The sequence below is a fragment of the Zea mays genome, chromosome 2 (genome assembly GCF_902167145.1).
Source record: "Zea mays cultivar B73 chromosome 2, Zm-B73-REFERENCE-NAM-5.0, whole genome shotgun sequence".
Classification (NCBI taxonomy): domain Eukaryota; kingdom Viridiplantae; phylum Streptophyta; class Magnoliopsida; order Poales; family Poaceae; genus Zea; species Zea mays.
The window spans coordinates 754,202-826,051 of NC_050097.1; the positions used below are offsets into that span (position 1 = coordinate 754,202).

Genomic DNA, 71,850 nt, shown 5'->3' on the forward strand with positions numbered 1-71,850 from the left:
CAGATCCTATATCTAAACCAACCATATCCAGAAAACAAATCCTATCCCTAAAACTGAACCTGTGCTCCATAGCTGTCGCTTCGGTTCCTGCCGAGTTGTGCCTTTGAAAACCATAACTTGAGGTACCTTCCATAAAACGGGTATAACTTTTCGCTCGGTGCTCCGTTTGAGCTCAAATTTTTACAGCAGATTCTTGACTCCATTCTGGGGTGACCCAAACTCGCCTACGGCCTGTTTGGTTCGGTCAAAAAATTCAAAAAAATCGGGAAGATAATTAAAAAATTGTTTAAGTGTTTTCACGAATTTTAGAGATCCTTTGTGAATTTCTCTAGGCCACAATACAACTCTGTTTCAAGTGAAATTTTGTGTGTTTCCATCCATTGTGTTTTTGGATCAGTGGTAAAAAATTCAGAATATTTCGAGCTCTTTTGATGGTACTCCTTTTGAAACGCGCCTTTGATTTCTACTAGTGCTGAAAAATCTGCCATATTTACAGAACTGCCATTCCCACTAGATACTTGTACCTCCTTTCTTGTGCTTTGGTCCAACTGTTCTATTACATTTTCTAGGCCAGCAACTAGGACGAGTACTTGGAACACTTATTCAGCATTGCTATCTGTTACTGACTTGTGTGCCACATATATATATTTAGTTAGCCTTCCCGTAGCTCCAATTTTCTCTCGAGCAGAACAGGTACTCTTTTGCAATCACACCCACGCTCGTTGGACAGTCACACCGGTCACCGTTTGCCACCTGCAGTGCTGGTAAGAACGTTGTAAGAGCGGGGTAAGACGCTTCATAATTTGTATTCCACCACCTCCACCACCACCCTGAGAGATAGTTGTAGGGTTCACATTGTTTGTTGCCTTTTTGTCTCTGTTTTGTGCTAACAATGACAGGACCAAAGAATCAAATGGACAAGGACAAGGGGCCTAAACTTAACGACGATGAGTGTGTCTCTCAAATGGAATTGAAGGAGATGATGCGCGCGATGACTGAAGCTTTTAAAAAATACCAGGACTCTGCCTCGACATCCTATGAGCAACTTGATCGACGAGTTGCTGAACTTGTTACACGCATGGACGTACTGGAGGCTCGTCCCCCACCACCAACTCCAGCCCCAGCTCACTCTCCTGTGGACGACGACGACGATGACGACGATGTTTATGCACCGCTGCGACAACGCCTCGCACGTAATCGACAAGGTATGGGAGGTAATGGTAGACGTCGTCATCATAATCCTGAACCAGACCATGATCCATTTGCTAAGATTAAGTTTTCTATTCCACCGTTCATGGGTTCTTATGATGCTGAAGCTTACTTAGACTGGGAGATGACGGTAGAACAAAAAATTAATTCCCATCTTGTTCCTGAGCAGCATAGGGTTAGACAAGCCACTAGTGAATTTAGAGATTTTGCTATCATTTGGTGGAATGAACTTGTTAACACACGTGCTGCACCACAAACATGGAATGCGTTAAAAGAGGAGATGCGAGCTCGCTTTGTTCCCCCTTCTTATAGACATGATCTTCGAAAAAAAATTGCAACGCTTAGATCAGGGAGACATGTCGGTACAGGAATACTACCAAGAACTTCAGAAAGGTATGCTACGATGTGGGGTAGTTGAGGATCCGGAGGATCAAATGGTTAGGTTTTATGGGGGATTGAGGCGGGAGATTCAGGATATTGTTGATTATAAAGAATATCATTCTATACAACGCTTGTTCCATCTTTCTATGTTGGCAGAAAAAGAATTGTAGGGTCGTCAACAACGGAGGAGCAGCACTTTCGCTCCACGCCAGCCACCGGCGCCAGCCAAGGCGTCATCATCTTTGGGCGTACGGACGTCCACATCTTCCACTGTACCTTCGGGTGTTGCAGCAAAACCTGCTACAACCACCTCTTCCACAGGCCGCTCCTCCGACATCAAGTGCCACCGCTGCCAGGGACTTGGTCATATTCAGCGAGATTGCCCCAGCAAACGGGCTACATTGCTACTGGTGATGGTGGGTATGTTAGTGCTTCTGATGTTGAAGATGAAGATACTGTTGGAGCTAACATTGCAGAGACTTACGAAGGTGATGAAGAGGTTCTTGGTACAACAGCGACCGAGACCTATAAGGCCTTGATTGTGCAACGAGCTTTGAGTACCACGGCTAGTGACGACGACAACAGACAGCGCCACAACCTTTTCAACATGTTCCTCATCGTCAAGGACTGCCGTGTACATACCATCATTGACGGTGGTAGCTGCAACAACTTGGTGAACGTTGAGGTGGTCAAGAAGCTTGGCTTGACCACACGAGAGCATCCCCACCCTTATCACATTCAATGGTTTAACAACAGCGGTAAGTTCAAGGTAACAAAAACAACAAGGGTGCATTTTTTCTATTGGCTCTTACCATGACTTTGCTGATTTCGATGTGGTGACTATGGATGCTTGCTCTCTTTTACTGGGACGTCCTTGGGAGTTTGATACTGATGCTATTCACCATGGTAGATCTAATAAATATACTTTTATGCACAAGGGAAAGAAAATTGCGTTGCTTCCTATGACTCCCACTGAGATTGTCCACTTTGAACATGAGAAAAAGACTAATGCTAAGCAAAAAGGTGTTTTGAACTCTGAAAATCAGCAACCTATTAAGTTAAAAACTCCTACTTTGCTAGCCACTAAATCTGATCTTGATGAGTTACATGCCTCTCTTGGACTTTGCTATGCCTTAGTGTGCAAAAATGCTTTCTATTCCATTGATGATACATCTATTGTCTTGCCACCTGCTATTGCTAACCTTTTGCAAGAGTATATGGATGTGTTTCCCTCCGAGATACCCCCTGGATTGCCACCTGTGCGAGGCATTGAGCACAAGATTGATTTAATTCCAGGGGCGAGCTTGCCCAACCGTGCTGCCTATAGGACCAACCCCGAAGAGACTAAGGAGATTCAGCGCCAGGTCCAAGACCTTCTGGACTGCGGGTACATTCGTGAGAGCCTTAGTCCTTGTTTTGTTCCTGTTCTTTTGGTTCCTAAGAAAGATGGCACTTGGCGCATGTGTGTTGATTGTAGAGCCATTAATAACATCACAATTCGGTACAGATATCCTATTCCTAGATTGGATGACATGCTTGATGAATTAAGTGGTTCTATTGTTTTCTCTAAAATTGACTTGCGTAGTGGATACCACCAGATTCGTATGTCTTTAGGTGATGAATGGAAAACTGCATTTAAAACTTAGTTCGGTCTTTATGAGTGGTTAGTCATGCCTTTTGGGTTAACTAATGCGCCTAGCACTTTCATGAGATTGATGAACGAGGTTTTACGTGCTTTCATCGGTAAATTTGTGGTGGTATATTTTGATGATATTCTTATCTATAGTAAGTCTCATGATGATCATATTGAACATTTACGTGCTGTTTTTGATGTTTTGTGTGATGCACGTTTATTTGGTAACCTTGAGAAGTGCACCTTCAGCACCGATCGTGTGTCTTTTCTTGGATATGTTGTGACATCGCAGGGCATTGAGATGGATGAGGCAAAAATTGTTGCCATCACGAGCTGGCCACTTCCAACCACGGTCACGCAGGTTCGAAGTTTTCTTGGTCTTGCAGGATTCTACAGGCGATTTGTGCGGGATTTCAGCACCATTGCAGCACCTCTCCACGAGTTGACTAAGAATGGAGTGTCGTTTCGTTGGGGACTATCACAACAGCAAGCCTTTGATGCCCTCAAGTCGAAGCTCACACAAGCACCACTGCTGCAACTTCCTGATTTTGACAAGACATTCGAGCTCGAGTGTGATGCGAGCGGCATTGGGATTGGAGAGTGCTCATTCAAGGAGGTAAACCTGTTGCTTTCTTTAGTGAAAAATTGAATGGTCCAACTCTGAATTATTCTACATATGACAAAGAATTATATGCTTTAGTACGAGTTTTACAAACTTGGCAACATTATCTATGGTCTAAAGAATTTGTCATACATTCGGATCATGAATCTTTGAAGTATCTTAAGGGACAATCTAATCTAAACAAACGACATGCTAAATGGATTGAATTCATAGAATCATTTCCTTACATTATTAAGCATAAAAAGGAAAGGATAATGTAATTGCTGATGCTTTATCTAGACGTTATACTATGTTGTCCCAACTTAATCATAAAATATTTGGTTTGGAGACTATAAAGGAATTATATGCTACTGATTTGGACTTCAAAGATGCTTTTGAAAATTGCAGAGAGGGAAGAACGTGGCAAAAATTTATGCTGCGTGAAGGCCTTCTCTACCGTGCTAACAAGTTGTGTGTTCCAGCTAGCTCCGTTCGTCTTCTACTCTTGCAGGAAGCACATGGAGGTGGCTTGATGGGACATTTTGGTGTTAAGAAGACCGAGGATGTGTTGTTTACTCATTTCTATTGGCCTCGGATGCGGCGTGATGTTGAGCGCTACGTCTCTCGTTGCACCACGTGCAACAAAGCTAAGTCCCGACTTAACCCCCATGGTCTTTATTTGCCTCTTCCTGTTCCTCGTGCACCTTGGGAGGATATTTCTATGGATTTTGTTTTGGGATTGCCTAGAACAAAGAGGGGGAGTGATAGTGTTTTTGTCATTGTCGATCGTTTTTCAAAGATGGCACATTTTATACCCTGTCACAAAACTGATAATGCTTCACATATTGCTGATTTGTTCTTCACTAAGATTATGCGTTTGCATGGTGTGCCAAATACTATTGTTTCTGATAGGGATGCTAAATTTTTAAGTCATTTTTGGAGAACTTTATGGTTTAAATTGGGAACAAAGTTGTTGTTTTCTACTACTTGTCATCCCCAAACTGACGGGCAAACAGAGGTTGTTAATCGCACTTTATCTACCATGTTGCGGGCTATTTTGAAGGATAATTTGAGGTTGTGGGAGGAATGTTTGCCACATATTGAGTTTGCTTATAACATATCGATTCATTCCACAACCAAGCTTAGTCCATTTATGGTAGTATATGGTTTTACTCCTCGTGCCCCAATTGATTTGCTACCTTTACCACCTTCTGAAATAGTGAACTTGGATGCTACACAACGTTCTGAATTTATTCTTAAGTTACATGAAACAACTAAGTTGCAAATTGAAAAGATGAATGAAAAGTATCGTATTGCTGCTAATAAAGGTAGGAAGGAAATGAAATTGGAACCTGGTGACTTGGTGTGGGTTCATTTGAGAAAGGATAGGTTTCCTGATTTGAGAAAGTCTAAACATATGCCACGAGCTGCAGGTCCTTATAAAGTTCTTGCAAAAATTAATGATAATGCATATACACTTGAGTTGCCGTCAGATTTTGGGGTTAGTTCCACCTTTAACATTTCAGATTTGAAGCCATATATGGGTGACGAAGATGAGGCCGAGTCGAGGACGACTCCAATTCAAGAGGAGGAGGATGATGAGGACATCACTTCTATATATACAATGAATGGACCGATAACACGATCTCGTGCACGACAGCTAAATCTCCAGGTACGTTCTACCCTAGTCAATTGTGTTTCAGAGCTTACGCTTGGGGCCATGGATGTTTTGATGATTACGTACCTTGGAGAGGACCAGCAAGGACTTGGTAAAGGCCAAGGTGTTGAGGAGGAGCAGCAAGGGCGTCCACAACAGGAAGGAGATCAAGTCCGAGTCGGCTGCGACTCTATCTCGGGTTCCAGGACCAGTCTGCACTAAAATGGACGCCCAAGATGCATCCGGACTCCGATTGTGACGAACTGGATATGGTTGGAAAGATAACGAGATTATCTAACCAACCCAACTGGTTCCACCCTAAAATTCATCCGGAGTCAACGGGAATCGTCGAAACAAGTCAGCGTTCAGATTCTGTTTTGGTGCTGCGACACCGTCTGTTGGGCCGTTGGGCCGTGTATCGCGTCGGAGCCCATTAGGGGCGAGTCCAGGGCTACGCACGCCCTAATACTCTATTTAATCAGTAGCCGCCGCCACATTTAGGTTTGGGGTTTTGCTTAGATCAATTCTGTCATCGAACAGTGTCGCTGTCATCGGCTTGTGAGACCCCCCTCCCGTAATCAATACAAGTTTGGTTGCGTTTCTTTCCTGTTCTTGCTTGTGTTCTTGATTGCGCTTGCAAGGATAAGCCTTCGTGGCGAGGTCATTCGTGTGTCACAGGTGATAACCAACGGAGCCGTGGTGTAGTGATTGCGAGGAACCGTTCGCTCGGAGCCTTGGATCATCAACGTCGAGATCTCCACTCAATCAAATTATCGTATCTCACGGAAGATCGGGCCGCGTCTACTATCAAAGGACACAGGGCACAAAGCATTTCCCGACCACGGATAGGTACCATGTGTTACCATTCATTTGTCACTTATTTGATTCTATCTCAGAGGAAGAGTGTTCGTTCGGGCTAACGAAATATCTCAGAGGGACTCTTACTTCTACAAGAGCTTTTACACAAGTTATCGACATATAGGAATTCGACTACCTCATCACTGTGTGAAGGAAAAGGTTCAGGAAGCTTGTGATGCTCGGGATGGACTGACTCCATATGCGCGAAAGAACTGAGATCTTCAATGAAAGCCCCCCAATTTCATCGACCCTTACTTAATGACTGGTGATGGGGATTTATGCTTTTATTGCCTCGAAGACTTATCATTCTTACTTAAGCTTAAGATCGAGACAGAATAGTTGGGCACTGGCATTCTCACAAGCTATTGTAAGAGGAGAGAATCACACCTTTGATAAAAACTTTCTTTACAAGTAAAAACACCCTCCAAGGATGAACGATTTATTTGCATGAGACTGTTGGCACTACTACTTGTACTTGATTTGATTTTCTTGAACGAACAGCCGAGTAAAGAGTAACATGGCCTATGAAAGCTTGCTTTAAGTAGGCTACTATTCATTCTCTTTTATGCTTCGCTACGCCCTAGTTATCATTTTTTATGAATTCATTCCAATATCGATGAATGCGGTCCATAGGGTAGTGAGCGGGATAAAATGAAACAATGGAAGAAAGAAGAGGCGCACAGCGGGAAAGTATCCCAAGTGGATTGACTACTCCTGTTTTATAGCTTAGGGAAAAAGATCACTTACTCTCTTCGGTCCTCCTCTGAGATTCTTTTTAGACTTTTGATGTCGTCTATTTGCCCAATTCAGACTTGGTAGTTCCACGTATACACACGAAGTGGCTCCCTTATCTGGAATTCCTTCTTTTCGTAAGCTTTGTGGATGAGGGGCGGAGCGAGGAAGGGATATTGGATTTGAAAGCCCTTGGCCCAGACGTATTGAAGCTAGCCTATAAAAATAAAGATTATAGGGACTTACACTGATTGATCCTCTTTGTAAGGAACATGCCTAGACTAGCACTTCTACTTATGTATGAAGGTGGATCTGACTCCATTCTTTTGATTCCCCTCCTCTAACCTCTTTAAAGATAAAGCAAAAGGCTATTATATTAGGAGGCTTGGGTCAAAGAGCTACTACTTGACAAAAGAGCTACTTCAACAACTACTTATTCGGTCTGCTTTCGGTTTAAAGTTCTTTAGTTAGAACTTTTTGGGCACGCACAAAGATCACGTGAACTCAATGGTGTGCGTAGGGTAACTAACGAAGCACTAAAAGAAGGCAAGAGCATGCCTCACTCACTGAGCACAATGCCCTACCTACCATCTCGATTCTCAACGAATTGGATGCTCACCACATATTTAGTATATGGGTGTATGCTCGCGAAACCTACTTCACTCCCACCCACCTCTGATTGCATTAGCCTGCTGATTGATCCCGGCAAGGAATGTGGTTCGGCAAAGGATAATTTCAATATTATTTCTTTGGATTTACTTTTTATGAAAGCGATGATTCCATCTAATTTTCATTCTCCCTTCCTTTTTTCAGACTTAGACTAGAAGCTAGCGCTTTTTGGCATCACTTAAATAAAATATCCGACATCATCTTTTGGACAAGATCCTCTTCGTTCTTCTTCCGGGTTAAAGGGCGAAAGAAAAAGGGCAAAGGAAAAGGCCACCTCATCAATATCAGGATACTCTGAGGGTTGCAAGTTTTGATGCACCCGAGCCAAATCTGACTTTTTTGAGTAAAGCCTTATGATGTTTTCAATTTATTAAGGAAAGAGGCTTCTTTGCAAAGAAAAGGGATAGCGCTAGGAATATCAATAGCGTACGGATAGCATTATTCCATTCCATTGCTATTTTCCTTCGTTTCGTAAAGTATCGTAAAGTAAAGTAAACTCAGGGTTTCCCGTACTCGGATGGTTGCTTCTACGTCAATTCATGGAAAGCTGCCACCATGGTTCGTGATTGGGCACAAGAGAGAGAGAGAGAGAGAGTCAAGCGAGTTTCAGTAGGTTCGGGCCGCTTCCTGTGGAGGCTTTGTATGTGGGAAGTGTTTACCAGTGGTATCTACCGAGTTGTGAGGTGCTAGAATGAGATGAAAGTGAAGGGGATCTCACTTGGCCTTATATACACGACCGTAGGGTGCTTCCCGCGTACATGTTGATCACATTTTTCCTGCTTATCTCCTAGCTAATAACGAACAACCTTCGCTGCCCCGAGGAAAACTCGACACCTCTGCTCCGAGCTATCTTCTACGTTTTAGGATGTCGGGCGCGGGAAAAACAAACGGCCTCAACGCGATCACACCAAAGCCGCGATTAATCCGGGCGTGGGCCCATCGCTCTCCTGGGTCGGCCCGTTTCCGCCGTTTCCCTCTGCCCAGCCCACGGCGAGATGTCATTGAGAGGCGACTGGCATGTGGCCCTAGGCAGAGTTTTTGCTCCCGAGTGGAACCGGGGGATATTTGTCTCCCACACACTGACCTATCATATTAGAGCAAGGTTAATAGTGCAGACACACCAACAATAAAGCCCACACATATCATAATTGGTTGTTAGATTGACTCATAATGCACACACAGACTCGCGCGAGCCATGCCGACCGGATACGGTTGTTTCCACCGTATGTGTAGATGCAGATAAATATTTTTAAAATAGCTTATTTTGCATCTGTTCATGCAGTTCGTGCTCTTCATATACAGCCAACCAAACAGACGTTCAACGAAAGTCAATATACGTGCTGGTTCAAAACGAGAAGATGCAGGTAACCAATCATGTGGATAGTGAAAAGCATTTAATGCTTGCATGTAAATGGGGAAGTAAGAAAGACACATTTGCTGTTAGCTGAGAATTTAAGCTAATTAATTCAGCTACAATTAATAGAGACAAAATAATGTAGAAAAAGTAGAATCCGTTTTGGAATAAAATGCAATGGAGAGGTCAGGTGATAAAGTGAATATTTTTGCCTCATACCATGTGCTGCTCGTGATAAAATTAAAATGAACTGAGCCGAGTCGTGGCAAACTGACCACAAGCCGACCAAGTTCACGACAGTGGCCCTACCGGAGACGGAGAGGAGCACCGTCCACCGCCATGTCCTCCACTCCAACCCAAGCAAGGCACATATACCCCCGTCCCATCGTATACGAATCACAGACAAAGCACGAGCGGTGGTAGCTGGCCAGCCACCATGGCTCCACCACCTCTGTTCCCGCTCCCGCCTCTCCTCATCCTCCTCGTCATCGTGCCTCTGTTCCCCACCGCCGCGCGGACGGCCACGACGCTGCCGCTGTACCGCCACCTACCGCACGTAGCCGAGGCCGTGGCATCGCACCACCACCCGCTGTCCCGCCTGGCCGCCGCGTCGCTGGCCCGCGCGTTGCACCTCAAGCGCCGGGACCCCAACCACCACAGCCAGAAAGGATCAGGCGGCCACCCGTCAGTACCAGCCACCGCCGCGCTGTACCCGCACTCCTACGGCGGCTACGCCTTCACGGCGTCGCTCGGCACGCCGCCGCAGCCGCTCCCCGTGCTGCTCGACACCGGCAGCCACCTCACGTGGGTGCCATGCACCTCGAGCTACGAGTGCCGCAACTGCTCCTCCCCATCCGCCTCCGCCGTCCCGGTCTTCCACCCCAAGAACTCCTCCTCCTCCCGCCTCGTGGGCTGCCGCAACCCCTCCTGCCAGTGGGTCCACTCTGCCGCGAACCTCGCCACCAAGTGCCGCCGCGCCCCCTGCTCCCCCGGCGCCGCCAACTGCCCCGCCGCCGCCAGCAACGTCTGCCCGCCCTACGCCGTGGTCTACGGCTCCGGCTCCACAGCCGGTCTGCTCATCGCCGACACCCTGCGCGCGCCGGGCCGCGCCGTCCCCGGCTTCGTCCTCGGATGCAGCCTCGTGTCCGTGCACCAGCCGCCGTCGGGCCTCGCGGGCTTTGGCCGCGGCGCGCCGTCCGTGCCCGCGCAGCTCGGCCTCCCGAAGTTCTCCTACTGCCTCCTGTCCCGCCGCTTCGACGACAACGCCGCCGTGAGCGGCTCGCTAGTCCTCGGTGGCACCGGAGGCGGCGAGGGCATGCAGTACGTGCCCTTGGTGAAGAGCGCGGCGGGCGACAAGCTGCCGTACGGCGTGTACTACTACCTGGCGCTGAGGGGCGTGACGGTGGGCGGGAAGGCGGTGCGGCTCCCGGCGCGGGCGTTCGCGGCCAACGCGGCGGGGTCCGGCGGCACCATCGTGGACTCCGGCACCACGTTCACGTACCTGGACCCGACCGTGTTCCAGCCCGTGGCGGACGCGGTGGTGGCTGCGGTGGGCGGGCGGTACAAGCGGTCCAAGGACGCGGAGGACGAGCTGGGGCTGCACCCCTGCTTCGCGCTGCCGCAGGGCGCCAGGTCCATGGCGCTGCCGGAGCTGTCGTTCCACTTCGAGGGCGGGGCGGTGATGCAGCTCCCGGTCGAGAACTACTTCGTGGTCGCGGGGCGCGGCGCCGTGGAGGCCATCTGCCTCGCCGTCGTCACCGACTTCAGCGGAGGCTCCGGGGCTGGGAACGAGGGCAGCGGCCCGGCCATCATCCTCGGCAGCTTCCAGCAGCAGAACTACCTGGTGGAGTACGACCTGGAGAAGGAGAGGCTGGGGTTCCGCCGGCAGTCATGCACGTCGTCGCCGTCGTGAGGTCTCACGACGTCGGCATGGCGGGGATCGGAGTGGAGGCCAGTAATTACTCCAGAGTCCAGTCCACGTAACGCTCCAAATTCCAATTCCAAAAGCTGGCTGCTTGATCTTTTGTTAGTGCTCGTGTACTGCTAATAAAAACTAAATTTACTGTCATCTACTACTACTATTAAGTTATTGAAAGACGTGGCTTGCTTTGGGTTTCATTGGTAGTTTTACTTTTAACCCCTTTAATTTGGTAGTGGACTATCATGGGCTTGTGTGGAATGTTTGTGGGCCTATCTCTCTTGTCGCATGCCTTGATTGCGTGTGGTTGTGGTGGGTACCTAATTTACTGACATGTCAGTGGCAATTGTAGGAGGCAGGGCATGTGCCATTGATCGGCATACGTACTCCATAGCAAGAGGGAAGGGCCAAATGAGCATGGGCCCTTTGAAGTCGTGTCAGAAAAACAAACTTGTCTTGTGGCCACCAGGGCGCACGAGCGTTATTCGCTGTCCACGGCGATGTACAGCAGCAGCAGCAGGCAGAGTATCCCTATCCTAACAGCCAAAAATCAGAACCACACTTTGCAATCCGTGGGCTGAAAGGGCGAGGCGCTGGCGGCGGCGGGGACGGGGACGGGGACGGAGAGCGTGCACGTGATCTTCGCGTTGGGCCCGTGGGCCTTGAACGCCCAGAACTTGACCCTGAGCTTGGCGTTGAGATCCACGTCGACGTCGAAGCGCCCCGCGGACTGCTGCTGCCTGAACTGGGCGGCGGCGACGTCGCCCTGGAGCAGCTGCGTGCCGCGGAACCCCGGCGCCAGCTTGGTGGCCGCCCCCGTGCCCTGATAGAAGGCGTCGAGCGGCGCGTAGCCGAAGCGCTGGCCCTCGTACGAGGCCAGCGCCTGGACGTCGTCGTAGTAGAGCCCCACCCGCGTGTTGGGGTTGCGCACCGTCATGGTGACGTTGAGGTCGTAGGCGAGCGTGGAGGAAGCGGAGAGCGCGAACTGGGAGAGCGAGGCCGAGTCGACGGTGGCCGCGATCATGCGCGGCTTCAATATGAGGTAGAGGGCGAGGGCCAGGAGGCCCAGCGTGACGGCGAGCGAGACGAGGATGCTGCACAGGCAGCTGAAGAGGCACCTGCAGGGGCAGCACAGGCACGAGATGGCGCGGCTCGCGGAGCCCATGGCGGTGGTGGCCGGGGTTTTGGTAAATCCGGGACGGCGGTGGAGGGATTTGGATCGGATTTGGTGGTTCGTGCGGTGGTGGCTGGGTTATATCTATATGCAAGGGAAAGGGACGCCGGGATGAACGGCGACGCGGTTGTGTAAATGCAAACTGCTCCGCCTGCGGATTGGAGATCGGGGAAGTGGAAGGCACGGCGAAGTGGCTGCCGGCCGTGGTGGAGATACGAGGAGGCGCCGCAAGCACATGGGTTGCTTGGGTGGGTCGTTTGGGCGTCCCGAGTCAGGCCAGCCACAATCCCACGCCGTCTCGTCCAACGTTCACAGAAACAAATTGCATTTGCTGCCGTGTGTGCATCACAACTTCCCCCACTTCGTTCAGCATCGGTGGATCCATTGATAAAGACGCGTCACGACTCACTATCGCACTGTCTCATTTCATTCCTTCCATCTATCCATGGGCCAGGAATCATACCCCTCGTTCCAAAAGTTGAAGAAACATTTTTAAAAAAATCAACAGTTTAGACACATATATCTTTTGAACTGCTTATATAAGTGTTGAACACTAAAATTGACAGCACTGATACCGTTGGACAGTCCACTGGAAGCTCATACGGTTCGTCCCCTCACAGTCCGACTTATTAGCCCGGACCGTCTGAGACCAGATAAGTTTGAGTGAGTTCTGATTTGTTGTGAGATCTTCTCTGTTTCTTACGTTGTCTTGTTGGACTTCGGTTACTATAAGATTGAGACATTTCCCCTATAAATATGAAGGAGTACATCTCGAACACACTCAATTCAATTGAAACATTCCAATTACCTCACTTATCTTCATGCATTAGGCTTGGATGTAGCGTAGCTCTAGTTGTAGTTCCTCGATCTCAGTCTTAGCTCTCTTCGCCTCTACATCATTTAGAGGCGCTTTGAGTGGCCTGCCGACACCAAAGCAATCCTATGATCCCTCTCCCTGACGAAGTCTCTCTCGGGAGGCGAGATCTAGATTGTACATGAAGTCATCTACGCCATCATAGAGAAGAGCGTGGTTATTTGTGCGCATTGCAAACGGTCCTCTGCGTCATCTCGGAGAGAAGTCCCAAGGTCCTACGTGTCGCGCACAAGCTCTAAAGATCATTAGTATTTAGCCAAAGACGCCAACAATAAGTTGATCACTAAAGTGCTTACAATATGGCTTGAACCTTTTGCTCGAAAACTTTTCAATGAGCAACAAACTGTCTTCATAAGAAGGGGAGGCACATTATGAGTGGTGCGATGATCTTACATGAACCCAAAAGAAGAAAAGAGACTAGGACTGTACTCAAACTTGATTTTGAAAGAAACATATGATCAAGTCAACTAAGATTTTATGTTTCATTGTTTTTAGGAAAAAAAGGCTTTTGCAAAAAAAAATGTCCTTAACGCGTATGGTTGTTAAAGAGGGCACCGCCAGTATTAAGATCAATAATCAAATTGCTAGATACATAAAAAGATGTAAAAGAGTTAGACATGGTGATCCTCTATCACCTACCTATCCAATTTTGTTGGTGACAGCTTGGCTAGAATGTTTGTCAAATGTCACGAAAACAATGCTAAATGGACTTGGTAAACATAATATTCTCTTGAAACGATGATCTGGAATGATTTCTAGTCAGATTTTTTGTGTAATTTATATAAGTTTTGATGAGTTGGAATGATTTATGGCTGGAATACACCACAAACTAACAAGGTGTAAATAATTTGGGATTTTGTAAAGTCAGATCCAACGGTGAGAACCCAACCGGCATCAAGGGGCCTACTGGTCGGCGAGACAAAATCCTGAGACGCTTAAACCCCATGGCGCCACTGGCCCGTGTTCTCCACTGATGGTGGACACCTCCACCTCCCCCCATTCCGCCGCCGGCGGCGGCACCATCATCGACGACCTCCACGGCTTCCTCCGCCACCGTCTACGCACCCACTCCTCCGTCCTCTGCGCCCACGCCTTCCTCTTCCGCCGTGGCCTCCTCCTCGGCCACCCCGTCCCCGCCGGCCTCCTCCTCACCGCCTCCGCCTGCTCCGCCGCCTCGCCGCCCGCTCACATCCTCCGCCTCCTTCGCCACCTACCTCCTCCCCTGCCGCTCTTCTCCCTCGATGCTGCACTCCGCGCCCTAGGCCCTCGCATCCCTTTCTCCGCCCTCCTCTCCCTCTTCGCGGCCCTCCTCCGCTCCCACCACCCGCTATTCCCCGACCACTTCTCCTTCCCGCCTCTCCTCTCTGCTGCCGCCTCCTCCACCTCTCCGCGGCTCCACTTCCGCTCCGCGCTCGCTCTCCACGGGCAGCTCCTCCGCCGCGGCCTCCTCTTCTCTTCGCCGCCCCACGCCGCCAACGCCCTCTTCCACTTTTATGCCACTGCCGGCGGCATCTTGTCCGCCCGCTACCTGTTCGACGAAATGCCATTCAGGGACATCGCGTCCTGCAACACCCTGATGACGGCCTTAGCCAGAACACCCAGTGGCTTGGATGCCGCACGCCAGGTTTTTGAGGGAATGCACTTGAGAAATGTGGTGTCATGGAACGTCATGATTAACGGATACGTCAAGGCGAAGCAGCCTGAGCAGGCACTGGAGGTGGTCCGGTGGATGGCAGAGGTAGGAGTTAGGGGAACGGCAATAACCATGGTTGGGGCAGCCACATCATGTGCTAGGCTGGGGAGGTTGGGGGCTGGGAGGGAGGTGCACTGTGCGTTTTTGCGCCGTTTTGAGGATGATAACCTGTTGGTTTGGACTGCATTGATTGATATGTATGGCAAGTGTCGGAGGGCTGGGATTGCGAGGAAGGTGTTTGATCAGCTCAGAATGAGGAACCTGGTATGCTGGAACGCGATGATCATAGGGCACTGTGTGTATGGTGAGCCTGTTGATGGGATCAAACTGTTCCAGCATATGATTGCACTAGGTGGGTTCAGATTTCCAGGATTAGTTCTTCAGGAAGCAACATATTGCTACATTTGCGTTTTTCAACTCTTTCTATATATCTAACTCCTTTGCTGCCTTTTCAGGGAATGTGCAGCCAGATGGAGTCACTTTCATTGGTGTTCTCTGCGCCTGTGCCCGTTTAGGCCTCTTGGAGGATGGAAAGGCATATTTTGAGCAGATGAACACCACATACAACTTCAAGCCGACATTTTCGCACTACTGGTGCATGGCTAATCTGTATGGGAGTGTTGGGCTTCTGGAAGAAGCCGAGGGCCTCTTACAGAATATACCAGAGGATCTGAAGGCACGCGCATTGGGTGGTTTGCTTGGGCTGTGTCGGTTCCGGAGGGATTGGAGACTTGGGGAACGTATAGCTCTCAGGTTGATTGAGCTTGAACCAAGTAACAATGCTCACTATGCCCTGCTTTGCAATGTGTACGCTGCTGCAGGGAGATGGGAAGAAGTTCACAGGGTGAAGGCTATCATGAAAGAGAGAGATGAGAGGTTCAGCCCTGGACATCGTCTGGTAAACTTAAATGAGATTGTTGATGAATTCAAAATTAGGGAGAGGCAACCTGAGAATCAGGAGATATATTTCATCCTGGACGACTTGGTCTCAAAGCTGAAGCTTGATTGCAAAGAAAAGGAGAAAAATGATTTTTGAATAAAATAACTCAAATACACACCTGGGGATCATTTTGGTGCTGCACAGGTTTCGAATGGGCAGCTTCAGGAGGTTAAGTTAGGTTGGGTATGAAGTGGTGCATCTTCAGATGTGTCATTTGTGCAGAACCACTCTCTGATTATGTAGTTGCTAAAATGCTTGGCATCAGTAGTTGGTAGTTGCCAAAAGTGACAATTATGGTACGGTTGAGATGGACAGGAAGAACGAAGAAGTAACAAGCCATGGGAAGCAAAGATAACCTTTCTGTTATTGCCCTCTAACACAAACTGAACATTCTCTAACAAGAACACAAGTATTTTCTGCAAAAGTTTTGGTCAATTGATACCTCAGTCCTTTTTCTAAATGTGTCCGACTGTCCGTGCCTTGTACTATCTTGTGCTTGGGATCTGGCCTTGAGAATAAGATTGCATATTTGCGTGGAGGTAATACTTGGGTTTTGACAGTAGCTAAGTTACCCTGGTATATGTCTTCAGGTATTCAGCCTGTCAGGTACAAGTATTTCTGAAGACCATAGATTAACACTTGAGTTAGACAAGTTGACCACTGTCCTCGCTGGCTTTGTTACTGGGATGGTAGAACCGCTAGTTGACATTCTTTGGTGGCTTATCCTTTTATCTTCTTCCTCACAATGTGATCTGGGGTGTGACTGTGAGTGTGTTATATGCTTTGAAGCACAAGAGAGACAAGTTTGACCTCAACTCAAGGTTACTATTATTCTTCAGAACTCTTTTATTTTTATAAGAGATTAATTTTCATCTATAAGCATCCTGAAAAGTGCTTTTCCTTTGGTTCGTGCATCAGGAGAGCTGGCTCTTGCTCTGCAGTTCTTGGCTTCAATCAATGGTGTCACAGGCTCCAAAGCCTTTGACGGAGTTACATATGTTCCTTGAACTCTCTGGTCGGATTTCTGAGATCTTTTGAGTTTATACCCTGAGATCTGAGAACACTGATAACTGGCATCAGTTGGAAATTTGTGTTCGTGGTGTTCTTCCTCAGCTGATGATATGGCATTTAGTTACTTTTTCTATAAGAAAATCTGAACTACTGTGGTGTCTTCCATTGTCATCAGTCATAAGAATTTATATCATTTCATGAACTGGACATTGTAATACCATCACGAAAGTTAGTGTCATTCCAGAGAATGGTGGGATTCTACAGCAAACCGGGAAGTTGTTCTGTCTCATTAGGAGAGCAACAGAGGGTTGTGATGGTCAGTATTTACTAGCAGGCCACCATTATTTTGCTATCTTTTATTTTATTTTATACACCGTTAGATATCTGAAAGTCACTGTCTTATTTTTGTCAGGCTCATTGTTTTTCCACCATCCTAGCTCCCAAGTGTGGTATCATCGACGAGTGCCTCAAGTAGGTATTCTATGACACTGCTCTTTATTTTCTATTTTCCTTTCTCTTTGCTGATCAACCGTTGTACTCGATTGCAGTGCAGGCTGCTAGTGTTGATGTAGAAGAACATTCATCATCTGTACAGGCCTGCAACTAACTAACATGGCACGCCCGTGGTCACTTCTTCACAACATACCCTATACTGTTAGTCAAAACTGTAGGCTGCTCGGAACAAACTGGCGGCGGCGGCGATAGCGGCTGCTGCTGGTGCTGACTGCTGAACAATCATCATCCCGTAACAGAAACAGAAGAGCAAATTAAGAATTTAAGTAATCAAAGAATCGTTATTTCTCTGTTTGGGAGGCTGTGTACTGTACACGAACAAGAAGAATTCAGTTTGGGAGCTCGAGGCCGTAGAGCACGCCGGCGCACGGCTCCAAGCTGCCTTCCTTGGGGAAGTAGATCCTAGCCATCTCCCGGAAGGTGTCCCAGGTGAGCACGCTGTCGGACGCTGCCTGGTGTCCTTGGCCCGCTGCGCGGCGCACCCGGAGCGCGGCGGCGACGCGCTCGAGGCCGCCCAGCAGCGCGACCTCGCCGTGGGAGGCGCATGCGACCCTGGCCATGTGCTTGACGTCGTAGACGGCGGCGCCGAAGTAGACGCGGACGTAGCGCAGGAAGTCCGGGAGCGCCCTTGGCAGCTTCCGTCCCATGAGCAGCTTGACGAGGTAGGCGAAGTCATAGGCGGAGCTGAAGGTGACCCACGCGACGGCCGGGTTGCAGATGAGGCCCGACGAGGCGAGCAGCGCGGCGAAGGCGCGCGCGGGGACGCCCCTGGCGCGGTGGGCGGCGAGGTCGAGGCCGCTGGCGGCGAGCAGGCGGACCGAGTCCGGCGCGTGGCGGTGCACGCGCGGGTCGAAGCCGCGGAGGTTGATCTGGAAGGCGAGCGCGGGCGGGGAGCCAGGGGACGGCGCCAGGGCCAGGCCGACCTGGATGAGGTGCAGCGCGTCGACGTTGGACTTGAGCAGGGCGTAGCGCTGCGGCGCGGTGAGCGTGGAGTGGTGGACGGCCGGGGGAGGGTGGTGGATGACGCCCGGGAACTCCGTGTCCATGGACACGTAGGGGAACCGCTCGATGGCGGCGCGGATGAGCTTGAATTCGCGGTCCACGTTGTCCGCCCACACCTGACGGATCTCAAGGGGATGGTGGTGGTGGCGGTGCTTCTGCTGCTGCTTCGGCCTCCACCCGCCGGCGCCGCCCACCTGGACCTCGACCTCGACTGAAGGCATGTTAGTGGCAAGGCTTGTTGCGCACTTCTACTTGTGCAGGTTCCGATCCGATGACTGCCGCCGAGACGCGAAGGCTCTAGAGGAGGCTGGAGCGATGGTGGTGGCATGTTGCTGTGGCTGCCGAGGTTTTATAGGGAATGGATCGGATGGAGGAGGGAGGTGTGCAGTGCAGGGCCGGCAGGAGGGTGCGAGGAACGGGAGGACCGGAGGAGGAAGCCGGCGCGCGCGTGGAGATCCGTGCGGCGACAGGGATCGACGGTGGGTGGACGCTGCACAACTTGCACGCGTTTAATTATGGCGTGGCGTGGCGTGCGGTGCGGGGAGAAAAATTGTTAATGATTGGGCCCGATCCGACCAGCAGGCACCGCACCACCAGCTGGACTCACTGGCCTGTTCAACCGACTGGGTCTGGGTCTCCCGCCGCCGTTGCCGGGAACGCGGCGGCGTCGTGTGCTTTTTACACGGTCTTGCTTTCGCCTTCCCCGTGGAAATTGCGCCGTCCCCCGTGCGCGTACGTACCACTCGTTGACTAGCCCCCGTCTCCTCTGGTGGGCTTGGGCAGTCCACGGAGGGCAACACCGCTATCCATACACCGTACTCCTACATGTGATGTGACGTGGCAAACTAGTTAGGTCTTGTTCGGTTAATCCCGTTACTCCTGAGATTGAAAAAAAATTAAGAAGGAGATTGACTTATTTGAGATTTAAATCCACCCAATCCCAATCAATCCATGTGGATTGAGAGCTAACCGAACAAGCACTTAGTTGGATTAGTAAATCCATTAGATCGATTTTGAAGACTTAATGTAGTTTGCTGAAATAGTTTTGCAGATGGATTGAAGACTTAATTGTCAGAAAAGAAGGTGGGTTGTTTGAGAATATAGAAGATAATCTGAAAATGTTTGATATTCCACCTAGCTTTTGTGTTCTTTTTCTACGGACAAAGAAAAACTTCGATGATGACGATTTCACATTAAAGGAGAGGTTTGATAGTGGACAGAGCAGGGCACATTACGTATTCATGCCCTTGTGTAATGAGGGTCATTGTTCATGTTATAGAATGGTAGTGCAAGGGTCCAATATGACATTGCCTAAGGTTTTGGTGGAGAATGGATATAGAAGGTCCTTTGATGGTCTTATAGTCGATGAACAACAATATAGAACCAATGAAGATGCAACACCAGACAACCTAGGAGCCACTTAAGGTTTCTCTAATGAAAGTTGGTGAATCAATTCATTGTTCAGGAAGCTTCTCAACAATAGCTTTTGACATTGGTTCATATGGGCAATACAGGTGGGAGGAAAAGATTGTTGATGATGATAACAACAATTCATATGATTCTGAAGAAAAGGATTACAATTACGAAGAATGTACCTCAACAGAGGGACTCAACTGTTACTTAGGATCGATGGATGATAGAGTGGTCATAGATATGTCCATTCATACTCATGGTTAGTGAGTACACTTCATGTGAGAGGTTAGGCGAAGCACAACAGTACATTCACCTAAGCCTTGCATAGCTACTAATATGTGACAATTAAACTCAATAAACATTGATTTTTGTGGCATTCCACACTACAGGGACATTCGAATGACAGGTAAGGTCATTCACGACACCAGTCTACAATTATGTAAGAAATAATCATACGACCCTTGGGATGGGACAATTAGTAGCATGGTATTCAATACATTGTCTATGTTCAAGCCCTTTCTTCAGGACTATATGGTGCATCACCATAGACCAGTACACATTCAAATCAAAATAGGAGTTACTACATGGTATGCAAGAAAGGTTGTCTTTGGAGGGTTTGAGATCATAAGAAGTCCATTGATGGAAAATGGAGGATAACGAAAGTGGTTCAACCACACACATGTCTAATAAATAAGGGAAAGAGTGCATTCTCATCTCATGGCACATTATCTAGCCAGTCACATATTGGGCCTCATAGATGAGGATACAATATTTCTATGGTGGTGTTGATTTGTTTCATAGTGGGCTTCAAAGGTTACACTCTTAAGCATGAAAATAGTTTGGCATGTGAAAGGGAAATAGGGATTAACCTTTTCCTATAAATAATTTTGGTGGTTGAATTGCCAACACAAATAATTGGACTAACTAGTTTGATCTAGATTATATATTCTACAGGTGCATAAAGGTCCAACACAATCCAATAAAAGATCAAAGTTAGGGTTCAAAAGAAAGGAGCAAAAGAAACCGAAGAGTACCCTGGTCTGGCGCACCGGACTGTTCGGTGTGCCACCGGACAGTGTCCAGTGCACCAGGGTCGTACGACTCTGAACCTTCACCTTTGGGTTTCTCAGGCGTCGCTCCGCTATAATTCACCATACTGTCCGGTGTGCCACCGGACTATCCGGTGCACCAGCGGAGCAATGGCTATCAGCGCAACGGTCGACTGCACAGTGCCCCTGACAGCGCTACAGTTTGTGGCAGAAGTCAGAGCAGAGGCCAGAGGCGCACCGGACAGTGAACAGTGCCTGTCCGGTGCGGCACCGGACTGTCCGGTGCCACCAGAAGTCAGTGCTCCAACGGTCGACTCCGTCAGAACCCTAACGGTTGGGTGACGTGGCTGGCGCACCGGACTGTCCGGTGCGCCCATCGACAGCAGCCACCCCAACAGTTGTTTTAGTGGTTGAGGGCTATAAATACCCCCAACCATCCAAGCATTCAACACTCTCCATTCAATACAAGATCAAAGTGCAACACTCCAAAGACACAATTCAAGTGATCAATCCAATCAAAGTTCCCGATTCAAATCTAGTGCATTAGAACTTGTGAGAGGATCATTTGTGTTTCTTTGTTGCTCTTGTTTGCTTGGCTTGGCTTTCTTTTCTTTCTCACTTCTTACTCTCAAGTGCTTTGTAAGAGAGGCAAGAGACACCAATTGTGTGGTGATCCTTGCGGGATCTAAGTGACCCGTGAGATTAAGGAAGAAGCCTCACTCGGTCTAGGTGACCGTTTGAGAGAGGGAAAGGGTTGAAAGAGACCCGATCTTTGTGACCACCTCAACGGGGACTAGGTTCTTTAGGACGATGCATTAAATGCTTTATAGCCATTGATATAGCCGTTACTGCTGACCGTTGCGATTTTAGCCGTTGATGTGCAGGGGCGGACCGTCCGAACTAGGGGCGCGGACCGTCCATGGTTGGCAGAAAGTGAGCAACGGCTAGGAAGTGGTTGGCGGCTATAAATACAACCACAACCACCTCCATTCACTTTACCCAAGCACTCCAATCCTTCACATTCAATACAAGAGCTAGCAATCCATTCAAAGACACAATCAAAGCTTCCAATCTCTCCAAGTTCCACAATTAAGACAAGTGATCATTAGTGATTAATGACTTGAGAGAGAGTGTGTGATCTGTGTATTATTTGTCGCTCTTGTTGCTTGACTTTTGCAATCGTGCTTTCTTCTTATCCCATTCTTATTCTCAAGTGACATGTAATCAAAGCAAGAGATACCAAGTGTGTGGTGGTCCTTGCGGGGTCTAAGTGGCCCGTTTGATTAAGGAGAAAGCTCACTCGGTCTAAGTGACCGTTTGAGAGAGGGAAAGGGTTGAAAGAGACCCGGTCTTTGTGACCACCTCAACGGGGACTAGGTTCTTTGGAACCAAACCTCGGTAAAACAAATCACCGTGTTCATCCTCTTTATTTCTTGGTTGATTTGTTTTCCCTCTCTTTCGGACTCGGATTTAATTCTAACGCTAACCCCGACTTGTAGTGTGTGCTTAAGTTTGTAAATTTCAGATTCCGCTTATCCACACCCTCTAGGCGACTTTCAATTGGTATCAGAGCCTGGTGCTTCATTAGAGTTTAACAACTCGAAGTGATGTCGGGAGATCACGCCAAGAGGGAGATGGAAACGACCACAAGCAACGGGGAGGCTCCATCAAGGGAGTCCGGCGCCAAAGGAAGGGAGGAATCACGTCCCCGCGTCAAGTCACACTTGAGTGGCGACAAAAAGAAGAAAAATGAAGAAAGTGGTCTACTACGAGACCGATTCTTCGTCACCCTCCACATCTGGCTCCGACGCGTCGTCCGTCACTTCTAAGCGCCATGAGTGCAAGAAGTTTAGTAAGATCCCCTTACGCTATCCTCGCATCTCTAAACACACTCCTTTACTTTCCGTCCCATTAGGCAAACCATCGGTTTTTGATGGTGAAGATTATTGTATGTGGAGTGATAAAATGAGGCATCATCTAACCTCACTCCATGCAAGCATATGGAATATTGTTGAGTTTGGAGCGCAAGTACCATCCGTAGGGGATGAAGGATATGATTCGGACGAGGTCACCCAAATCCGGCACTTTGACTCCCAAGCAACTACTATACTCCTCGCCTCCTTGTGTCGAGAGAAGTATAATAAGGTGCAAGGGCTAAAAAGTGCCAAAGAGATTTGTGATGTACTAAAGACCGTGCACGAAGGGGATGAGGTGACCAAGATCACCAAGCAGGAGACGATCGAGGGGGAGCTCAGTCGATTCGTCCTCATCCAAGGAGAGGAGCCACAAGCCATGTACAACCGACTTAAGACCTTGGTGATATATTCAAGTGCGCAACCTCGGGAGCACAAAATGGGATGACCATGAAATGGTCAAGGTTATTCTAAGATCACTCGTTTTTCGTAATCCTACACAAGTTCAATTAATACGTGGTGATCCTAGATATAATCTAATGTCTCCCGAGGAAGTGATAGGAAAGTTTGTGAGCTTTGAGTTGATGATCAAAGGCTCCAAACAAATCGCCGAGCAAGGCGGCACCTCCACACCCGAGGTGCAACCCGTCGCATTCAAAGCGACGGAGGAAAAGAAAGAAGAGTCTACATCAAGTAGGCTCCCCATCGACACCTCCAAGCTCGACAATGAGGAGATGTCGCTCATCATCAAGAGCTTCCGTCAAATCCTCAAGCAAAGAAGGGGGAAGGACTACAAACCCCGCTCCAAGAAGGTGTGCTATAAGTGTGGTAAGCCCGATCATTTTATCGCTAAAAGCCCTATATCTAGTGATAGTGACAGGGACAACGACAAGAAGGGGAGGAAAAAGGAAAAGAAGAATTACTACAAGAAGAAGGGCGGCGATGCCCATGTGTGTCAGGAATGGGACTCCGATGAGAGCTCCACCGACTCCTCCTCCGACGAGGATGCCGCCAACATTGCCGTCAACAAGGGCCTCCTCTTCCCCAACGTCGTCCACAAGTGCCTCATGGCAAAGGACGACAAGAAAAACAAGGTACAAGCTAGAACCACCCCAAGTATACTACATCTAGTGATGAGGGTAGCTCTAGTGATGATGAAGATAACTTGCTTAGTCTTTTTGCCAACCTTAACATGCAACAAAAAGAAAAATTAAATAAATTGATAGGAGCTATTCATGAGAAGGATGAACTCTTGGATAGCCAAGAGGAATTCCTTATTAAGGAAAATAAGAAGCATGTTAAGGTGAAGAATGCTTATGCTCAGGAAATGGAGAAAAAATGAAAATTTGACTAAAGAGCTTAGCATTTGCCATGACACCATTTCCAACCTTAGAACTAAGAATGTTAATTTGAGTGCTAAGGTTGAAAAATCAAATATTTGTCATGATTCAATTATCAATCTTAAAAATGATAATGCTAGTTTAATTGCTAAGATTGATAAATTGAATGAATCAATTGCTAGCCTTAAACTGAGAATGAAAAGTTAATTTCCAAAGCTAAAGATTTAAATGTTTGCAATGAATCTATTTCCTATCTCAGAGATGAAAATGCTATGCTAAAATCTAAGATAGATAAATTAAATGTTTGCAAACCTTCTACATCTAGTGTTGATCATGTTACTATTTGTACTAGATGTAGAGATATAAATGTTGATGCTATCCATGATCACCTTGCCTTAATTAAACAACAAAATGATCACATAGCTCAACTAACTACTAAAATTAATGAGCATGAGATAGAAAATGAAAAATTTAAATTTGCTAGAAGCATGCTCTATAGTGGGAGACACCCTGGCATTAAGGATGGCATTGGTTTCCAATAGTGAAGCATTGTCAAGCTTAATGCCCCTAAGAAATTGTCTAGTTTTGTTAAGGGCAAGGCTCCCATGGCTCAGGATAACGAGTGTTACATTTTATATCCTACTGGTTATCCCGAGCACAAGATTAGGAGAATTCATGCTAGGAAGTCTCATTCTGTTTCTCACCATGCTTATATGTATAAGAATGAGGAATCTAGCTCTAGGCATTCCACTCATATTAAAATGCCTAAAAAGAAAACTCCTACTGCATCAAGTGAACCTAATGTTTCATTCAAAACTTTTGATGCTTCATATGTGCTTACTAACAAATCAGGCAAAGTAGTTGCCAAATATGTTGGGGGGCAAACACAAGGGCTCCAAGACTTGTGTTTGGGTACCCAAGGTGCTTGTTTCTAACATGAAAGGACCCAAGACTGTTTGGGTACCTAAGAACAAGGCCTAAATTGTTTTGCAGGTTTATGCATCCGGGGGCTCAAGTTGGATTATTGATAGCGGATGCACAAACCACATGACATGGAAGAAAAGGATGTTCTCCTCCTATGAGAAAAACGAAGATCCCCAAAGAGCCATCACATTCGGGGATGGAAATCAAGGTTTGGTCAAAGGACTTGGTAAAATTGCTATATCACCTGACCATTCTATTTCCAATGTTTTTCTTGTAGATTCTTTAGATTACAATTTGCTTTCTATATCTCAATTATGCAAAATGGGTTACAACTGTCTTTTTACGGATATAGGTGTTACTGTCTTTAGAAGAAGTGATGATTCAGTAGCATTTAAGGGAGTACTCGAGGGTCAGCTATACTTAGTTGATTTTAATAGAGCTGAACTCGATACTTGCTTAATTGCTAAGACTAATATGGGTTGGCTCTGGCATCACCGACTAGCCCATGTTGGGATAAAGAATCTTCACAAGCTTCTAAAGGGAGAACACATTTTGGGACTAACCAATGTTCATTTTGAGAAAGACAGGGTTTGTACCGCATGTCAAGCAGGAAAGCAAGTTGGAGCCCATCATCCACACAAGAACATCATGACGACCGACAGGCCGCCTGAGCTACTCCACATGGATTTATTCGGCCCAATTGCTTACATAAGCATCGACGGGAGTAAGTATTGTCTTGTAATTGTGGATGACTATTCTCGCTTCACTTGGGTGTTCTTTTTGCAGGAAAAATCACAGACCCAAGAAACTTTAAAGGGATTCTTGAGACAGGCTCAAAATGAGTTCGGATTGAGAATAAAAAAGATAAGAAGCGACAATGGGACAGAGTTCAAGAACTCACAAATAGAAGGATTTTTTGAGGAGGAAGGCATCAGGCATGAGTTCTCTTCTCCCTACAGACCTCAACAAAATGGTGTAGTGGAGAGGAAGAATAGAACTTTATTGGACATGGCAAGGACCATGCTTGATGAGTACAAGACTCCGGACCAGTTCTGGGCTGAGGCGATTAACACAGCCTGCTACTCCATCAACCGGCTCTACCTCCACCGAATCCTCAAGAAGACATCTTATGAACTCCTCACTCGTAAAAAAGCCCAATGTTTCATATTTTAGAATCTTTGTAGCAAATGTTTTATTCTTGTTAAAAGAGGAAGAAAATCTAAATTTGCTCCTAAGGCTGTAGAAGGCTTTTTACTAGGATATGATTCAAACATAAGGGCATATAGAGTCTTCAACAAGTCCACTGGATTAGTTGAGGTTTCTTGTGACATTGTGTTTGATGAGACTAATGGCTCCCAAATGGAGCAAGTTGATCTTGATGAATTAGATGATGAAGAGGCTCCATGCGTCGCGCTAAGAAACATGTCCATAGGGGATGTGTGTCCTAAGGAACCCAAAGAGCAAATTCAAGCACAAGATCAACCATCATCTTCCATGCAAGCATCCCCTCCAACTCAAGATGAGGATCAGGCTCAAGACAATGAAGATGAAGATCAAGAGGATGAGCCACCTCAAGAGGAGGACAATGATCATGGGGGAGAGGACAATGATCATGGGGGAGATGACAATGATCAAGACAAGGAAGATGATCAAGAAGTACAGGGTCCAAGACTGCCACACCCAAGAGTCCACCAGGCGATTCAAAGAGATCACCCCATGAACTCCATCCTCGGCGATATTCAAAAGGGGGTAACCACTCGATCTCGAGTCACTCATTTTTGTGAACATTACTCTTTTGTTTCCTCTATTGAACCATACAAGGTAGAGGATGCACTAAGAGATTCAGATTAGGTGTTGGCAACACAAGAGGAGTTCAACAACTTCACGAGGAATGAGGTATGGCATTTAGTTCCACGTCCTAACCAAAATGTTGTAGGAACCAAGTGGGTATTCCACAACAAGCAAGATGAGCATGGTGTGGTGACAAGGAACAAAGCCCGACTTGTGGCCAAAGGATATTCACAAGTCGAAGGTTTGGATTTTGATGAAACCTATGCACCCGTAGCTAGGCTTGAGTCAATTCGTATATTACTTGCCTATGCTACTCACCATGTCTTTAAGCTTCATCAAATAGACGTGAAGAGTGCCTTCCTCAATGGACCAATCAAGGAAGAGGTCTATGTTGAGCAATCTCCTGGCTTTTAAGATAGTGAGTACCCTAACCACGTTAATAAACTCTCAAAGGCGCTTTATGGGCTCAAGCAAGCCCCAAGAGCATGGTATGAATGCCTGCAAGATTTTCTTATCACTAATGGCTTCAAAGTCGGTAAAGCTGATCCTACTCTCTTTACTAAAACTATTGCAAAAGAAACCGAAGAGTACCCTGGTCTAGCGCACCAGATTGTCCAGTGTGCCACCAGATAGTGTCCGGTGCACCAGGATCGTACGACTCTAAACCCTTCACCTTCAGGTTTCTCAGGCGTCGCTCTGCTATAATTCACTGGACTGTCCAGTGTGCCATCGGACTGTCTGATGCACCAGTGGAGCAACGGCTATCAGCGCAACGGTCGACTGCACAGTGCCCCTGACAGCGCTACAGTTCACGGCAGAAGTCAGAGCAGAGGTCAGAGGCGCACCGGACAGTAAACAGTGCCTGTCCGGTGCGGCACCGGACTGTCCGGTGCCACCAGAAGTCAGCGCTCCAACGGCCGACTCCGTCATAACCCTAACGGTTGGGTGACGTGGCTGGCGCACCGGACCGTCCGGTGCGCCCATCGACAGCAGCCACCCCTAACGGTTGTTTTGGTGGTTGAGGGCTATAAATACCCCCCAACCACCTCCACTCCAACCATCCAAGCATTCAACACTCTCCATTCAATACAAGAGCAAAGTGCAACACTCCAAAGACACAATTCAAGTGATCGATCCAATCAAAGTTCCCGATTCAACTCTAGTGCATTAGAACTTGTGAGAGGATCATTTGTGTTTCTTTGTTGCTCTTGTTTGCTTGGCTTGACTTTCTTTTCTTTCTCACTTCTTACTCTCAAGTGCTTTGTAAGTGAGGCAAGAGACACCAATTGTGTGGTGATCCTTGCGGGGTCTAAGTGACTCGTGAGATTAAGGAAGAAGCCTCACTCGGTCTAGGTGACCGTTTGAGAGAGGGAAAGGGTTGAAAGAGACCCGATCTTTGTGACCACCTCAACGGAGACTAGGTTCTTTAGAACCAAACCTCGGTAAAACAAATCACTGTGTTATCCACTTTATTTTCTTGGTTGATTTGTTTTCCCCTATCTCCTAGACTCGGTTTTATTCTAAAGCTAACCCCGGTTTGTAGTGTGCTTAAAGTTGTAAATTTCAGTTTCCGCCTATCCACCCCCCTCTAGGAAACTTTCAATTGGTATCAGAGCCCATTACTTCATTAGAGTCTAACCACTCGAAGTGATGTCGGGAGGATCCGCCAAGAGGGAGATGAAAACGGGTACAAGCCACGGGAAGGCTCCATCAAAGGAGTCCGGCGCCAACCTCCTCTCCCACCTCTCTCTCTCTCCCCCTGTGGTGCCCTAGGTCTTGGAGACGGTGATCGACAGAATTTGGATCCTCGAGGTGAGCTCCCCTCCCCCCTCTCTCTCTTTCTCCCAAGCGGCCCCGCACCCCGGCGGCTCGCCGTGGCCCCGCGCCCCTGGCCGGCGGCGGCTCTCCCCAGCGGCCCTGCATGCCCGTGCCCTAGCGGCCCCACGCCCCGGCGTCCCGCGCCCCAGCGGCTCTCGCCCCGGCGGCCCCGCGTCCCGCGCTCCAGCGGCCTGCGCCCCCCCCCCCGGCGGCCTCTGCCCCCGTCGCGCGCCCGCGCGCCCCGGCAGCTCGGCCCCGGCGTCCCGCGTCCCGCACGCCCGGCCCCGCGGCCCGGCGTCCCATGCGCTCGCCCCCCTGCGCCGCATCCCGCGCGCCCCAGCGGCTCGGCCCCCCCGCGTCGCGCCCCTGCGCCCCAGTGGCTTGCCCCGCGCGCCCCCGTGCCCCGGTGGCGGTTCGGCCCCACGCGCCCCCGCGCCTTGCGCCCCGCGGCCCCGCGCCCTGGCGGCCCTGCCCCGTGTCCCGGCGTGGCCTCGCGTGCCCCCGGTGCGCGCAGCGTGTTCGCGCGCGCACGACTGTAGTTGCGCGGCGTTCGACTTTCAGCTTAATCCCTTTTTCAATTTTAGTTTAGTCGATGTGATTGAGAGCACCTAGAGGGGGGGGGTGAATAGGTGATCCTGTAAAACTTAAACTTATAGCCACAAAACTTGTTAAGTGTTAGCACAATTATTGCCAAGTGGCTAGAGAGGAGTCAGAACACAATAACCACAAGAAAACAATCACAAAGATGACACGGTGGTTATCCCGTGGTTCGGCCAAGTACAACACTTGCCTACTCCACGTTGTGGCGTCCCAACGGACGAGAGTTGCACTCAACTCCTCTCAAGTGATCCAATGATCAACTTGAATACCACGGTGTTCTTCTTTTCTTAGATCTTTTCCCGTTTGCGAGGAATCTCCACAACTTGGAGTCTCTCGCCCTTACAATTGAGTTTCACAAAGAAGCACGGAGTAAGGGAGGGAAGCAACACACACAAATCCACAGCAAAATGCGCACACACACACGGCCAAGACTCGAGCTCAAAAGACTATCTCGAAGTTCTCACTAGAACGGAGCTCGAATCACTTAGAAAGACAAACGAATGCGCAAAGACTGAGTGTGGATGATCAAGATTGCTCTAAGGTTGCTTGGTGTTCTCCTCCATGCGCCTAGGGGTCCCTTTTATAGCCCCAAGGCAGCTCGGAGCCGTTGAGAACAAATCTGGAAGGCCATCCTTGCCTTCTGTCGTCGGGTGCACCGGACAGTCCGGTGCACACCGGACACTGTCCGGTGCCCGATTTGTTTCCATAAACAGCGCAGTCGACCGTTGCAGACCGTTGGAGATCTGGGAGCCGATGGCGCACCGGACAGTCCGGTGCACACCGGACAGTCCGGTGCCCCCTTCCGACCGTTGGCTCGGCCACGTGTCTCGCGCAGATTGCGCGGCCGACCGTTGGCCCTGGCCGACCGTTGGCTCACCGGACAGTCCGGTGCACACCGGACAGTCCGGTGAATTTTAGCCGTACACCGTCGGCGAATTCCCGAGAGCGGCGTCTTCAGGCCGAGGCAGCCTGGCGCACCGGACACTGTCCGGTGCACCACCGGACAGTCCGGTGCCCCAGACCGAAACAACCTATTTGCTGTACACCGCCAACTCTCTTCTTTTCTTCTTCTCTCTGTTTCTAACACTTAGATAAGTACATTAGTATACAAAACCAATGTACTAAGGCTTAGAAACATACCTTTGCTTGTGATTTGCACTTTGTTAATCCATGGGCATAGATTCACAATTAAGCACTTGTGTTGGCACTCAATCACCAAAATACTTAGAAATGGCCCAAAGGCACATTTCCCTTTCAATCTCCCCCTTTTTGGTGATTTATGCCAACACAACATAAAGCAACTAGAACAAGTGCAAAAACACTTCAAATAGAACTCAAATCTATTTTGATTCATTTTTGGCATATATGGATCATCCTTTGCCACCACTTGGTTTGTTTTTGTAAATCAAACTCAAATCTCTATCTCTAAGTCAAACACTCATGTTGAAGCATAAAGAGAGTCATTTCAAAAGAGATTGATCAAAAGATTTCAAAAACTCCCCCTATTTCCCATAATCAATACTTCTCCCCACAAGAAGCCAACTTTTGACGAAAGAGATAATGCAAGAGTTTTGAACAAACCAAAAAACAAACCAAAAAGCTCTATTCTACTATTTTCAAAATCTCTCAAGTGGTAGCTGATCCATTTATCACTTTGGCCTTTATTTTCTCCCCCTTTGGCATCAAGCACCAAAACGGGATCAATCTTGGACCTTTTAACCCCATTGCCTCACCAAAATCTTCAATAAGAATACAAAGGCAATAAGAGTTCATGAGATGAACTTGGAATAGGTTACCCTCTCATCGGAGTGCAGTGGAAGTCTTTCATGGTCCAAGTCCACCTTTTCCCTTTCAATTCTTCTTCGAGACTAAGTCAAACAAACTCAAGCATATGGTTAGTCTCAAAGGGTCAAGTTGTAAACATCTCCCCCTAAAACTTTGCATTACTTTGCAACGGACTTGTGAGGTCCAGGGAGTGTTTGTACAACTTGAGCACCACAATAAGCAACAAAATGCAGAAGGAACATGATCAAGGCATAAACACGTGTATGCTACAATTCAATCCAAGTTCCGCGAATCTAAGACATTTAGCTCACTACGCAACCTGCAAAAGGTCTTCTCATCTAGAGGCTTGGTAAAGATATCGGCTAGCTGGTTCTCGGTGCTAACATGAAACACTTCGATATCTCCCTTTTGCTGGTGATCTCTCAGAAAGTGATGCCGGATGTCTATGTGCTTTGTGCGGCTGTGTTCAACAGGATTTTCCGCCATGCGGATAGCACTCTCATTATCACATAGGAGTGGGACTTTGCTCAGATTGTAGCCAAAGTCCCTGAGGGTTTGCCTCATCCAAAGTAGTTGCGCGCAACACTGTCCTGCGGCAACGTACTCGGCCTCAGCGGTGGATAGGGCAACGGAGGTTTGTTTCTTAGATTTCCATGACACCAAGGACCTTCCTAAGAATTGGCACGTCCCCGATGTACTCTTCCTATCGACCTTACATCCAGCATAATCGGAGTCTGAATATCCAATTAGGTCAAAGGTAGACCCCTTTGGATACCAGAGCCCGAGGCAAGGCGTAGCAACTAAATATCTAAGGATTCGCTTCACCGCCACTAAGTGACACTCCTTAGGATCGGATTGAAATCTAGCACACATGCATACGCTAAGCATAATATCCGGTCTACTAGCACATAAGTAAAGCAAAGAACCTATCATGGACCGGTATGCTTTTTGATCAACGGACTTACCTCCTTTGTTGAGGTCGGTGTGTCCGTCGGTTCCCATCGGTGTCTTTGCGGGCTTGGCGTCCTTCATCCCAAACCGCTTTAGCAGGTCCTGCGTGTACTTCGTTTGGGAGATGAAGGTGCCGTCCTTGAGTTGCTTCACTTGGAACCCAAGGAAGTAGTTCAACTCGCCCATCATTGACATCTCGAATTTCTGCGTCATCACCCTGCTAAACTCTTCACAAGACTTTTTATTAGTAGAACCAAATATTATGTCATTGACATAAATTTGGCACACAAATAAATCACCATCGCATGTCTTAGTGAAAAGAGTTGGATCGGCTTTCCCAACCTTGAAAGCATTAGCAATTAAGAAATCTCTAAGGCATTCATACCATGCTCTTGGGGCTTGCTTAAGTCCATAGAGCGCCTTAGAGAGCTTACACACGTGGTCGGGGTACCGTTCATCCTCGAAGCCAGGGGGTTGCTCCACGTACACCTCCTCTTTTATTGGCCCGTTGAGGAAAGCGCTCTTCACATCCATTTGGAACAACCTGAAAGAATGGTGAGCGGCATATGCTAGCAAGATACGAATGGACTCTAGCCTAGCCACAGGAGCAAATGTCTCCTCAAAGTCCAAACCTGCGACTTGGGCATAACCTTTTGCCACAAGTCGAGCCTTGTTCCTTGTCACCACCCCGTGCTCGTCCTGTTTATTGCGGAACACCCACTTGGTTCCCACAACATTTTGCTTGGGACGAGGCACCAGTGTCCAAACTTCATTGCGCTTGAAGTTGTTTAACTCCTCTTGCATGGCCAACACCCAGTCCGGATCTAGCAAGGCCTCTTCTACCCTGAAAGGCTCAATAGAAGAGACAAAGGAGTAATGCTCACAAAAATTAACTAATCGAGATCGAGTAGTTACTCCCTTGCTAATGTCACCCAGAATTTGGTCGACGGGATGATCCCTTTGAATCATCGCTCGAACTTGGGTTGGAGGTGCTGGTTGCGCTTCTTCCTCCATCACAAGATCATCTTGTGCTCTCCCTTGATCACACGCCTCCTGTTGATGAACCTGTTCATTGTCTTGAGTTGGGGGATGCACCATTGTTGAGGAAGAAGGTTGATCTTGCTTTTCTTGTTCCTGTGGTCGCACATCACCAATCGCCATGGTTCGTATAGCGGCCGTCGGAACATCTTCTTCATCTACATCATCAAGATCAACATCTTGCTCTCTTGGAGAGCCATTAGTCTCATCAAATACAACGTCGCTAGAGACTTCAACCAAACCCGATGATTTGTTAAAGACTCTATACGCCTTTGTATTTGAGTCATAACCTAACAAAAACCCTTCTACAGCTTTGGGAGCAAACTTAGAATTTCTACCCTTCTTCACTAGAATGTAGCACTTGCTCCCAAAAACACGAAAGTAAGATACATTGGGTTTGTTACCGGTTAGTAGCTCATACGACGTCTTCTCGAGGAGGCGATGAAGGTAGACCCTGTTGATGGCGTGGCAAGCCGTGTTCACGGCTTCCGTCCAAAAGCACTCGGGGGTCTTGAACTCTCCTAGCATCGTCCTCGCCATATCGATGAGTGTTCTGTTCTTCCTCTCTACCACACCATTTTGCTGTGGTGTGTAGGGAGCGGAGAACTCGTGCTTGATCCCTTCATCCTCAAGAAACACCTCCACTTGAAGGTTCTTGAACTCGGACCCGTTGTCGCTCCTTATCTTCTTCACCTTGAGCTCAAACTCATTTTGAGCCCTCCTGAGGAAGCGCTTGAGGGTCCCTTGGGTTTCAGACTTATCCTGCAAAAAGAACACCCAAGTGAAGCGGGAAAAATCATCAACAATAACTAGACCATACTTACTTCCTCCTATACTCAGATAGGCGACGGGTCCGAAGAGGTCCATATGCAGCAGCTCCAGGGGTCTTGAAGTGGTCATCACATTCTTGCTGTGATGTGCTCCTCCCACTTGTTTACCTGCCTGACAAGCTGCACAAGGTCTATCTTTTTCGAATTGCACATTAGTTAATCCTATCACGTGTTCCCCCTTTAGAAGCTTGTGAAGGTTCTTCATCCCTACATGTGCTAAGCGGCGATGCCACAGCCAGCCCATGCTAGTCTTAGCTATTAAGCATGCATCTAGACCGGCCTCTTCTTTTACAAAATCAACTAAATAAAGTTTGCCGTCTAATACACCCTTAAAAGCTAGTGAACCATCACTTCTTCTAAAGACAGACACATCTATGTTTGTGAATAAACAATTATATCCCATATTGCATAATTGACTAACAGATAGTAAATTATAATCAAGAGACTCTACTAAAAACACATTTGAAATAGAATGCTCATTAGAAATTGCAATTTTACCTAACCCTTTTACCTTGCCTTGATTCCCATCACCGAATATGATTGAATCTTGGGAATCTTTATTCTTGACGTAGGAGGTGAACATTTTCTTCTCCCCCGTCATATGGTTTGTGCATCCGCTGTCGATAATCCAGCTTGAACCCCCGGATGCATAAACCTGCAAGGCAAATTTAGGCTTGGGTCTTAGGTACCCAACTCATGTTGGGTCCTACAAGGTTAGCACAAATATTCTTAGGAACCCAAATGCAAGTTTTGTCTCCCTTGCATTTTGCCCCTAATTTCCTAGCAACAATTTTCTTATCCTTTCTACAAATAGCAAAGGAAGCATTTAAAGCACAATAAATTGTAGAAGGTTCATTCACTACTTTCCTAGGAGCATGAATAACATTCTTTCTAGGTATATGATGAATAGCATTTCTACCATGCATATAAGAAGAGCTAGAAGCAATCATGTGATGAGAATCAAAATCATCATAAGCATTGTAATTCCTATAAGCATTTCTAGTTTGTCTCCTATCATGATACAAAAAGGCATGGTTCTTTTTAGCACTAGTAGCCATAGGGGCCTTCCCTTTCTCCTTAGCGGGAATGGGAGCCTTATGGCTTGTTAAGTTCTTGGCTTCCCTCTTGAAGCCAAGTCCATCCTTAATTGAGGGGTGTCTACCGATCGTGTAGGCATCCCTTGCAAATTTTAGTCTATCAAATTCATTCTTACTAGTCTTAAGTTGGTCATTAAGACTAGCCAATTCCTTAGTTAATTTAGAAATTGAGACTAAATGATCACTACAAGCATCAACATCGAAATCTTTACACCTAGTGCAAATCTCAACATGTTCTACACAAGAATTAGATTTACTAGCTACTTCTAGTTTAGCATTTAAGTCGTCATTAATTCTCTTTAGAGTAGCAATGGTTTCATGACAAGAAGATAGTTCACTAGAAAGCACTTTATTTCTTTTAACTTCTAAAGCATAAGATTTTTGTGCCTCTACAAATTTGTCATGCTCTTCATACAAAAGGTCCTCTTGTTTTTCTAAGAGTCTATCTTTTTCATTCAAGGCATCAATTAATTCATTAATTTTATCTACTTTAGTTCTATCCAATCCCTTGAACAAACTAGAGTAATCTATTTCATCATCACTAGACTCATTATCACTGGAAGAATCATAAGTGACATTGTCTTGATTACATACCTTCTTCTCCCTTGCCATAAGGCATGTGTGACGCTCGTTGGGGAAGAGGGATGTCTTGTTGAAGGCAGTGGCGGCGAGTCCTTCATTGTCGGAGTCGGAGGAGGAGCAATCCGAATCCCACTCCTTTCCGATATGTGCCTCGCCCTTGGCCTTCTTGTAATGCTTCTTCTTTTCCCTCTTGCTCCCGTGATCCTGGTCACTATCATTGTCGGGACAGTTAGCAATAAAATGACCAAGCTTACCGCATTTGAAGCATGATCGCTTTCCCTTGGTCTTAGTCTTGCTTGGCTGTCCCTTGCGACCCTTTAGTGCCGTCTTGAATCTTTTGATGATGAGGGCCATCTCTTCATCATTAAGACCGGCCGCCTCAATTTGCGCCACCTTGCTGGGTAGCGCCTCCTTGCTTCTTGTTGCCTTGAGAGCAATGGGTTGAGGCTCATGGATTGGGCCATTCAACGCGTCGTCCACGTACCTCGCCTCCTTAATCATCATTCGCCCGCTTACAAATTTTCCAAGAATTTCTTCGGGCGACATCTTGATGTACCTAGGATTTTCACGAATATTGTTCACCAAGTGAGGATCAAGAACGGTAAATGACCTTAGCATTAGGCGGACGACGTCGTGATCCGTCCATCGCGTGCTTCCGTAGCTCCTTATTTTGTTGATAAGGATCTTGAGCCGGTTATATGTTTGTGTCGGCTCCTCGCCCCTTATCATCGCGAATCGTCCGAGCTCGCCCTCCACCAACTCCATCTTGGTGAGTAAGGTGACATCATTTCCCTCATGAGAGATCTTGAGGGTGTCCCAAATCTGCTTGGCATTGTCCAAGCCGCTCACTTTGTGATACTCGTCCCTGCACAAAGAGGCTAGCAACACAGTAGTAGCTTGTGCATTTTTATGGATCTGTTCATTTATAAACGAAGGGCTATCCGAGCTATCAAATTTCATTCCACTTTCCACAATCTCCCAAATGCTTGGATGGAGAGAAAATAGGTGAGTACGCATTTTGTGACTCCAAAATCCGTAGTCCTCTCCATCAAAGTGAGGAGGCTTGCCAAGTGGAATGGGGAGCAAATGAGCATTTGAGCTATGCGGAATGCGCGAATAATCAAAAGAAAAGTTTGAGTTAACCGTCTTTTGTTTGTAGTCGTTGTCCTCATCCTTTTGGGAAGAAGTAGACTCATCGCTGTCGTAGTAGACGATCTCCTTGATGCGTCTTGTCTTCTTCTTCTTCCCATCTTTGCGTCTGTGGCCCGAGCTTGAGTCGTTGGACTTGTCATCCCTTGGCTCGTTGACGAAGGACTCCTTCTCCTTATCGTTGATCACGATTCCCTTCCCCTTAGGATCCATCTCTTCGGGCAGTTAGTCCCTTTCTTGAAGAGAACGGCTCTGATACCAATTGAGAGCACCTAGAGGGGGGGGGGGTGAATAGGTGATCCTGTAAAACTTAAACTTATAGCCACAAAACTTGTTAAGTGTTAGCACAATTATTGCCAAGTGGCTAGAGAGGAGTCAAAACACAATAACCACAAGAAAACAATCACAAAGATGACACGGTGGTTATCCCGTGGTTCGGCCAAGTACAACACTTGCCTACTCCACGTTGTGGCGTCCCAACGGACGAGAGTTGCACTCAACTCCTCTCAAGTGATCCAATGATCAACTTGAATACCACGGTGTTCTTCTTTTCTTAGATCTTTTCCCGTTTGCGAGGAATCTCCACAACTTGGAGTCTCTCGCCCTTACAATTGAGTTTCACAAAGAAGCACGGAGTAAGGGAGGGAAGCAACACACACAAATCCACAGCAAAATGCGCACACACACGGCCAAGACTCGAGCTCAAAAGACTATCTCGAAGTTCTCACTAGAACGGAGCTCGAATCACTTAGAAAGACAAACGAATGCGCAAAGACTGAGTGTGGATGATCAAGATTGCTCTAAGGTTGCTTGGTGTTCTCCTCCATGCGCCTAGGGGTCCCTTTTATAGCCCCAAGGCAGCTCGGAGCCGTTGAGAACAAATCTGGAAGGCCATCCTTGCCTTCTGTCGTCGGGTGCACCGGACAGTCCGGTGCACACCGGACACTGTCCGGTGCCCGATTTGTTTCCATAAACAGCGCAGTCGACCGTTGCAGACCGTTGGAGATCTGGGAGCCGATGGCGCACCGGACAGTCCGGTGCACACCGAACAGTCCGGTGCCCCCTTCCGACCGTTGGCTCGGCCACGTGTCTCGCGCAGATTGCGCGGCCGACCGTTGGCCCTGGCCGACCGTTGGCTCACCGGACAGTCCGGTGCACACCGGACAGTCCGGTGAATTTTAGCCGTACGCCGTCGGCGAATTCCCGAGAGCGGCGTATTCAGGCCGAGACAGCCTGGCGCACCGGACACTGTCCGGTGCACCACCGGACAGTCCGGTGCCCCAGACCGAAACAGCCTATTTGCTGTACACCGCCAACTCTCTTCTTTTCTTCTTCTCTCTGTTTCTAACACTTAGATAAGTACATTAGTATACAAAACCAATGTACTAAGGCTTAGAAACATACCTTTGCTTGTGATTTGCACTTTGTTAATCCATGGGCATAGATTCACAATTAAGCACTTGTGTTGGCACTCAATCACCAAAATACTTAGAAATGGCCCAAAGGCACATTTCCCTTTCAGTGATGTGTCGCGCGCTTTGTCGCGTGTCAATTCATTTTAAATTCATCTTTATTAATGATCTGTGTCGCGCGCTTCGTCGCGCGACGTTTCGTTTAAAATTCAAGTCAGTTGACGTAAGCCGTCGCGTGTTTCGTCGCGCGACGGGTCATTTATTTCTTAATTCAATTTAAGTGCTGTGTCGCGCGTATCGCCGCGCGACAATCCTTTTAATATATCTTATTCTGTTCATAATAATTAAATATGGAACATGACTTTACCTTATGCTTAACGCAATGACTAAATTAATACCGTTCTGTTTAGATGAGTGTTTTAATTTATAATCGTGTGACGTGATCGCTTCTCGACTGTAGCCTCGACCGTTACTTTCTCTTTCTCGCTTAGTCGTATGTGTGAGCCCTGCATCGAACGTCTGTTTATTTATTGCATTTCATTGTATGGTGTACTGTTCTTTTGTATTAAATATGTGGAATGTATGTTTGAACTCGTATAGATAACGGTCAGTTGGCGGAGTCCGAAGGAGTTGCAGGTGAAGACCCTGAGCAGCAGTCGGTTGGTGAAGGGAAGTGTCCCTTGACCCATCTATGTCCTACTCATTCTTATAATTCATTCCCCGCATTTACACAGTTTATACCTAAGGATTGACTAGCTTTTGTCTATCTTGTCCTTGTTTACCTATTCTGGTTGGGTTATTATGGTTTAGCTTCATGCTAGTGCTTCACATTAATCAATGAACATGATGAGATTATCTATGATACGATGTTTTCCCTTTTGATTATGATGATGGTACTTGTGGCCCTTAAGGGGACTCGAGCTGTTTCTCGAGTGCCTCTCCATAAGGACCTGTTCGTTGGATGACCGCCCGGGAAAACATTGCAACCATGAGGGTGGAGTGGGACGCCCTTAGCTGAGTAATTAGAGGAACTGGGGTGTAGTTCGCTTCGCCGTCGTGCTGTTATTGGGGCTTGGTGTATGCGGCCCGCTCTGCCAAGGTTGGTTCGCCCCTTGGGGAGGAGTGCGGTGCATTTAGGAAACCTAACAGGCGGCTACAGCCCTAGGAAATCTTTGTAAAGGCTATGTAGTGAGACCCTGCCTATTCACCTTGGTAGTGTTTAAGGGTTTGATCGGCCCGAGGCAAGAGGGAATCACGACTTGTGGGTAAAGTGCGCAACCTCTGCAGAGTGTTATGAAACTGATATATCAGCCGTGCTCGCGGTTATGAGCGACCAAGGGAGCTCCATTGATTAGAGATACTTGATCAGAGATGTATGGTTTACAGGTGGTGATGAGGATGATGGTTATGATTATGACTATGGTACTGGTAAGTGGTATTCTTTCCGTTTGGAAAGGGTACAACAGGTTAATAACTTGGGTTAATGCTAAAACCTGGCTTTCTACTAATAAATAATAACATGACCAACTAAAAGCAACTGCTTGACTTACCTCCACATAAAGCTAGTCCACTATAGCCAAACGGGACATTTTGCTGAGTATGTTGATGTGTACTCACCCTTGCTTTACACACCAAACCCCCCAGGTTGTCTGCGTTGCAACCACTGCTCAGGTGAAGATGAAGTCGTGGAGGAGGACTTTCAGGAGTTCCAAGAGTACGATGAGTTCTAGGCGTGGGTTAGTGGCAAACTCTCAGTCGGCTGCCTGTGTAGGCCGTGTGTATCTATGTTTCTTTTCCGCACTTTGATTATTGTTAAAGACTATGCGGATGTCTTGGACATCATGATGTAATCGACTATTATACCCTCTTTTATGTCACTATTTGAGCACTGTGTGATGATGTCCAGTTATGTAACTGTTGTGTACGTGAATTACTGATCCTGGCACGTACATGGTTCACATTCGGTTTGCCTTCTAAAACCGGGTGTGACATGATGAGGGTAGCTCTAGTGAAGATGAAGATAATTTGCTTACACTTTTTGCCAACCTTAACATGCAACAAAAAGAAAAATTGAATGAATTGATATGTGCTATTCATGAGAAGGATGAACTCTTGGATAGCCAAGAGGAATTCCTTATTAAGGAAAATGAAAAGCATGTTAAGGTGAAGAATGCTTATGCTCAGGAAGTAGAGAAAAATAAAAATTTGACTAAGGAGCTTAGCATTTGCCATGACACTATTTCCAAACTTAGAACTGAGAATGTTAGTTTAATTGCTAAGGTTGAAAAATCAAATATTTGTCATGATTCAATTGTTAGTCTTAGAAATGAAAAGGCTAGTTTAATTGCTAAAATTGATAAGTTGAATGAATCAATTTCTAGCCTTAGAACTGAGAATGATAATTTAACTTCTAAGGCTAAAAACTTGAATGTTTGCAATGAATCTATTTCCTATTTTAGAGATGAAAATGCCATGCTAAAATCTAAGTTAGATGAATCAAATGTTTGCAAACCCTCTACATCTACTGTTGATCATGTCACTATTTGTACTAGATGTAGAGATGTTAATGTTGATGATATTCATGATCACCTTGTTTTAATTAAACAAAAAATGATCATATAGCGCAACTAACTGCAAAAAATAATGAGCGTGAGATAGAAAATGAAAAAATTAAATTTGCTAGAAGCATGCTCTATAGTGGGAGACGCCCTGCATTTAGTTCCACGTCCTAACCAAAATGTTGTAGGAACCAAGTGGGTATTCCGCAACAAGCAAGATGAGCATGGTGTGGTGACAAGGAACAAAGCTCGACTTGTGGCCAAAGGATATTCACAAGTCGAAGGTTTGGATTTCGATGAAACCTATGCACCCGTAGCTAGGCTTGAGTCAATTCGTATATTACTTGCCTATGTTACTCACCATGGCTTTAAGCTTTATCAAATGGACGTGAAGAGTGCCTTCCTCAATGGACCAATCAAGGAAGAGGTCTATGTTGAGCAACCTCTCGGCTTTGAAGATAGTGAGTACCCTAACCACGTTTATAAATTCTCAAAGGCGCTTTATGGGCTCAAGCAAGCCCCAAGAGCATGGTATGAATGCCTGTGAGATTTTCTTATCACTAATGGCTTCAAAGTCGGTAAAGTCGATCCTACTCTCTTTACTAAAACTATTGCAAAAGATTTGTTTGTATGCCAAATTTATGTTGATGATATCATATTTGGGTCTACTAACAAATCAACTTGTGAAGAGTTTAGTAGGATCATGATTAAAAATTCGAGATGTCTATGATGGGGGAGTTGAAGTATTTCCTAGGATTTCAAGTCAAGCAACTCCAAGAAGGCACCTTCATCAGCCAAACAAAGTACATTCAAGACATACTTACCAAGTTTGGAATGAAGGATGCAAGCCCATCAAGACACCCATGGGAACTAATGGGCATCTTGACCTCGACACGGGAGGTAAGTCCGTAGATCAAAAGGTATACCGATCGATGATAGGATCTTACTCTATTTATGTGCATCACGACCGAACATTATTCTTTCCGTATGCATGTGTGCAAGGTTCCAAGCCGGTCCTAAGGAAGTTCACCTTAGGGTCGTGAAAAGAATCATGAGATATTTAGATTACACTCCTAAGTTTGGTCTTTGGTACCCCAAGGGATCCACCTTTGATTTAATAGGATATTCAGATGCTGATTGGGTAGGGTGTAAAATTGATAGGAAGAGCACATTAGGAACTTGTCAGTTTCTGGGGAGATCCCTGGTGTCTTTGGCTTCAAAGAAACAAAACTCAATAGCTCTTTCTACCGCCGAAGTCGAGTATATTGCCGCACGCCATTGTTGTGCGCAATTACTTTGGATGAGGCAAACCCTCAGGGACTATGGCTACAAATTGAGCAAAGTCCCTCTCCTATGTGACAATGAGGGTGCAATCCGCATGGCGGATAATCCCATTGAACACAGCCGCACTAAGCACATAGACATTCAGTATCACTTTTTAAGGGATCACCAACAAAGGGGGATATCGAGATAGCTTATGTTAGCACCAAAGAACAATTAGCTGATATCTTTACCAAACCATTAGATGAGAAAACTTTTAGCAAACTTAGAAATGAGCTAAATATACTTGATTCTCGGAACTTTGATTGAAACATTGCACACATAGCTCATTTATATACCTTCGATCATATCTCTTTTATTTCTATGACTAATGTGTTTTCAAGAGTATTTCCATACTAAGTCGTAGATTAAAAGGGAAATGGAGTCTTCGGCGAAGACAAGGCTTCCACTCTACTCTAACAGTATCATTTACCCTTCGCCATCACTCCACATCACTCTCAAATTGGTATAATCTTCCAGTCATATTTACTTGTACCAATGGGAGATAAAGTAAAAAGAGCTCTCAAAGTCTCCGTTTTTTGCGATTAATGCCAAAGGGGGAGAAATATTAAGCCCAAAGCAAAAGGACCGCACCACCAAACTTCAAAAATTCAAATTTTTTCGAAATGATGATTTATGCTTGTCTTTTCAATTGGTATCTTATGATGAAAATTCTTAGTTGATATATTTCAAATTGGTATGTTGATTTTCAATTGATACATTTTCAAAAGCATCCCAAGTATAAGTTCCAATTGATATCTATTAAAACCCTCTTGAAAGCTAAGAGGAGAATTTCATTCAGGGGGAGTTTTGTTTAGTCAAAGGAAAAACATTTTGAAATAGGGGGAGAAAATTTCAAATCTTGAAAATGCTTCTCGAAATCTTATTCATATACCTTTGACTATTTGCAAAAAGACTTTAAAAAGATTTTCCAAAAGAATTTGCAAAAACAAAACAAGTGGTGCAAATGTTGTCCAAAATGTTAAATAAAAGAAAGCAAACCATGCATATTTAGTGAAACTATAAATTGATTTAATTCCAAGTAACCTATGCACTTACATTATGCAAACTAGTTCAATTCTGCACTTATATATTTGCTTTGGTTTGTGTTGACATCAATCACCAAAAAGGGGGAGATTGAAAGGGAAATAGAGCTTAACCTTTTTCTATAAATAATTGTGGTGGTTGAATGCCCAACACAAATAATTGGACTAACTGGTTTGCTCTAGATTATATATTCTACAGGTGTATAAAGGTTCAACACAAACCAATAAAAGATCAAAGTTAGGGTTCAAAAGAAAGGAACAAAAGAAACCGAAGAGTACTCTGGTCTGGCGCACCGAACAGTGTCCGGTGCACCAGGGCCGTACAACTCTGAAACCTTCACCTTCGGGTTTTTCAGGTGTCGCTCCGCTATAATTCACCGGACTGTCCTGTGTGCCACCGGACTATCCGGTGCACCAGTGGAGCAACGACTATCAGCACAACGGTCGACTGCGCAGTGCCCCTGACAGCGCTACAGTCACGGCAGAAGTCAGAGCAGAGGTCAGAGGCGCACCGGACAGTGAACAGTGCCTGTCCGGTGCCACTAGAAGTCAGCGCTCCAACGGTCGACTCCGTCAGAACCCTAACGGTTGGATGACGTGGCTGGCGCACCGGACAGTGTCCGGTGGCACACCGAACCGTCCGGTGCGCCCATCAACAGCAGCCACCCCAACGGTTGTTTTGGTGGTTGAGGGCTATAAATACCCCCAACTACCTCCACTCCAACCATCCAAGCATTCAACACTCTCTATTCAATACAAGAGCAAAGTGCAACACTCCAAAGACACAATTCAAGTGATCGATCCAATCAAAGTTCCCGATTCAACTCTAGTGCATTAGAACTTGTGAGAGGATCATTTGTGTTTCTTTGTTGCTCTTGTTTGCTTGGCTTGACTTTCTTTTCTTTCTCACTTCTTACTCTCAAGTGCTTTGTAAGTGAGGCAAGAGACACCAATTGTGTGGTGATCCTTGCGGGGTCTAAGTGACCCGTGAGATTAAGGAAGAAGCCTCACTCGGTCTAGGTGACCATTTGAGAGAGGGAAAGGGTTGAAAGAGACCCGGTCTTTGTGACCACCTCAACGGGGACTAGGTTCTTTAGAACCGAACCTCGGTAAAACAAATCACCGTGTCATCCGCTTTATTTTCTTGGTTGATTTGTTTTCCCCTCTCTCCCGGACTCGGTTTTTATCCTAAAGCTAACCCCGGTTTGTAGTGTGCTTAAAGTTGTAAATTTCAGTTTCGGCCTATCCACCCCCCTCTAGGCGACTTTCAGCGTGCAAAGTGGCTAGCCCTAGAGATTTGTTGGGGTAGTTGGAAGGAAGCGTATAATAAGTTACGAGGATATTGTGCATATTGACTTACTATAAACCCATGTTGAGATGGTTTCTGTTCACTAGAAGGAAGTACTTCCTCTTCTCCAACGATGAAGTAACACATGTCTTGTAACATGTATCGTTATGCAAAATAAAATGGTTTCCAATATTATGTAGTGGGTTGTTGATGGCGCTTTCCTTACCGACCAATGTAGTGGGTTGTTGATGATGGTGGCAACTGTTGATCTAGAGGTCAGATAGCGCCATTAGTTTTTGCTTTGGTAGATGGAGAAAAGAACAATTCATGGTCATGGTTCATGCAACTTTTATGGATAAATGTGCTCAACACTTCTAGTAGGATATATATGATCTTGTGACTGGCACATCGATCAACTAAATGCAGCATGAGAAGAGCTTGTAGGTTCTCGCCTCTAGAACACAAATGACACATGAGATATTTTGATGCTAATTTCTAGCGTTGTAGAAAAAGAAGGTTATAGCCAAGATAAAGGCTCTATGTTCTGCATGGTCGGAGCATTAGTTTGACACCGAGGGGAAGACATGGTTGTAGGAGATGCAACACAAGAGTCTAAGTGGGCATTAGCATTTGCTGAGGGACATTTTTAGTGTGTCATCATAACTACCAATGTGTCTGTGTCTTCCAATAATGTTTTCAAAGGGGTCCAAGCCCTACTGTGTTCGGCATCAAAGAGTATCCTTTCATACGTGTGATAGGACCTATGTCACCAGAGGGTGTAAATAGCCCATAAAAATTATTCTATAAAACTTAAATTATAACTAGAGCCAAGATGTTTGAATATGTGGAGCCATTTACTTACTCTAGTTCGAATTTACTTTCTGCTAGCTCCTAATCAGTATAGAAATTTGATGAAAAAATTATAATAAACATAGCATGCTATTTACTAGCAAGAAAAAAAACTTAATTATACTCTACACAAATCTAGATAGACAAATGTGAAATCATAGGGAATGTAATCGCAAGAATATTTTGGAATACAAACCACACATAACAAGAGATGACATGAGATTTAATCCTTAGGTTTGGTTGCTTGCTGATAACCTTGTTCTTGTTGTGGACGAGTCGAATTAGGTGATTTTACGTGCTAATTGGCATCACACACAAAGCTAGATGTCATAAGAATATAGATGTCCAAATGGGCCGACCGGGCCGACCCTGGCATGGCTAGGCCCGACACGAATTGGGGTCTTGCCAGCTTGGCCCGGATTAACTAGTGGGTCGTGACTAGAGATGGCCAAACGGGTCGCCCGGCCTGGCCCAGGCCAGGCCCGGTGAAGCCCGACCCGTCTAGGGCCCAGTCCGCTAGGCATGGTTATAAACCGGGTCAGACCGTTGAAAGGGAAATGAGCTTAATCATTTCCTATAATCGATTTTGGTGGTTGACATCTATCACAAACCACTTGGACTAATTACTTTGACAAGATGTCATTTATCTCAAGTGCATAAGGTTCAACACAAACCAAGAAAGAAATTCAGTTGGGGACTCAAATAAATTTGGAGCAAAGGACTTGAGAGTGTGCTGCCTTTGGCGCACCGGATAGTGTCCGGTGCACCAGGCCGAGCAGTGCTCGAACAGCTCACTCTCGGGTTTCTCCATGGCGTGCTCCGCTACAATTCACCGGACTGTCCGGTATGTACTGGACATATCCGATGAGCCAACAGAGCAATGGTAACCTGACGCCAACGGTCGTCTGCCAAAAGTGAACAGTGGTGAACAATGCGCGACAGAGCTCAGAGCAAAGAAGTTAGAGTACACCGGACATGTCCGGTGCAGCTACAGAACAAGGGTTCCAACGGTCGACCGCTCCAAACCCCAACGGGCACGCTGATGTGACGCGCACCGGACACTGAACAGTGCCTGTCTGGTGCGCCACCGGACTGTTCGGTGTGCCCATCGCCGGCAAAAACAACCAACTACTAGGAAGTGGTTGGAGGCTATAAATATTTCCCAACCAGCTCCTTCAATGGCATCCAAGTTTTCTAAACTCCATATTCATTGCAAGAGCAAAGCCAAACACTCCAAGACACATTCAAAGCATTCAATCCACTCCAAGCTCCCAAAATCAACTCTAGTTCTTAGAGACTTGTGAGAGGATTATTTGTGTTCTTTTGTTGCTCTTGTTGCTTGGATTGCTTTCTCCTCCTCTATTCTTGTTCTCATAAGTGCTTTGTAAAGCTAGCAAGAGACACCTAAGTGTGTGGTGATCCTTGCAGGGTCTTAGTGACCCAAGTGATTAAGGAGAAAGCTCATCCGGTCTAAGTGACCGTTTGAGAGAGGGAAAGGGTTGAAATAGATCCGGCCTTTGTGGCCTCCTCAACAGGGACTAGGTTCTTTGGAACCGAACCTCAGTAGAACAAATCACCGTGTTCACTTGTGTTGATTTCCATTTGATTCGTTTTCCCTCTCTCTAGAAGTTCCCTTGCTCATATAAATTTGAGTTGTCTCCCAAAGTTATCCGCATTGATTGAGCAACTCTAAGCAAGGAGAACTATCTTCCGCTCACCGATTTAATTCTAACGCTAACCCCGACCTTAGTGCGAGTTTAAGTTTATAAATTTCAGGTTTCACCTATTCACCCCCCTCTAGGCAACTTTCAATTGGTATCAAAGCCAGTGCTTCATTAAGAGTCTAACAAACTCGAAGTGATGTCTAGAGATCACGCCAATAGGGAGATCGTCACAGGCGAAAAGGCCATGGGTTCGGGAAGGACTCTATCAAGGGAGTCCGGCGACAAATACAAGGAGGAGTCCTCTTCCTCCATCAAGTCACATAGGAGGGGCGACAAGAAGAAAAACAAAATGAAGAAGGTGGTATACTATGTCTTCATCACCCTCCACATCCGGTGCCGAGTCTACAACTTCGAAGTGCCATGAGCGTAAGAGTATAGTAAGATGCCTCTCCGCTATCCTCGCATTCCTAAATGCGCTCCTCTACTTTCCGTACCTCTAGGCAAACCACCATATTTTGATGGTGAAGATTATTGTATGTGGAGTGATAAAATGAGGCATCATCTAATTAACCTCACTCCACGAAAGCATATGGGATATTGTTGAGTTTGGAGCGCAGGCACCACAGATGGGCGACGAGGACTACGACTCAGACAAGGCCGCCCAAATTAAGCATTTTAACTCCCAAGCAACTTCTATACTCCTCGCCTCCTTGTGTCGAGAGGAGTATCATTGTAACATCCCAAAAATTCAACCCAAGGTTTAGAACCCTAATCTCCTAACCCCCCCCCTTATCTTTCCCTAAATTCTCCCTCATAGGACATCGCATCATATGCACACACTTTGATTGTTAGAAGCACCTCACATAGATGATTATTTTTTAGCACCTAAGATTATTTAGCTAATTATTTGTTCAAAAGAAAAGGGGATAAAAGAAATAGAAATAGAAAATAGAAATAAGACATAGAAAATAGAAAAGAAAATGGAAAAAACCTTCTCCCCCCCCGGTTGGGCCATTTCTGGCCTAGCTCCCTCCCGCGCGCCTCCCCCCTTCCCCCAGCCCACGCGGCCTAGCTCCCTCCCGCGCACCGCGCCGCTCCCCCGCTGACCGGTCGGCCCCACCCGTCAGCCCGCACGCCCCTCGCTCTCTCGCGATCTCTCTCTGGCGAGCGGGCCCCGCCCGTCAGCGCCTTCCTCGCGTCCGTGACCGGGGCTAGCGACGCGATTGCCGCCGGCCACTTCCCGCCCCGTCGCCTCGCCATTATCACGTTCACCAGCTCGGTTTGGCGCCTTGCGTCTGCCCGAGCCTTCCCGTCGCCCCATCTGCCCGAGCCATCCCGTCGTCACCATTGTGCTCCACCATCTCCGCCGTGGCGAGCTCGCTAGGGCACGCCACCACTCGCCCCCTTCCCTGCCCCGGGCGCCTATAAAAGGGCCGCCCCGAGCTCCCCAATTCCTCACCCCGGCCTCGGCCATCTCTTCCCCCTTCCCCCGAGCTCAATTGAGCCAGCGTCGCCGCCATCTCCATCTCCGGTGAGCTTCCCCCTTCCCCTCTACGTTGAGTTCTAGTTAAATTAATTTAGCCCTTGCGCTCCGCCACTTCACCTCGAGCACGACACACTGTTTCCTCTCGCCTTTTCCCACCCATTGGCCTCACCGGCGGTCTCACCGCCGCGGAGCCCGCCACCCGCCGTGGACCGGCCACCTCAGGCATCCACCGGCCAAATTGACTCCACCTCAGTGACCCCCTACCCCCGCTCGTGCTTTGCCACCATTCCGTCCACTCAAAACCGGACCACCGGCGAGGAACCGCCGTCGGGATCACCGGCGACCGGTTCTTTCCACCGCGGACCGGCCTCCTCCCCCCCTAACGTTGTCTCCCCTTTCCTCTCTCTAGCGTGTGGGCCCGCACCCACGGCGTCCGCCGCGCCGTACACGCTCCTCGTGGGCCGGCTGGGCCGCCTGCCCCGCGCGCGCGCGCCTGCGCTGGGCTAGGCCGAAATCCCCCCCGGCCCAACTAGCTGAGAATTCCTTTTCTTTTTCCTTTTCCCATTTCTTTTTCCCATTTTCATATATATATTTATATGCTGATATTTTATGCACCAAAAATAGTTTAAATAAATTTTAGGGCACAAAAATAATAATGTATAATAATTGGCACACCCCACCAAGTCACCATGATTGATGTATTGTTCCTTATCTGTGTTTGTTAGCGGAAGATGGATCCGATCCTCCGGAATTTATAACTTCGGAAGAAGGGCAAGAACCCAACCCCTCCGAGATAAATCTTTTGTGCCAGGAAAGCTTCGACGAAGGCAATTCCATCCTTCCCTTGATGCATAATTTACCTATTCTTTCTACCACTACCTAAGCCGAGATTAAGGGTTGGAACATTTGCATTGTGAGCGGAGAGATAGCCCGCATTCACAAACATCTTTTGGGTACAAAATGTGGGATGGGAAAGAGGGTAGTGGTTTTGACTAAGCGATGTTTTCAAAAAGTGTGCGATGAAGGGTATTCACCCTCATCACCTTGTGAGTGGGATGATCAGGGACTCCCTGGTTTAGGGGAGGGCCTAAGGTGATGGCTCAACTGGTTTAGGTGTGAGCAGAAGGATTGTCCCCTCATATAAGGACTGGTTTGTCATCCTTCACTACCTGTACTCATGATAAGTACAACCACTCGAGACTATATGGGTAGTCACTCAATCTGAACTCGTACGGTCCAACCCCAGGGTTATGAAGGCTGGGGAGGTCCGGGAGGATAAGGAGGGGGAATGTTTTATCCGGTTTGGACATGGCGGTGGCCTGACTCCTTCCGGGATAACCGTTAAGGTTAGGACATGCGAGGAAAGAAAGAGATTTGGATTCAGATCTCATTGGCCATGAGATCGCAGAGCCGGACTAGTGGGTAAAGTGTACCCCTCTGCGCAGAGTTCAAACCTATTTGAATAGTCCGTGTCCACTGGTATGGACGAGTCTGGTGTGGTATGACAATTAGTGTTTTACAATCTCCGTGAACAGGGAAATGTGTGTGTGAGTGTGTTTTTGGAAAAGAAAATAATGCCACGGGAGCGGGAAGCTCAGTGGTGGTTGAGTAATGCGTTATTTCTATTTCTTTGGGAAAAACCCTAAAAGTACCGCCCTTCTTTGAGAAAAAGAAGAGTGACTTCAACTCCACCATATAAAGCATGTAGGATATAGGTCCCTTTCTCTTTACGGGAGCAGGATGGGCTTGCGGAATACGAAATACCTAGTGTATTCACCCAGATTTATTTATGTTTTTCAGCAGCTGAAGACTTCTTTTGTCCTATGCTTGATTGAGGGGGCTGTGTCTGCACCCAGTTCTGCTTGTGGCTTGGGCTAGTTTATCTTCTACTGTGCTTTGTATTTCTGGCTCTCTCGAACTTGTACCCTGGTATTGTAATAACATTTATTTAAACTCTGTACTATTTGAAGTAAGGAATGTGGTTACTAGCCTCCTGGGACTAGTAATTATATCACATTTGAGTCCCAAAGGATCGGGACGCTTCAATAATAAGGTGCAAGGGTTAAAAAATGCCAAAGAAATTTGGGACGTCCTCAAAACGGCGCACGAAGGGGACAAGGTGACCAAGATCATCAAGCGGGAGACGATCGAGGGAAAGCTCGGTCGATTCATCCTCAATAAAGGAGAAGAGCCGCAAGCGATGTACAATCAGCTCAAGACCATGGTCAATCAAGTGCGCAACCTCGGGAGCACCAAGTGGGATGACCATGAAATGGTCAAGGTTATTCTAAGATCCCTTGTTTTTCGTAACCCTACTCAAGTTCAATTAATTCGTGGGGATCCTAGATATAAACAGATGTCTCCCGAGGAGGTGATTGGCAAGTTTGTGAGCTTTGAACTTGTGATCAAAGACTCCAAACATATTGTCAACTTGGAGCAAGGCGTCACCTCCACACCCGAGGTGCAACCCGTTGCATTCAAAGCAACAGAAGAAAAGAAGGAGGAGTCTACACCAAGTAGACTTCCAATTGACGCCTCCAAGCTCGACAATGAGAAGATGGCTCTTATCATTAAGAGCTTTCGGTAAATCCTCAAACAAAGGAAGGGGAAGGACTACAAGCCCCGTTCCAAGAAGGTGTGCTACAAATGTGGCAAGTCTGGTCACTTTATTGCTAAATGTCCATATACAAGTGAAAGTGACAGGGACGAAGACAAGAATGGGAAGAAGAAAATTGAAAAGAAAAGGTACTACAAGAAGAAGGGTGGCGAGGCGCACATGGGGCGGGAATGAGACTCCGACGAAAGCTCCACCGACTCCTCCTCCGACGAGGACGCCGCCAACATCGCCATCAACAAAGGCCTCTTCTTCCCAAACATCGGCCACAAGTGTCTCATGGCTAAGGATGGCAAGAAGAAGGTACATTCTAGAGATACCCCTAAATACACTACATCTGATGATGAGGGTAGCTCTAGTGATGATAATAATGATGATTTAATTTCTCTCTTTGCCAACCTTACCATGGACCAAAAGAAAAAAAATAAATTAATTAATAGAAACCATTATCGAGAAGGATGATCTCTTGGAATGCCAAGAGGACTTGCTCGTTAAAGAAAATAAAAAAATGTTAAGTTGAAAAATGCTTATGCTCTAGAAATAGACAAATGTGAAAACTTAACTAAGGAGCTTAGCATGTGCAATGATTCAATTTTCTGTCTTAGAGATGAGAATGCTAATTTAAATGCTAAGATAGAAGAAATGAATAATTGCGAACCCTCTACATGTACTGTTGAACATGTCACTATTTGTACTAGATGTAGAGATGTTAATGTGGAAGCTATTGATGATCACCTTGCTATGATTAAAGAACAAAATGATCACATAGCTAAATTAAATGCTAAAATTGCCGAGCATGAGCTAGAAAATGAAAATTTTAAATTTGCTAGAAGCATGCTCTATAATGGGAGACACCCTGACATTAAGGATGGTATTGGTTTCCAACAAGGGAACCAAAGCAACACTAAACTTAATGCCCCCAAAAAATTATCTAATTTTGTTAAGGGGAAGGCTTCCATGGTTCAGGATAGAGAGGGCTACATTTTATATCCTGCAAACTATCCTGAGCATAAGATTAGAAAGATTCATGCTAGAAAACCTCACAACGTTTCTCATCAAGCTTTTATGTATAAAAATGAAGCTTCTAGCTCTAGGCATTCCACTCATATCAAAATGCCTAAAAAGAAAATTGTGAATGCATCAAATGAGCATGACATTTCATTTAAAACTTTTGATGCTTCTTATGTGCTAACTAACAAATCAGGCAAGGTAGTTGCCAATTATGTTGGGGGCAAACACAAGAGCCCCAAGACATGTGTTTGGGTACCCAAGGTGCTTGTTTCTAATGTCAAAGGACCCAAGACCGTTTGGGTACCTAAGAACAAGGCCTAAATTTGTTTTGTAGGTTTATGCATCCAGTGGATCAAGTTGGATAATCGATAGCGGGTGCACAAACCACATGACAGGGGAGAAAAGGATGTTCTCCTCATACGAGAAAAATGATGATCCCCAAAGATCTATCACATTCGGGGACAGAAATCAGGGTTTGGTCAAAGGTTTGGGTAAAATTGCTATATCTTCTGACCATTCCATTTCTGATGTTTTTCTTGTAGATTCTTTAGATTACAATTTGCTTTCAGTTTCTCAATTATGTAAAATGGGCTACAACTGTCTTTTTACTGATATTGGTGTTACTGTCTTTAGAAGAAGTGATGATTCAATAGAATTTAAGGGAGTGTTAGATGGTCAGCTATATTTAGTTGATTTTAATGATAACAAAGCTGTACTAGACACTTGCTTAATTGCTAAGACTAATATGTGCTGGCTCTGGCATCGCCGACTTGCCCATGATGGAATGAAGAATCTTCACAAGCTTCTAATGGGAGAACACATTTTAGGACTAACAAATGTTCATTTTGAGAAAGACAGAATTTGTAGCGCATGCTAAGCAGGAAAGCAAGTTGGAGTCCATCATCCACACAAGAACATCATGCAACTGATAGTCCGCTTGAGCTACTCCACATGGACCTATTCGGCCCGATCGCTTACATAAGCATCGACGGGAGTAAGTACTATCTTGTAATTTTGGATGACTATTCTCGCTTCACTTAGGTGTTCTTCTTGCAGGAAAAATCTCAAACCGAAGAGACCTTAAAGAGATTCTTAAAACGGGCTCAAAATGAGTTTGGATTGAGAATCAAAAGGATTAGAAGCGACAATGGAACGAAGTTCAAGAACTCTTAAATTGAAGGATTTATTGAGGAGGAGGGAATTAAGCACGAGTTCTCTTCATACACACCTCAACAAAATGGTGTAGTGGAGAGGAAGAATAGAACTCTACTGGATATGGCAAGAACCATGCTTGATGAGTACAAGACTCCGGATCGGTTTTGGGCGGAGGCGATTAACACTTCCTGCTACTCCATCAACCAGTTATATCTTCATCGAATCCTCAAGAAAACACCATATGAACTCCTCACTGGTAAAAGCCCAATGTTTCTTATTTTAGAGTTTTTGGGAGCAAATGCTTTATTCTTATTAAGAGAGGTAGAAATTCTAAATTTGCTCCTAAAGCAGTAGAAGCCTTTTTACTTGGTTATGACTCAAACATAAGGGCATATAAAATCTTCAACAAGTCCACTGGATTAGTTGAAGTTTCTTGTGACATTGTGTTTGATGAGACTAATGGCTCCCAAGTGGAGCAAGTTGATCTTGATGAACTAGATGATGAAGAGGCTCCATGAGTTGCGCTAAGGAACATGTCCATTGGGGATGTGTGTCCAAAAGAATCCGAAGAGCCTCCACAAGCACAAGGTCAACCATCATCTTCCGTGCAAGCATCTCCACCAACTCAAGATGAGGATAAGGCTCAAGAAGAAGAAGATGAAGATCAACACGATGAGCCACCTCAAGAGGAGGACATTGATCTAGGGGGAGATGAAGATGATCAAGAGATTAGGGATCAAAGACCGCCACACCCAAGACTCCATCAAGAAATTCAAAGAGATCACCCCGTCAATTCCATACTTGGTGACATTCACAAGGGGGTAACCACTAGATCTCGAGTTGCTCATTTTTGTGAACATTACTCTTTTGTGTCCTCCATTGAGCTATACAGGATAGAGGATGCACTAAGTGCTCCGGATTGGGTGGTGGCAATGCAAGAGGAGCTCAACAACTTCACGAGGAATGAGGTATGACATTTAGTTCCATGTCCTAACCAAAATGTTGTAGGTACCAAGTGGTGAAAGTGCATTCATCCCTTTTGTGAGTTTTGGTGATTTGGATAACAACACATTTAAAGGTCTAACGAGTTTGCTAAGTGTTGAACAGGAAATTTAGTATGATGAACATACTTGAATAGTGTATAATGATCAGTGAACAAAGGTTCAACATGAGGTTAAATAACCAATGAGACAATGCAAATGGATATAATATGATCTCTACATTGGTTTGAATATATGGACAAGACATGAGAAATCACTACATACATATGATCAGAATAGAGAATGAAGTGATTAAGAAGATAGGTCAAGCCAAAGTGAATAAGATATGAGGAATCGTGAATTGGCTTGACCATATTACTATCAGTCCATATATGCTTCTATGAGAATCAAACTAGAGCTTGATTAATCTTAAGAGTTATATCTAGAAGACATTCAAGCAAGGTTCACAATATTGAAGAGATGATTCTCTCAATGGATGCTGAAAATGATGTGACTCAAGAATGGCTTGATAGGGTGAAGATAGCAAGGAAAGGGCTTCGAGGAACTAAGCGAAGGTGAAGGCCAAGCGACGGCTTGTGGACCGAGGTACCATGGCTAAGGTGAAGAAGAGAGTACTTGGACTAAGTCGATGAACTAATTAGCTATGAAGAGTTATAACATGTTGATGCATCAGCAAGGTGACTTGAAGCCATGATTTGAACTCATACATGGTGATATGGTACAAGTCACAGGGTTTGATTTATGTGTGCTTCAAAAGGTGAGACAAAGATGTTTGTGATCCTTATAAAGCAACGCCATGGAGAAATCACACATGAGATGCCAATGACTCAAGGAGTTTACTTAATTAATTTTATTTAATTTGAGTATAGGAATCGTCGTACTATAAAGGGGGATCCAAAAGGAAGGTTGGTGTTTTGCCAAAGCTCAAGCCTCTATATTCAAAAGCTATTTTTTGAAAACCAAAAATCTCTTTCAAATTCTATGGTTGACCGTGGTTAGGTTTGAGAAACCTAGAGTGTTCTTGTTGAAAAGCAGCTGAACTTCTTAAACTGCAGCTGAGCTTTTCAGCTGAGCTGAACTTCAGCTGAGCTGAGCTTCTTCAGCTATAGCTGAGCTGAACTTCAGCTGAGTTGAGCTTTCTCAACTCCAGCTGAACTTCAACTTCAACTGGGGTCCAGGCAGGTTCAACCGGGGTTCAGGGCAGGTTCAACCGGTGTCCAGGGAAAGTTCAGCCGGGGTATTTTCCTCGGACCTCACTGGTCAAAACCGGTTGAACCGGTCCTAGGGGAGGTTCAACCGGTGTCAGGGTCACCTGACCGGTCTGACCTCCTGACTGGCAGACTGACTGCCAGTCTGACCCCCAGGCGGTTGAACCGGTGTCAGGACCTGTTTTTGCAGTATGACTGGCAGACTATCTGTCAGCCTGCCCCAGGCGGTTGAACCGGTCTTAGGGGCGATTCAACCGGTCTTGGTCAACTTGACCAGTATGCAGGTCAGTCTGCCAGTCAGTCTGACAGTCAGACTGGCAGACAGTCTGCCTGACCTGCCAGGGGCGGTTCAACCGGTCTTAGACAGAAAAATCTGCCCAACGGCTTGTTTTGAGCTCCACCTATATATACTCACTCCTACCTCTCTCCCCACACAGAAGAGCACGACCCAAACTCCATTTCTAACTTGAAGAACACCTCCCACTCTCTCTCACACAACTCTTGCCTTTCCCATTTCAAATCTTTGGAGAGAAATCTTTGAGTGAGTTTGAGAGCTGCGGTTTTTGTGCTTCATCTCCAAATCTCTCTTGCTTTTCTTCATTCGAGCTTTGGTACTACATCGAGTTCTTTGTGGATTCATTACTCTTGGAGCTTCTAGCTCCTAGACGACTAGGTGTCTCTTGTGAGTCTCCAAATCTTGTGGAAGACCACAAGAAAGTTTGTATTACTCGCTTGTTTGAGCAAAGATTAGTGTGTGAGCTTGACCTTTGTGGTCGGCAAAGGGAGGATTAGGGTTGAAAGAGACCCAGCTCTTTGTGGGCGCCTCAACGAGGAAGTAGTGCACCTTGGTGGTGTGACCGAACCTCGGGATAAATCTTGTGTCTCTTGTGTTCTTGTTCATTGTGCTTATTCGTGTTCTTCGTTCTCTCACCATTCCGTGAAAGATTTGTTTATATCTTTTTGGTGTGTGGATTTTGAGAAGTGCCCTTCTCAGATCTACTACTTTGAACCCTGTGGATCATTTAGAACATCTCATTTCCAAAGTTAACCGGGTGAATTTCGAGATCAATTCAGTTTTACCCAGTTTGCTTCTAGTTTTTGTTGAAAAGTTTTAACTTGCCTATTCACCCCCCTCTAGGCAACTTTCAATTGGTATCAGAGCCTAATCCTCGTTCTAACGCTTAACCGCGTGAGGAAAAGATCATGTTGGGGGGACTAAGAAACGAAAGTGCTTCTATGCTTGAAAAAGTTGAGGTTGCCTCGACTTCATCTTTTGGTGCAGATGTTGATCCTAGGGCAATAGACCTTGCCATGAGAATCGCCGAAAGGATGTTCCTCAAAATGAAGAAAGATGAGGCGAAGAACAAGATTGAAGAAGAAAATGATCGATGGAGACCAAACGACGAATCCACCTCTTCACAAGGTTCGTCTTTCAAATCTACTTCTCATATGTGCTTTATTGCTATTGGGAGTGACAGTGAAAGCGAAAGTGAGGATGAGGAGGAGCTAGAAAGTGATAGTGAAGATGAGGATGATCTTCAACAATTCTTCGCTCAGCTAAGCAAGAAACATCGGATGAGCTTGCTCAAACTCATGAAAAGAGCGGAAGAACAAAAAGAAATGCTTCATAAGCAAGAAGACTTCCTCATCAGAAAAATCGAAGACTTAGAGAAGTTGACCAAAGAGCATGAGAAGCTAAAGTGCTCTCATGATGATTTGGTCCAAAGGTATGAAGACATTTCAATTGAGCAAATTAAAGCTGTTAATCATTCATCATATATTGCTCAATTAGAAAATAAAAATGCTATGTTCAAGAACACGATAGAAAGGCTAAATATTGAAAAACTAGCTTTGCAAGAAAAACATGATATGTTTGTGTGCTCTCATAATAAATTTATGGATTCACATATCATGTTAGAAATGGCTCATGAGGTTGTGTTAACTAATTTGAAATCATACCAACCTCACATATACAAATGTACTCAAATAGAAACTATATTATCATGTGCTAACAAATGTTGCTCTCAAGAAAGCCAATCTTCCATTGAGCTAGAAATTTCAGGAATTAGTGATATTTTTATCACACAAGAAAATAAAGAGCTCAAGGAAGAAGTTGGAAGGCTAAGAAAGAGCTTAACTCTTTTGAAGGGAAAGTGTCATGCTCAACCTTCTCAAGATAACCGTGATAATATGGTGAAAAAGATTGAGAAGGGGACAACCGTAGCATACACAAAACCCCTTCAAAAGAATATCAAGCTTTCCAAGAAGGACATGAGCAAAATCCATGGTGAGAAAATTAATGCTCATATGATTTGCTCTAACAATATACCTATGTGCTTCAACAAAGAAAGATCAAAGAGAAGCGATAGGAGGTGCTATGGATGCAAGGAGAAGGGCCATGAAATTGATTCATGCCCCCACATGAAGAATCAAGACCTTGCACGGTCAAGAAAGATAACCATCAAAAAGGATGAAAGCAAAAGGCAAATGCATTGCAAGGACACGCATCACATTTGCTACAATTGCCGTGAAAAAGGTCATCTATTCAAGGTTTGTCCAAAGGGTAAAACTCCTAAGCCTAACTTGTCAATACATTCAAATATGCTTAGGAGACCCAAATTTGACTCTTGTGCTAGAAAGGTGATGAGTTCACCACTGTTGGGGACTTGTTCTCAAATGCTATGAGTTAAGAACAAGGCAACACAGAAAATGTTAATTGGTAAAGTCCTTCGTCCTTCGGAGCATTATTTCCCTTAGGATATAATGACTTTCGGACGAAGGTTATGAAGGGCGTACCTTCATAAGCATAGCATACAGTGACGAAGAAAGAACCATAAGGAATATAAAGGATAACATAGACAATTATATATTATTATCAAATTATCTTTGCATTATTATTATGAAGAAACAGAGATAATGTCGAATTACAAGTGTACCTTCAGCTTGGAGGGAGATGAAAGTACAGGTGTGACGCACAAGCAAATGCCAAATCAGCGTGAACAGTACGGGAATACTGTTCACCTATTTATAGGCACGGGTCGCAGCCCATGCAAGATTACATTAATGCCCTTTACATTTATCAATAACTCTACAGTAATCCACTGAGGTCTAAATAGCCTTTTCATCTTTAAGTCGGTTTCCTTTTCTGCTACCACGCCGAAGTTTTCCCGCTCGCATCTTCGGCGCTGTATCAACCTTCGTATTATTTTGGGCTTCTCTTACAACATCGGACTTGAGTCCGAAGATGCCTGTTCATACATTATACTCCAGAAACACTGTTAAATCATGTTTTTGAGGACCTTCGGAAGCCGAAGGCCCCCAACAGTAGCCCCTCGCAATATTAATTTGTTTAAAATAATAAATTTAGATTGCGATATGGACGAAGGCTTTAAGCCGAAGGTCCGAAAAACACCTTCCCTTTGCTAGAATAGCAACATTCACTGACAGGCGGGGTCTTTCAATTTTCAACGCACTGAGCGTATAAATAAGATCATACCGCGAGCTCTTTTGGCACACCCTCTTGCCATCTGCTCCCGTTCACTCAATTTTTAGCTCTCGCGCACCAAGATTTGCTTAGCTTTTTAAGTTTTGAAGCTTCGGCACTGGAAACAGTTTTTTAGTGTTTCCGAAGATGTCTGAAGAGAAGAAGGCTGCTGCTGAGATGAAGCTGAGTCTCGATGAAGAAAAGAATCTGGGGTTTCTTATAGCAATGTCGAAGACAAATACAGAAAAAATCACCAAAAAGATTTTAGAAGGTTTGTTTGAAGATACTGGTGACAGCGATAGTTATGATGTGGACAGTGGTGGTGAAGACTCCGAAGATCGCCCTTGGCGACCAAGCCATGCGGTTTTCGGCAAATCAACTATCAAAGAAAATCATCTTGTCAACATGAGAGGAAGGTATTTCCGGGATTTGTCCGTTGTGAGGGCCGACGAAGGAGAAAAAACTTGTCCAAACCCTGAAGAGAACGAAGTCGTAGTGTACCGAAGCTTTTTGAAAGCTAGACTTAGATTTCCCCTGAGCAACTTTGTCGTAGAGGTGCTGAAAATATTCGAAGTGTATCTTCACCAACTTACCCCCGAAGCAATCATAAGGCTGAATATCTTCGTGTGGGCCGTGAGAAGCCAAGGTCTGGAGCCTGATGCGAAAAGTTTCTGCAATATACACGAATTATCATACGAGACAAAACCTTGGGGTAAGGAACAGTATCACAATAATTTTGGCTGCTACAGTTTCGTTTCTCGGTCTGGGTCAAGCTGTCCCGTGCCAACCTTTCGGAAGAGAAGGCCCGGCGACTGGATGACAGAATGGTTTTATGTGAAGAATGACCTGAAAGCACGAGAAGATATTAAAGGTATAATTATGCGTCCTATTTGGCAAAGCTTCGGCCTGCGGAGGCCGAAGGTTGAAATGAATGAAGCTGCCGAAGAATGCCAGAGGGCCTTCAGAGTTATTTGTTCTTTTATTGGAACGAGAGATTTGGTTCAAGAGCATATTGCCTTCAGAGTGTGGCCGCTCGCGGAAAAATGGGAAATGCCGCAAGAGACCATAAGGGAGGCTGACGAAGGTGGACTTATCAGGCTGAAGTATACTTTCAAGTTCGGAGATAAATTCATTGAGCCAGATGATGACTGGCTAAAAAGCATTGAAAATTTAAGTGATGAACTACTTGGGGCCTACTCGAAGGCCGAAGATACTGCATTGTCGGTAGCCTTCGGAGGCCGGAAAAAGAAAAGACTGAACCGAGTGTTTGACGCAATCGGGTTCGTCTACCCTGACTATCGCTATCCCATTCGAGGGCAGAAAAGAAAAGGCACGACCTCTGTGAAAGAAGAAACTGCAGCTGCTCCTAGTGAGCCAGCAGCGAAAAGAAAAAGGATAAAGATCCTCACACATCGGCCACGCTATATTGAACCAGCCTCGGTGCCTGAATTCACCGGAGAAACCTCTTTGGCCTCCGAAGCTGAGCAGCCAACCTTGCTGCCGAAAATCACAGAAATGGGCGAAGCGCCAACAAGAACAGAATTGGAAAAACCAAAGGTTTTGCTATCAGAAACCAAAGAGATGGCCGAAGCGCCATCTGCAGAAAAAATGGACGAGGCAAAAGGATCAGCTGAGGGACCAAAAATATCTGAAGTTTTAAGCCCTTCAGCAAATGTTGAGACAACAAAAATCCAAAAGGGGCCAGCGGTGACTCCGAAAAGAAAAAGAATGGTCAACGTGCTAGATGTTTTGGAAACAATTAAATTTTCAAGCACAACCCCGAAGAAGATCGTTGAAACTTCCGAAACGAAAATTGAGATTTTTGATACTAAGGTTCCAGAGCAAGAAACTGAAGCTGAAGCTGGGCCCTCAGAGCCCACGAAGGTTAAATCCTTGGAAACCGAGGAAGAAAAAATGACGAAGCCAACTTTTGTTGAAGAAATCAGTGCTGTTGCCCCCGAAGCATCCCCTAAAGTCCTTGATTATATTGTTCGACATGCTTCGGGGAAAAAATTATCAGAAAAAGAAAAGCAAGAGGCCCAGTTTTACGCCCAAAAACTGTAGTATCCAAAGGGGGCGTTAATATTCAACGGCAGTGGAGAAGAAGACTTTTTGTATTGTCTCCCTGACAGCAAGGAGATTTCTGTCTGTCGGGAGATGAGCAAAAGCTTCGGATTCCCATCACTAGAAGACGGGCTCTCGGTGTTATCGAAAAACGAACTGGCCGACAGTCTGGCATACAATAGCTTAAAGGTACAAAAATGAGATTTTTGTATTTTTTGTTGAAACCAAAATTTTTCGTTTGCTTAAATCTATTGACATACACACATTTTTCTTTGCAGGGCCTTATACTTAGCAATGCCCTCAGGGCCCAAAAAGATGCCGAAGATGAAGGGTGCGCTATAGCCCTGAGCAACCTTCGTTCCGAAGTAATTGAACTAAGGAACGAAGGTCTTGAAAAAGATAAAATATTGTATTCATTGATAGATAGAATAAAAGAAGACGAAGCTACTTTTAAAGGTCAAGCTGAGGCTCAGAAGCGTGAAATTGAAGATCTTCGAAAACAACTGGCCAGAGCCAAAGAGGAACGCCTACTTGAAGAAACGAAGCAAGAACTTAGCGACCAATGGGCAAATCATTTAGAGGGAACTGTTGAAGAGCTTCGTTCATCCAAGAAAAGATGCTATAACAAATCTATGGAGTGTGTTAAGAAGTTGAAAGCTAGCTTCGCCAGCGTCGGCGCATTCTCGAGCGAAGAAAACTTTATAAGAGGCAACCCCGAAGGTCCCATTGAATGGATTAATCACGAAACTGAGGCCTTCGAGGAAATTTTAAATAGCCGTGGAGACATATGTGCTTTCTCGGGTGCCAGGGGGATTGCCACCATTTTGGAGAAAAAGGGCTGCGAGCATGTAAAGATTTTAGCGCAATCCGAAGCTGCGTTACCCTTCGAAGATACAAAAGATCCTTCAGCCGAAGCTAGCATGGTTGGTGGAAAATTTTTCACCGATGTCTGGGATAATGGTGGCCGAGAAATGGCCCGAGAAATTATCCAAAAAAGCGAAAAGGGTATTCACGAGGCTAGGAAAATAGCAGAGACTGCTGAGAAAAGCGCGGAGCCCGAAGGGCAAATAGGTATTAATTAATGGTTTTTATCGTGTTGTAATTTTTGGTTTTAAACTTCGTTCGCAATTTGTAATAGCAATATAGCCGTATCCTGTCCTCCTTTAGATCCTATTAAAGCGGCTCCGGGCCCTCACCCGAAAGGAGATGACAAAATTAAAAAGATGGCTGAAGCTATCATGGATGAAGTTGTTAACCGACTCCTGAACGAAGCTGCGGAAGTAGTACTCAGGGAAGACTAAGTGTTATTGTAAAAACTTCTGAGATGTAACATGTGTGATATCTTGTAATTCTGAATGTAATATACTTATTTTTTATGGTTCAATTCTTTACGATGCATGAAATTTTACATACGTACCTTTTTTGAGTCTTTGACGAAAAAACACCTTCCCTTCTTTTCATGCTTCGTGAAGAAGAATTTTCATTTATCACAACAAAATACTCATAGTGTTCTGATGAAGAATATCCAAGCTTCGTGAAAATATTCTCCGAAGCTACATTCCGAAGATCAATATTGTATCTCCTTGTGACTTAGCGTGATTTTTTCCCCTTTTGCAAAACATTCTTCTGAAGATCGATATCGTGTCCCCTTCTTGTGCCATGCAGCATGATGTATGATGCTTATGCTATGCGAAATGATGTGATGATGTTATGCTATGTAAGATGGTATTTATTCCGAAGATAGACGCACATTTTGCTATAAGTCTCCCTTAGGAGCTTCTTCGCTTTTCACTTTAGCGGAATCAGCGTTTATTTTTCGCTGTAAACCTCCCTTAGGAGCTTCTTCGCCTTTTACTTTCAGCGGTATCAGCGTTTATTTTTCGCTGTAAGCCTCCCTTAGGAGCTTCTTCGCCTTTTACTTTCAGCGGTATTCGCGTTGACTTTTCGCGCTTCGCCTTTTACTTAGGCGGTATCAGCGTTGACTTTTCGCTGTAAGCTCTGCATTCCCTTTGGAACGACTTTGGAGCAGAAAACTTACACTGCGCTCCCTTTGGAACGGCTTTTTGTGACTTCAGCAAACTTACTCTTCGTTTCTTAGAACGACTTTTTGTTGCTTCGAAGAATTTTTGATAACTCAACGGTCCTCTTTGTTATCGCAAATCCTTAAGCCTCAACGACTTAAGCCTGTGGAGAGAATATATTTTCCCTGTGGCAAACAACGAAACTATTACATGAAAATGTCCTTTATTACACAGAAAATTAAAACTGAATGAAAAAGACTGCTATCAAGGTAGGATATTTGTCAATAGATGTGCTTCGACTCTAGCACAGTGCTGTTGACTGTGCGAGCTTCGGACTGTTCTCTGAAGTCCCTTTGGTGTGGAGCATATTGGCTCCCTTCTGGCTGTTGGCCTTGTTGCAGCGGTGGTGGAGGCGGAGGCTGTTGCCAGGAAGCTTGAGGTTGACTCGCCGAAGCGACAGAAACTGCAGGGTGGTTGCCTACATATTCTGGGATGTACGGCGAATGATATGAAGCAGTATGCATGACCTGCTTCGGCTGAGCCTGTTGTGCTGCAGCTTCGGCTATTTCCTTTTGCTTCTGGATGGTAACATGGCACATTCTGGTAGTATGGCCCTTGTTCTCACCACAGAATAAGCAAAAAATTCTTCTTGGTTGATCTCCAAATCTTCCGCCGAAGCCCCTGGCACCTCTGCCTCTTGGAGCTGGTGGTCGGAAGGAGCCTTGTTGTTGCCCCGAAGCCTGCGAGGAACACTGTGGCCTTTGCTGCTGGCTTCCCCTATCATCATTTTGAGTAGAGTTGTGAATTGACCTAACGTGCCTCGGATAAAACCTTCCTCCGAAGCCCCTGGTCATTTCAGAAAACCTGAAAGCCTCCTCCCTCCTTTGACGAAAATCATTATCGGCCCGAATATATTCGTCCATCTTCTGGAGCAGCTTCTCCAAAGTTTGAGGAGGCTTCCTAGCGAAGTACTGAGCTGAAGGTCCTGGCCGAAGCCCCTTGATCATGGCCTCAATGACAATTTCGTTGGGCACTGTTGGTGCCTGCGCCCTCAAAGGCAAGAATCTCCGGACATACGCCTGCAGGTATTCCTCGTGATCCTGGGTGCACTGGAATAGAGCTTGAGCAGTGACCGGCTTCGTCTGAAACCCTTGGAAGCTAGTTAACAACAAGTCCTTCAGCTTCTGCCATGAAGTAATCGTTCCTGGCCGAAGTGAAGAATACCAGGTTTGAGTAACACTCCTGACAGCCATAACAAAAGATTTTGCCATGACTGCAGTATTGCCACCATATGAAGATACTGTTGCTTCGTAGCTCATCAAAAACTGCTTCGGGTCTGAATGGCCGTCGAATATGGGAAGCTGGGGCGGCTTGTAGGACGGAGGCCAAGGTGTAGCCTGCAGCTCAGCGGACAGAGGAGAAGCATCATCAAAAGCAAAATTTCCATGATGGAAATTCTCATACCAGTCATCTTCGTTGGGGAAACCCTCCTAATGAAGGTCTTGGTGTTGAGGCCTTCAGTTGTGCTCATCCTGAGCAAGATGACGAACTTCTTCAGAGGCTTCGTCTATCTGCCTTTGGAGTTCAGCTAGCCTGGCCATCTTTTCCTTTTTCTTCTGCACCTGTTGATGAAGCATCTCCATGTCTCTGATTTCTTGATCTAGCTCATCCTCTGGTGGTGTCGGGCTGACAGCCTTCCTCTTCTGGCTTCGGGCCTCCCGAAGGGAGAGAGTCTCCTGGTTTGGGTCCAGCGGTTGTAGGGCTGCAGCCCCAGTTGCTGAAGCTTTCTTCGGCGCCATAGCGAAGGTTTATGATCGCCGAAGGTGTTCAAAAACTCAAAGAGTGGAAGTGAGTTCACCGGAGGTGGGCGCCAATGTTGGGGACTTGTTCTCAAATGCTATGAGTTAAGAACAAGGCAACACAGAAAATGTTAATCGGTAAAGTCCTTCGTCCTTCGGAGCATTATTTCCCTTAGGATATAATGACTTTCGGACGAAGGTTATGAAGGGCGTACCTTCATAAGCATAGCATACAGTGACGAAGAAAGAACCATAAGGAATATAAAGGATAACATAGACAATTATATATTATTATCAAATTATCTTTGCATTATTATTATGAAGAAACATAGATAATGTCGAATTACAAGTGTACCTTCAGCTTGGAGGGAGATGAAAGTACAGGTGTGACGCACAAGCAAATGCCAAATCAGCGTGAACAGTACGGGAATATTGTTCACCTATTTATAGGCACGGGTCGCAGCCCATGCAAGATTACATTAATGCCCTTTACATTTATCAATAACTCTACAGTAATCCACTGAGGTCTAAATAGCCTTTTCATCTTTAAGTCGGTTTCCTTTTCTGCTACCACACCGAAGTTTTCCCGCTCGCATCTTCGGCGCTGTATCAACCTTCGTATTATTTTGGGCTTCTCTTACAACATCGGACTTGAGTCCGAAGATGCCTGTTCATACATTATACTCCAGAAACACTGTTAAATCATGTTTTTGAGGACCTTCGGAAGCCGAAGGCCCCCAACAACCACATTCTAGGACCAAGGCTATTTGGGTGCCTAAGTCCTTATTGGCTAACCTTGATGGACCTATCATGAGATAGGTACCAAAATGTACTTAATAAGTTTTGCAGGTACCCAGAGATGATATGAAGCTTTGGGGTGCTTGAGCGGTTCAACTCAATTCTTATCTCAAGCTATCGATCTTACATTGTCTATCCTTTAAGATTGACCCAAAGATGAATTGAGTTGTTATATCACTAACTTCATATTCATCTCTAGCAAGAACTTGTGTTGTAGGGAATAAGGATTAACCTTTGTGGGAATCAAGCAAAAGACCTACAACCAAGTGATATCCAAAGGATGGTAATAATTAATCTTAAGTGCACATTGCTTTTAATTAGTATATTCCTTTGTGTCTTTTGTAGCCACATAGAAAAAAATGAAGCACTTGAGAATGAACTTAAAATATTTTACCTTGTCTTGGAAAAGTTCCAAGCATATGGTAGATTGCAAGTTTATATTTTTATATTGTGATAATCTACATGCTTTAAATTAGTTGAATGTATCTTGTGGCATATTTCCAATTTATTATCGTATTATTGCCATGACCTAGACATAAAGAGGATTATCCCATGTTCTTAAATGAATATAGTGCTAAGTAAGAAATTCAAATTCTTAAAGCACTTACCAAAAGAGGAATTCTCTATATGACTAGACTTGTGAGACTAATGTTTCTATCTAAGTGTTTATGTAGTCTCAGAACATGAGAATGTGTTTCTCAAATGGAGTGTGACATTCAACATTCAAAAAAGATCGAACCAATACTATGTGATGTATTCATTCTCATTTGGTTTTGAGTCTTCTACATTAATCACTCACCATGCTATGAATTAAACTTGCCATGTAAACTTAATTAAATAATCATGTTTTTTTCACCTTGTTTAATTTTGGTGTTATGCATGATGCTTGTAAGGGCAATTTAGTTCATATCATGAGGTTTCCTTATTTTAGTAACCTTCTTGTCATTCATATACTAGAGGTTTCTAAATAGGAAACTATTGTTTGTGTTTCTAATGCAATCTCTTTAAGCCATTTCATGGAAATTCATAAGTAGAGATTGTGCTCTTTCATTTGGTAAAATCACAAGCATTAAAGGTTAATCTTCACCTAAAAGAAAGATTAGGAATGCTCAAGGCAAAGGTATGGAACTAGTTGTTTCATTTGGTATGTTACCAATAATAGTTCCTTTCAAGTGGCATTCTTTCAATTGGTAATAATCTATTTTATGGAAATAAATGCCAATATGAAGGTTAAATTCCTTTTGGCTTAAATTTGTAAATTGGTGCATATTATTAATTCACTCATCCATGTGCATTAATTTAAAAGAAGTTTAATTTATGCCTTTATGCCTCATAAATGATGATTTGTTTGCCATTCATATATAGATATCATCATTCATTAAATACTTCCTTGTACTACTAATGCCTCTTTTCAAAGTGTTTTATCGACTAGTTTTAAAAGGAAAAAAGATAACAAAGAAGGAAGTCTCCACAAATGATGAAAATAAGAATACTAAGGTGACACCACCACAGATAGTAAGATCTACCAAATTGGTATAACAAATGGTACGTTCTATATGGTGGTAAGTATTCTTAGGCATAAGTTAATTCATTGCAAATTTGTCATGCCTTGACCATGATATGTAATGTACTCCTCATGAGACTCTTAACTGAATTGAAAGTGCATGTGGTAAGTCATTCAAATACTTGATGCACATATCTAGTGGGAGAACATTATTTATCTTGTGTCGTAGAGAATAAGTTTCCCTTGAGTAAGCTATACTAAGACAATCCAAAATGATAAATTTGTATCTCATTCATATGGATTGTAATCTTTGTTTTTTTAATAGCTACTCTTGATGCAGTTTAAAATTCCCTTATAGTTAAATCTAAAAGTGCATAAGAATCTTTTTTGTTGATATTCATCTCATACATATGCACTAACATGGATATGATTTTTAAATTGTAAAAGGTACAATTAGTGATCCATACTCTCTAAATTTTGGAAACCCATATTTTGATATCTTAGAAATCTACTTCAATCGGTATCCATATGCTTCACATTGAATTGGATCACTAAGTTGTAAATTACATGCATAACTTGTCTTTATGATATGAATGCTTGTGCGATTAACCTTAATAAGCTAGGTGCACCCAGGGTCAAGCTAGGTTCATCATCAAGAAGGCAACACAATGATGTATCAAGAAAAGGAGAAAAGGCTCATATTCTTAACTCTAGATTTTATCTATGTGATTAAATATTGACTTGAAACCATGTAAGATGGTTGTCAAGTATATGTGGGTGCCTACACAAAGATAAAGGTTACAATAAGGATTGTGTGGGTACTCAAGGCTCTTCCTACTAATCTCAAAGGACCCAATTCAAATTGGGTACCAAGATATGAAGCTTAAACTTGTTTTGCAGGATCACGCCTTCAATGGATCAAGTTGGGTGCTCGATAATGAATGTATAAATCATATTTGGAGATAGTAGCAAGGGTGGTAACAACTGAATCTCAAGTGCATATTATTTTCAAATCTTATCTCTTTTGTGACTTGTGTAGCCACTAAGGAAAAAGAAGCACTTGAGGATATACATCAGTTGTTGATTATGAAATAAAGGTCCAATTGGAAGATGAATGAATATTATCATATGGTCAACAATCCAAAATTATGTGACGTATTCTCTCTCTAGTTAATTTGGATTTGATTCTTCTATATTAGACACTCACCATAATATGGATTAAGTCGGCCCTTTATACTTCATTGAATAACCATGCATATATCCATGTCATTCAAAATATATTGTACATAAGGGCTCAAGGGAAATTTAGTCCATATTATGAGGTTTCTCTATTTTTAGCAACACGCTTGCCTTCCACATATAAAGGGTTGCTAAATAAGAAACTAGTGTTTGTGCTACTAATGTCATCTCTTGTGTTGAGTTTATCCATAGAAAATCTATGTTAAGATATGGTGCTTGTTTTAAATTGGATAAATCACAAGCTTAAAGGATACTATTCAACTAAAGTAGAAGAAGTTGATAAGAGGCCAAGGTATGAAAACTTACACTCCTTCAGTTGTTTTAGTATTCTATCCTTAGTGGGATGTACCATAGTATAGGTTAAATTCCTTGCAATATAAAATGTTCAATAGTGCATATAACTTTGACATCAACTATATGTGTGCACTAATTTAAAGGAATTTAGTCTATCCTTTTGGGTATTCAATAATGATGATTCATTTGCCATCCACATATAAGGATCATCATTTGTGAAACCCTCTCTTGTGTTTCTAATGCTCTCTTTTCTAAGTGTTTCAACAAGGTTCTCCCAAGTTCTTTGAAGATGAATTCAAAATCTACAAATATAAGAGTCTTGGTTGTTTCAATCATTGAGCTTCAATTGATCTCATATCAAGTATGATTGAATCAAGAAAAGATGAAGAAGTTCATGATCACTTGGTTGGATGAAATCGTAAAGAGAAAAGAGATCACAGTGATTCAAGAAGGGAGTTATATTTTTTTGTCAACCAAATAATGAAGATGTAGTGACATATTTATATGATATCCTTCATTATGAGGTTTTGAGGTTCATATTAGCATGCTTTACCCTTCAGGATTTCAATTGATATACTTTCAATTCTTAAACTTTCAATTGGTTTAATTTTCATCATCTATGTAAAGCATGTTATGTTAAACCAAGATATAGTGCAAACATCTCCTTTAACCTCGTATTGTTGATGTGCATAAGTGTACTTTGTGTACTCTTGCATGCACAAATTGAGGGAGAGTTTAGCCTATATCTTGTGAGACTAATGAATTCTTTCAAGTTCATGTTGTGTAGTCTCACACCTTGGAGAACATCAAATGAGGATGAATGGTTCCATAGAAATGAAGAATTTCTCTTGATTGTTTGAAGAGGATAAGTTTCTCTTTGAAATGTCAAGCCTATCAAAAGCTAAGATGGAAATTCATGATTATAATGGAGACCATGTGGCGTAGAACAAAGGTGTGTCACTCCATGAACTATTGTATTACAATTGTGTATCTAGGCTCTTACATGCTAGTGTGTGCATGTATATGCAATATCTTAAGTCACGCCATAAGGTTGCACTTGTGGTGACGATTAAAGAATCTCTAGATATTTGATTAATACCTCTTGCGGTGATGTCATAAGTTTGTCTTAAGTCATCTTAGTGAGGTATGAGTCAAACATGCTAACTTCTCAAGAATCTTGGCTTAAAATATTGCATATCATGTCTATTAGTATACCTTTTGGATTATGAGCAATTCCTTCAATTGGTACAATTTTACATTTTCGTACTTTATTTGTACCAAGGTTCAAATTGTAGGACTTAATCCCCTAGCCTCACAAGTCGAAGTGCATAAGTTAAACAAGTATTCATCACTTGTATGCACACATTTAAGGGGAGAATAGTCTATAATTTGAATCTTTGAGACTAACTTCGTTTTCAAGTCTATTATGTGTGTAGTCTCAAATTAGAAAGGAATTTTCGGGCGAAGACAATCGCTTCCACTGCAAATTTTTGATGGGTATCAAAGATTCTTTGCTCCAATAAATGTATCTTTTATACATTCATAAGAGAATGAGTTTCTCTTGTATATGCTACTCCAACGTCATCTAACATTGGTAAATATGTATCACATCCTTTTGGATTGCGAATGTCTAAAGTAGCATAGCTTATAAATTCTCCTGTCTAGCACTTAATTGATTAAATAGTGCACATGTTCCTTATGTTGCATGATTATATTCAGTTGATACTCCTTTTATGCTAATGGTACTTTAAATTGCAGATAAGTACTCTCAACTGGTATCAATTGAATTCATATATATGTGCGCACTAAAACTTGAGGAGGACTTAGTGTAATATGCAATTAGTGGTCTGCTTATCTAAAAAAATTGTATCAATTGTTGTTTTTCAATTGGTATTTTCATACATGATTACTAGTTGTATAATCCATACTTGTGCAATTTTCATGTTGCCTCTTGTTATGATAAGAAAATGCTAGGTGACATCTAGACTCGAGGTATCAAGATTTATCTTTCAATTAGTATGACAATATTCATTTGATATCTTGGACCTATGTCACAATTATGCCAACAAGAGCTTGCAAATGAATTCTAAATCCAACACAAGTTTGGAAACCCCTTGAAAAGGTAAAACGCAAAGGTACATCACTTGTGACACTTATCTATTACCTTTGTGCCATTTAAGGATCATTTTCATGATAGTGTGTTCACATCTCGCTTAATCATAATTTCTACCATTTATATTCTTTGTATCCTTTTTGGAGATTTATGACAAAGGGGGAGAAATTTTGCATTAAAGCTTACCTTTAGTATTATGTAACTAAGTGTTAGAATACTTTTAAGAAGGGGAGAAATAATTAACAAAAAAAGGGGAATCATAAGAAAAACATAAGATGTAGAAAGTTGATGAGTGCATACTATGTCATGAACATCACGTTTATTTTATGACACACTGCACCCCATGAATAGTATGATATAAGTTGTCTCCATACTTTGACCCAAATATGTGCTTTTGGCATTTGAGTACAAAAGTGTTATTTTTCTGAAATGCACATATTTAGGGGGAGGAAACTATATCATAGGATTCAAAATCTTATTAATCAAATCTTATGTAAGCTTTAAATGTGTTGTCATCAATCACCAAAAAGGGGGAGATTGAAAGTGCATTCATCCCTTTTGTGAGTTTTGGTGATTTGGATAACAACACATTTAAAGGTCTAACGAGTTTGCTAAGTGTTGAACAGGAAATTCAGTATGATGAACATACTTGAATAGTGTATAATGATCAGTGAACAAAGGTTCAACACGAGGTTAAATAACCAATGAGACAATGCAAATGGATATAATATGATCTCTACATTGGTTTGAATATATGGACAAGACATGAGAAATCACTATATACATATGATCAGAATAGAGAATGAAGTGATTAAGAAGATAGGTCAAGCCAAAGTGAATAAGATATGAGGAATCGTGAATTGGCTTGACCATATTACTATCAGTCCATATATGCTTCTATGAGAATCAAACTAGAGCTTGATTAATCTTAAGAGTTATATCTAGAAGACATTCAAGCAAGGTTCACAATATTGAAGAAATGATTCTCTCAATGGATGCTGAAAATGATGTGACTCAAGAATGGCTTGATAGGGTGAAGATAGCAAGGAAAGGGCTTCGAGGAACTAAGCGAAGGTGAAGGCCAAGCGACGGCTTGTGGACCGAGGTACCATGACTAAGGTGAAGAAGAGAGTACTTACACTAAGTCGATGAACTAATCAGCTATGAAGAGTTATAACATGTTGATGCATCAGCAAGGTGACTTGAAGCCATGATTTGAACTCATACATGGTGATATGGTACAAGTCACAGGGTTTGATTTATGTGTGCTTCAAAAGGTGAGACAAAGACGTTTGTGATCCTTATGAAGCAACGCCATGGAGAAATCACACATGAGATGCCAATGACTCAAGGAGTTTACTTAACTAATTTTATTTAATTTGAGTATAGGAATCGTCGTACTATAAAGGGGGATCCAAAAGGA

The 71,850-nt window shown here is 44.8% G+C and overlaps 4 protein-coding genes across 5 annotated transcripts; 2 read left to right on the forward strand and 2 right to left on the reverse strand.

The window, feature by feature from the left end:
• Positions 1-9,371: 9,371 nt before the first annotated feature.
• On the forward strand, positions 9,372-11,210 carry LOC100280633 (aspartic proteinase nepenthesin-2). The gene has a single exon (NM_001153550.2). The coding sequence runs from the start codon at positions 9,531-9,533 to the stop codon at positions 11,004-11,006; it is 1,476 nt and encodes a 491-aa protein (NP_001147022.2). The 5' UTR covers positions 9,372-9,530; the 3' UTR covers positions 11,007-11,210.
• Positions 11,211-11,447: 237 nt separating this feature from the next.
• On the reverse strand, positions 11,448-12,484 carry LOC100280654 (harpin inducing protein). Its single transcript, NM_001153572.2, has one exon. The coding sequence runs from the start codon at positions 12,175-12,177 to the stop codon at positions 11,563-11,565; it is 615 nt and encodes a 204-aa protein (NP_001147044.2). The 5' UTR covers positions 12,178-12,484; the 3' UTR covers positions 11,448-11,562.
• Positions 12,485-13,377: 893 nt separating this feature from the next.
• On the forward strand, positions 13,378-17,449 carry LOC100501345 (pentatricopeptide repeat-containing protein At3g51320). Of its 2 annotated transcripts, none has more exons than XM_020547960.3 (5): positions 13,378-15,105; positions 15,209-16,514; positions 16,612-17,020; positions 17,117-17,175; positions 17,253-17,449. In XM_020547960.3, the coding sequence occupies exons 1-2, from the start codon at positions 14,034-14,036 to the stop codon at positions 15,787-15,789; spliced, it is 1,653 nt and encodes a 550-aa protein (XP_020403549.1). In that variant the 5' UTR covers positions 13,378-14,033; the 3' UTR covers positions 15,790-16,514; positions 16,612-17,020; positions 17,117-17,175; positions 17,253-17,449. The 2 variants fall into 2 exon arrangements, with proteins under 2 accessions (XP_020403549.1, XP_020403551.1); XM_020547962.3 differs by having other exon boundaries at positions 17,258-17,449.
• Positions 17,450-17,478: 29 nt separating this feature from the next.
• On the reverse strand, positions 17,479-18,519 carry LOC100193751 (uncharacterized). The gene has a single exon (NM_001399094.1). The coding sequence runs from the start codon at positions 18,438-18,440 to the stop codon at positions 17,547-17,549; it is 894 nt and encodes a 297-aa protein (NP_001386023.1). The 5' UTR covers positions 18,441-18,519; the 3' UTR covers positions 17,479-17,546.
• Positions 18,520-71,850: the final 53,331 nt, after the last annotated feature.

Coding starts and splice junctions, on each gene's coding strand:
- LOC100501345 (XM_020547960.3), top strand. CDS start 14,034: ATGGTGGACACCTCCACCTCCCCCCATTCCGCCGCCGGCGGCGGCACC. Junction 15,106..15,208: donor CCAGCATATGATTGCACTAG/GTGGGTTCAGAT, acceptor CTGCCTTTTCAG/GGAATGTGCAGCCAGATGGA.
- LOC100280633 (NM_001153550.2), top strand. CDS start 9,531: ATGGCTCCACCACCTCTGTTCCCGCTCCCGCCTCTCCTCATCCTCCTC.
- LOC100280654 (NM_001153572.2), bottom strand. CDS start 12,177: ATGGGCTCCGCGAGCCGCGCCATCTCGTGCCTGTGCTGCCCCTGCAGG.
- LOC100193751 (NM_001399094.1), bottom strand. CDS start 18,440: ATGCCTTCAGTCGAGGTCGAGGTCCAGGTGGGCGGCGCCGGCGGGTGG.